This window comes from Triticum dicoccoides, chromosome 7B (genome assembly GCF_002162155.2).
Source record: "Triticum dicoccoides isolate Atlit2015 ecotype Zavitan chromosome 7B, WEW_v2.0, whole genome shotgun sequence".
NCBI classification, from domain to species: domain Eukaryota; kingdom Viridiplantae; phylum Streptophyta; class Magnoliopsida; order Poales; family Poaceae; genus Triticum; species Triticum dicoccoides.
The window spans coordinates 536,866,865-536,917,409 of record NC_041393.1 but is presented as its reverse complement, the minus strand read 5'-3'; the positions used below and the strand labels follow the sequence as shown (position 1 = coordinate 536,917,409).

At 47.9% G+C, this 50,545-nt stretch overlaps 2 protein-coding genes across 2 annotated transcripts; one reads left to right on the top strand and one right to left on the bottom strand.

The window, feature by feature from the left end:
• Nucleotides 1-7,060: 7,060 nt before the first annotated feature.
• Nucleotides 7,061-10,994, top strand: LOC119338135. The gene is made up of 6 exons (XM_037610433.1): nt 7,061-7,264; nt 8,183-8,377; nt 8,549-8,665; nt 8,751-8,900; nt 10,337-10,395; nt 10,598-10,994. Exons 1-6 carry the CDS (start codon nt 7,076-7,078, stop codon nt 10,731-10,733), a joined length of 846 nt encoding a protein of 281 aa, XP_037466330.1. The 5' UTR covers nt 7,061-7,075; the 3' UTR covers nt 10,734-10,994.
• Nucleotides 10,995-11,278: 284 nt separating this feature from the next.
• Nucleotides 11,279-14,033, bottom strand: LOC119336241 (uncharacterized membrane protein At1g16860-like). The gene is made up of 4 exons (XM_037608253.1): nt 12,950-14,033; nt 12,254-12,394; nt 11,950-12,164; nt 11,279-11,854 (listed from the first exon to the last, which is right to left on the bottom strand). The coding sequence occupies exons 1-4, from the start codon at nt 13,625-13,627 to the stop codon at nt 11,662-11,664; spliced, it is 1,227 nt and encodes a 408-aa protein (XP_037464150.1). The 5' UTR covers nt 13,628-14,033; the 3' UTR covers nt 11,279-11,661.
• Nucleotides 14,034-50,545: the final 36,512 nt, after the last annotated feature.

The window sequence follows — 50,545 nt, the reverse complement described above, 5'->3', positions numbered from 1 at the left end:
GCGAGGGCCCGCGCGGTCCCGCGATGGGCTCCACGGGCCGGCGGCGGAGGGTGGCGGTGGCGCGCCATGTGGCGGCCTCCGATTGGCGCGGGGAGCGGCGACGGACATGTCCGGCCGGGGGCGGACATGTCCGGCGCGGAGAGGGGGGAATTTTAGGGTTTCGTCTGCGAAATCATCCGCAAATTTCGGGGGAGGGGCTAGTTTTATAGGTAGAAGGAGCTAGGAGAGTCCAAATGAGGAGCGGTTTTCGGCCACACGATCGTGATCGAACGACCAAGAGCATGGAGGGGAGTTAGATGGGTTTTGGGCCAGTTTGGAAGGGGTGTTGGGCTGCAAGGAGAAGGAGGCTTTACGGTTACCCGGTTAACCGTTGGAGTACCAAACAAACTCCAAATGGCATGAAACTTGACAGGCGGTCTACCGATGCTATACCAAGGCCACTTGGCAAGCCTCGGGCCATTCCGAGAAAGTTCAATACCCGCACACGAAGAGAGGCAAGAAGGGGACGCCGGATGACATAGAAGCGCCGGATTGCAAAACGGACAACGGGGAAAAGGCTCGGATGCATGAGACGAACACGTATGCAATGCAATGCACATGATAACATGATAAAATGCAACACGCAAGCAAATGACATGGCAACAACAACGAGTAACTAGCAGACACCTGGCGCATCAAATCCGGGGCATTACACCTATGGCCCCCGGGTCTATCTTCCATCATATAAGTTTCCAGTCTACTTTATTTTGCAATCTTTATTTTCCAATCTATATCATAAAAATACCAAAAATATTTATCTTATCCTATTATCTTTATCAGATCTCACTTTTCCAAGTGGCCGTGAAGGGATTGACAACCCCTTTATCGCGTTGGTTGCGAGGTTCTTGTTTGTTTGTGCAGGTACGAGGGACTTGCGTGGAGCCTTCTACTGGATTAATACATTGGTTCTCAAAAACTGAGGGAAATACTTACGCTACTTTGCTGCATCACCCTTTCCTCTTCAAGGGAAAACCAACGCAGTGTTCAAGAGGTAGCAGAGGCGGCAGGCCCTCACCCTTGGCAATCCGAGCCATCTAGTGGCACTTTCGAGTGGTGTGGTTAGACGGCTTCACATCGCTGTGGAACTTGCACGAAGCGTCAAGGGTTTGCTCGAAGGAGAAGGCGGGCAGCCATGCGGCATTGCTGCCCTTCTGGTGCTTGGGGCCAGGTTGCCCTTCCGGCTGCTGGTCTTCGACTGTTGCCACTTGCCGGCAATTGGAAGCCGGTTGTTGGGCCTTGTGCTTGTTGTTGTTCGGCTGCTAGCGCCATTGGAGTCACCAGCCGGCGTCTAGGGAGCCAGCGGGAGCACCTTCTCGGACCCGTCAACCCGGATTTCCATCTTCATGGAGGAGTCAGTGGTGGTGTACTTGTCCACCACGATCAGGAGCTCGTCCAGAGTGGTCGGCTCATCGCACAAGAGCTTGTGCTTGAGCATGGTGCCTTCCCTGCACCCGTCGGTGAAGTACTCGATGGCTTGCACCTCGTGCACCCCTTCGCAGGAGTTGCGCAACTCGGCCCAGCGCGTCAGGTAGTCACGGGTGGAATCGGTCGGACCCTGAATGCACATGGAGAGTTGGCAAGGCTTGGGTGGCCGCTTGTAGGTGCTGGTGAAGTTGCGGATGAAAACATCGGCAAAGTCCAGCCAGCTGTTGACGCTGTACGGCTTGAGGTTGTTCAGCCATGTCCGGGCCGTGCCCTGGAGCGTGAGCGGAACATACTTCACGGCAACGCGCTTGTTGCCGTTTGCTATGCTGACGGCAGTGGAGTAGTCGACTAGCCCTCCGGCTTCACGAAGCCATTGTACTTGGGAGTATCTCGAGGGAGCGAGAACCCTTTGGGGAAGGGCTCGTCGCGAATGCGGGGGCCAAAGCAGGCCGGGTCGATTGCATCCTCTTCTTCTACGGCCAGGGACCGGGCGAGCCACTCGATCCTGTGGCGCGCGTCATTCTCTCTGACTCCTTCATGGGGGCCTAGTCGGCCTCCGAGAGTTGGATGATCCACAAGTGGTGGAGAGGGCAGCCTCTCCCTACAAGGAGGAGGCAGACGCTCATCCCGCCGGCTCTCCGCTCGTGGACGACCATGCTGGTCACGCACTACCATGAGGCGGGTGTGCCGGCTACTGCTAGCAGCCGGCTCCGGGTCTTGCTGATCTCGGCGGCCACCCGTTGGGGACCGGGAGGTCGCCCCATGCTCGCGGCGGGGGTGGGGGGGTGGTTTTTTCCTTGCTTGCTGACTTCCATCACGCGACGGCCTGCGTCTTGCTGCAAGGCCGTTGTGTCAAGGAGTTCCTGGAGGCGTGCCATCTGGCTGCGCCGCTCGTCGCCTTCCAGGTGGTCCAGCTCATCTGCTGCCGCCTGGGCAGCGCGCGGGTTCTCCATTGGGGTAGCGTAGACTGGGTGCCCGACTCCCAACATGCTAGCTATGGCCGCGTCGTGCTGCCGAACCGTTCCGGCCCGGCTGGGCTCGCCAGCAGCCGGAGTGCCACCCACAATGTGGTCGATCTCGCACCGGCGGGCCTCGGCACGACGCCTCATGGTTGCCAGCTTGTTGGCGCTGCCGAGGAGCGTGACGCGGAACACCTCCAGGGTCGCTATGTCAGCATTGGCAGCGACGGGGGTGGCGAGGCCTTGCAACGCGGCTCGAAGTGGGTCCTGGGCCGCTCCAACGGAGTCCCCGCTACGATCGGTAACCATCACCTCCGCGGTGATGCCGGCATTGGCGCCGCTGGCAACGGGAGGAAGCGGATCGTCGATGATCACCACGTTGCTAGGTCGACATCGGAGTCGATGAGCATCTCGACGGGCTCGATGAAGAGGTCGGTGGAGCCAACGGACTCCAAATCAGAGGCGGGCTCGTTGGCGATGCAGAGCTTGCCGAGGAGGTCGACGAGGCAGCTCGCGGGGCAGGCTGCTCCTGCATCAGGCGCGGGCTCGTCGGAGAGGCTGATCTTGCCGACGAGGTCGGTGACGCTGTTCATGGAGCAGGCCGCCTCCGCATCAGGCAGCGTGCTGGTGCAAGCACTAGCGGGCGTGCTGGGCTGGCTGATCAGGCCGGCCGCGACATGCTCGCCGGAGAGGAAAAGGGTTCCCGTCCAGAACGCGTCTTCAACCGATGGTGCACTTATTCCCACAGTGAGCGCCAAATGTTGGGGTAATCTAGCGACATATGCCAGGGGGTGGCTTATCATGGATGGGGACAAGAGTACGTCGTCGGGCCCTGGAAGTGGGAGTGAGCGAGATCTCGAACACCTACGAGTCTTACCCATGTTCGGGGCTCTCCGTGGAGATAACACCCCTAGTCCTGCTCTGCGCGGTCTCCGCATGATGACTATGATCAGATAAGTGGCTACAAGGTTGCTCCTTAAGTTGTTCGACTAGAGGAGGAAGAAGGGCAAGGCTAGCTCCTTTGCCTCTTTAGCTATGGGTGTGTGTGCTTTGCGTGGGGGCTGAACCCTTTGCATGGGTGAACCTGAGGGGTTTATATAGGCCTACCCCCTAGGGGTAAAATGGTAATATGGTCAGTAGGACCCGGACGTCAGTGTCTTGGGGCGCCGGATTCTCCGCCGGCTGCTGAGGCCTGCTGCCTGGTGGGTCCCGCCGGCTGCCGCGAACCCGACTGACAGGTAGGGCCCGCCGCCTGCGGGCCATGTTGACTGCCTTTTGCTGTAGCCTCACCCTTGATGACAGAGGTATTGTCGGGGGGCGCATGGCTACAGTCCCTCCGCTTGGCGGGCGCTTACTGTAGCCACACCCCATCTCATCAGATTAATGGCGTGCAGATCCCGAGGAGAGGAAGGGTCGTCTGCTAGGAGCCGGCCCGCCCTGGAGTCCGCCTTCCCGGGGTACGCCGTCTTATGGTGCTCACAGACAAGTAGGGCCCACTGCCTGCGGGCCGTACCGACCGCTCGTCGTGGAAGCATGGCCCTGGCTGACGCGGGCTGCGTCATGAGCCGTATGGCTATAGTGTCGCGCCGGGTGAGGGGTGTCCGCTTGGTACGCCCGCACTGTGGCCACGCTCCTCCGGATTCGGGGGGAGCAGGTGGTCCTGTAGCCACGTCCCGTCTCGTCGTAGTAAATGGGTGCAAACTCTGAGGAAAAGCAGGGCCGCCTGCTAGATGTCGGCCCCCTGAGGCCGCCTTCTGAGAGTGTGCTGTCTTCTGGCAGCCGGCCTCCTGGACCAGCTGGCCCAAGGAGCCGGCCGTACGTCCGGAAGGTGTGAGGGGCTTTACTGGCCCCGATATCTTGAAATGTTATGGGGTGCTGATGAGGCTACCGGTGGTCAATCCATCCGACACATAGGAATAGGAAAATCATTGAAGTGAGATCGACATGTATCTCAATTCTTATAAGAAAAGGAGAACCGACCTGTGGTTGGATGGTTAGGAAGACAGTGGTATCCCCAGCCCACTAGGGTTCAAGTCTTATAATTGACATTGGTGCTCGCATTTTTCTGAATTTATTTCAGATTTTCCTGCGATGTTCGTTCAGTGGGAGGATCATTCCCGTCAACTACTACGAGGCTCCTATGGTGACTTCGTAAATCTTAAGATGCTATGCGGTCTTAATCTCTCGGAGGTGCTCATAAGGGTAGGGCGTGCGTGCTTGCGTTCATAACGGCGAGTGTATGCTCGTGTTTGTGAGCGACTTCGATTGTACCACGTTAAAGAAAAAGATGTCATTTGATGCATATGATAAAAAAATCATTAAGTTTAGGCTAATGCTTCTTTTTATTGAATATGAAGGATTGATTTTTATCCTACATGGAAATGTTTATCAAATTCTACAAACCAAAGGGCTCCAAAAAAATTCCTTTAAAAATCCTAGCCTATGGAATTCGTACAAAATTCCTACAGACCAAAGGTGTCCTTAGTATTACGTTCTTAGTTCTTACATGGATTTTAAGAAAGATAATAATGGTGGCCTGCATGAGTACCGGCAGACAGATCAATGATCATTGTTCCACAAATGCAAGTAGTTGATGCAATTCTGAACATGCCAAACCCTTTTCTCCATTCCGCTGTTCCGCCCATGCTACCCCGCGTGTCACTCTGATTTGCGTTTCTCATATGAGTTGGATTATCCTACCAATCTTTATCGTACTAGGTGTCATGATAATATACGACAATCTAACTAAAAACACACAAATCTAATCTTTTTTTTGAGCATCAGTACAGACACAAGCGCTCATATACACGCGCATACACTCATTCCTATGAACGCACACACGCACACCCTACCCCTATGAGCACCTCCGAGAGACTGAGCCGGCATATCATCGCCGGAAATCCTGAAATAAATTCAGAAATAATGCGAACACCAGGATTTGAACCCCGGTGGGCTGAGGATACCACTATCCACCTAACCAACTCAACCACAGGTTGATTCGCACACACAAATCTAATCTAGTGCCACACAAATTTAGTTGGACCATTGCAACTATGTCTTGAGCATACACATGAATGGATATGTTGATTTGGTTAATTTTGTTGACATATTTGTGACCGTGTATTATATGTTTTCTGTTTTTCATGATGGATGCCAGAGGAAAGTCTCATAGCGTTTTTATATTTTGGCAACTTAAACATTTTCTCAATTGTTAGTCAATCATTAATAAATTGGATCAACGTGTGATGCATGATGTGCATTCCTTTTTTTTGAGGGAATGATGTGCATTCCAGTGACACAATTGTATAACAAATTAAAAACAAATTGTTAAAAGGAAGGGTCGCGCTAACTGCCATACGTGTGGCAGGAAGGGAGATGCACCACACGTCTCTAATGTAAACAGATTGCCACGTCATCGCATGCATGCATGCAGGAATCTTTTTGGATTTTCAGTTTTTAAAATGTTTTATCTCTTAAACGAAAAATCCGATTGAAAATCCGTTTTCACCATTAAATCCCTCGCGATGAGATCTTCGAAACTAGATCCCATGTTGATATGTTTTGATGAAATTTTTTTTTGATTAAAAGTTGTCATGTCTATTGCATATGAATTGCCATGATGTTTATACTGAAGTTGCCATGATATGTTTCAGCTATTTTCTTCTACATTTAAAAGTAAATTTTGACATTTATAAAACGGGGAATTAAGAAACTAGACTTGCCATGAACCATAAACTAAAATTGCCATGATACATGCACGTAAAATTGCCATGGTTCATACAAAAAATAATTTTCATGGTCAAAGTACTGGAGTTGCCATCATCAAAATACTAAAATTGACATGATCTACAAACTAAAATTGCCACATGGCAACTTTAGTTTAAGCCCTATGGCAACTGCAGTGTAAACATCGTGGCAACTTCTGGCAAAAAAAAAATTCGTCGAAACATATCAACATGGGGTCTAGTTTTGAAGACCTCGTCGAGACGGATTTAATGGTGAAAACGGATTTTTAATTCGCTTTTTTATTTAGGAGATACAACATTTTTAAGCCGAAAACCAAAAAAAATTCCGCTGATGTCATCTATTCATACGTGGCAAAATGAGTGGTGATGGAGGTGTGTGGGCGATGTGCAAACGTCCACACGTATGGGCGTTAACATTTCTGAAAAGGAAACAAGTAGACAGCTGCTAGTAAACACCGAATATCACGAGTATATTCTCCTTTTTTTTCGAGAGACAGTAGGCAAATAATCACATTTTTACAGTTCAAAACACGTCGATAGTGCGACACAAAAAACATCATCATTAGATTTGCATTGTGATTTCATACTCCAAACCTGACGGCCAAAACAAAGTGCATTTTTCATTGTGAACAAACAAAGGGTAGCAGTATGAATTTAGGTGAAGCACATGCCTGGGGCCGGCGGCGGTCGTAGTCCGCCGAGAGGCCGAAAACACCGTGGTCCGGCCTGGCCGTGTGGATCCATCCATCAATCCATCCACCCGAAGCAAGAGCGAGACGGAGATATCCCGTGTGCGTCCCGCTGTTCGCTTCTCCCGCATCCCGATAGCACCAGCAAGCAAAACCCCCCTCCCCTCCCCCCTCTCTGCTCCATCCAGTCCTTCCTCCCTCCCCCGCCCGCCGTCCCATGGCGTCCCTCCTCCGCACGGCCGCCGCGCTCGCGCCCCCGCCGTCGTCCGCCCGGGAGACGCGGCGGCCGTCGTGCGCCGCCTCCCTCGCCTGCTCCCGGCGCGCGCCGGCGAGCCCGCTACGCGCGCCGCCTCTGCCCCGGCCACGGCGATTGGGGCCCGATGAGGCCGCGCATACGGCCACTCAGGTGAGGCATGGCGTCCCCACCCCTGGTGCTTCATCTGTAGCGTTCGTAGATTGTGTTGTTTCTTCCATTTTTTCTAGTGGATATGGAGTAAATTTTATCTTACGAAAATGTATGTACTACTATTAGATTTCTGATGATGCATCGTATCTGTTGAAAATTGGATGTCGGAGTTGGAATTTAGAAATCGCAGATTGTTTGTTCTGGGCACGCACAATTTGCTTAGTAGTACCATCCTGTCTGTCTTGAAAGTGATAATATGACCATCATCTGCTTTGCACTAACATCAGTGGCACAGGCAAAGTTATTTCCCGCTAGAGTTTCTTGTTCAGACATTTGTAATTCAAGATCTCATTTTCCTAAAAGCTTAATGGCTTTAGATGCACAAACCTTTTGAGCTTGGGTTGTTGGGTGCGAATTGCAAAGTGTAGTATTTCTTTTTCAGTTGGACAGCTGCTGCTATATGCTGTTGTCTCTGTTATTCTCAAGTGGCCTTGGTAGGAATCTTGGAACTTTAAAGTGTAATATTTGCTTTCCAGTTGTTTTATGTTCAGTTGAACAGGTGCTGCCATATATTCTGTGCAATATTTTGACTTTTGAGTGGCCTTTGTAGGCATCTTTGAACTGCTATATGCCATATGCCCATATGACCTGAATAGGAATCTTTGAACGAATGAATAGGAATCTCCGGAATACCACATGTAACTCCAGTATGACGAAAACATTTTGGATGTGCTGGACACATGTCCGTGTTTCATATCTGACATGAATAGACGAGTATAATCAATTCCGACCATTGTGCAGGAGAGCAAACCATAAACCTTAGATATTGCTCTACTTATTTGATGTCAGTATGCTGTAATATATTTGGTTTTCACTAATGATTTACTGCCAGGGGCTGTTTTTATTGTGCTCGTATAGTTTCTCTGCCGATACATGAGAAGAGATGGGCATGAAGGTGATGGAAGAACTCAAGGACAAGACGAACCTATTATGTTTGGGCCAGATGATGACGATGGTGCAAAGATTCCTACTCAAGTAGAGACTCTTGTTAGAGGCACTGCAACAGTTGATGCTCCAGAATACAAGCCACTCCCAGATCTCGATTACCTTCAGGTGCCTTTTACTCTTCTCTTTTCATTTTATTAAGTTCAGTGTCTAAACTTTGCCTGGGATCACCGAATATTCCATGCAGTTCATCAATCTTTAGTGTAATAATATGCGTATCAATACTTGACTTGTTGGTTTATACTATGGGTTAATCTCACTTTATTGGTGACGATACAGGAATTGCTGGCTATTCAGCAGCAAGGACCCCGATCAATAGGTTTCTTTGGTACCCGGAACATGGGTTATATGCATCAACAACTTATTGAGATCTTGAGTTATGCTATGGTCATAACAGTATGTCACTGTGCTATATGTTATCATTGTTCATTGCATCTTGATTCCTCCACACCTGTAATTAATGTTTATGTGTTAATTGCAGAAAAATCATATATTCACATCTGGTGCTTCTGGGACTAATGCAGCTGTTATTAGGGGTGCTTTGAGAGCTGAGAAGCCAGAATTGCTTACCGTAATTTTGCCTCAAAGTCTAAAGAAGCAACCTCCTGAAAGCCAAGAGCTATTATCTAAAGTAAGAATATGCGGTATTTCAGTTCTGTATAGGTCATTCTAGTTTATTTTTGTTCCAAAACTTTACTAGGAACCCTAAATACACCAGCTTTCTTTTTGTATTATATTTTCTATTCATGCCAATTTGTAATTGTCTATGTCTAGATTGCTCATCACAATCTCAGTGCGCCCATAACCAAATAATGGAAAGGTTCATTATATGAGAATTCCGCATAAAATTGAATAACATGAAGTCATAAGCTGAACCCCTCAATCAACCTGTGAATGAACTTTGTCTATTGGACCCAAGTCATGGTCAAAGGTGATAACCAACAACTGATTGAATGGCTTGTATTGTGACCTGTGAAGTTTCAGGCTTCCGTTATCAGAGAAGTTATCACCTGATATGTCCATTATGAACAATCTTAGAAATGCATGCAGTTATTTTATTCTCATTCAGACCTTGGATTTTTAATCTTGATCATACAATAGAAGCACGTGAGGGGAAAAAGCCTGCCCTCATCTGCCCTGCCCCTCTCCAAGCTCCTCTTTCAGGCTCTGCACTCATTTTCGGTTAGCCTCAGGTAACTAGAGGGAAAAGGACCGAGAATGATCTTCAACAGCTTTAGATCTTGATCTCGACACCTAGGATTTAGACTCCTGGATCTGCTACTTCTCACCTTCTCTGCCCACTGAAGCGAACCAGTGTGGTTAAGGTATCCCAGTCTCCTGTCCACAGTGGTAGAGGGTGCCATTTTCAGACTGTTCGCTGGTAACCCTTGGAGTTGCTGATGCAAATCCTACTGGCAGACATCTGAGCCATGGAGGCACCGCTACATTGTTTTTAAGGCGTCCTGCCTTAGACGCTTAGGCGATAAGGCGCCATGGCAGCGCCTTACAAATATGCCCGCCTTAGGTGCTTAGGCGTCACCTACCCGCTAGAGCAGGTATGCTTGTCTTAGGTCGCTTTACCACCTTATAAACAATGCACTGCTATGCTGGAGAATATGTGCTTCATCGTCTACTCCACCAGTGAGATGATATATTTTACTTCGCCAAGCCCAAGTACCAGTCTGTAGCAGTTCCATTTCAGGGTACTTTGGTGTCCTGTGCTGAAAATTTCCTAACCAGTCCAGGTTTCAGAGATCTCAATCTTCTGAGACCATCTTTTCTTAAAAGGATAAACTAACAACACTTTATTTATTGACCGAGTAGTATCTTATCAGGTGATTTGAGTTAACAAACAAAACCGCAGAACTAAAATTGTAGGGATTCCCGAGGCACCACCAGGGCTCCTAGGATTCTTGGCAACTTACTAGATCAATGCTGTAACATGTGTTAGTTCTAACAAAGTGCCTCGCAGAAGTGATTTCTTATCCTGCTTTAGCTTGCAAAGCTGATGCTCTGTTTTCAGGTGATACATTGGATATGTTTCAGTGACATTCTGTTAATTTTCAGGTACAAAACTTGATTGAGAAACCTCAGTATGACCATCTACCACTAATTGAGGCTAGCAGGTTTGTTAGCTTTCTGTTCAAATTGCTTTCAGTTCCTATTCTTTAGCTTTGGGTTCACTTTCTGTTGTTGTTGCTATGTCAGTAGTTTCATCACATTTGATTTGTCACACTTGATATTACCACTTTTGATGAAATATATATCATTTGATTTTTATTTGTCTTGTGCCATCACATTATAAAAATATCTCTTGTTATTTTTCAGGTTATGCAACATGGACATCATCTCGAAGGTCCAACAGGTGATATGCTTTGCGTTTCATGACAGCAGGCTGCTGATGGAGACCTGCCAGGAGGCAAAGAACATGCGGAAGATCGTAACGCTCTTCTACTTGGATTAGCTAGCACCTCGGGGCGCTTCTCCCCTTTTTGTCCTTAGGTCGGTGAATGGGATGCTATTCGGTTTAGTCATTCCTTTATACACTAAAGCTCTGGAGTAGGTTCAGGTTCGGGGCATAACAGTGTGTCTTGGGGCATTCTGCCCATTATTCAAATTCTTGGTAGAAACCAAATAAGCTTGTCGATATGTCTAGTCCGCCAGTAAAGAAAATAATTCAAGTTCTTATTATTAATAATTTCAAAGGGTATAGTATTGAAAAAAACTGTTTCCACCCTCAAAAAGAAAAAGGTAAAACTGTTTCCGAAGGCTGAGCTGAATTGGGGTTAACGACTTCTTCAACAATGTCACAGGTAGAGGGCTGCGAAAACTGTTTGAAGCTACTACCTCTGTTCCTAAATGCAAGACGTTTTTGCAGTTCAATTTGAACTGCAAAAATGCTGTGAACAGAGGTAGTAGTATATAATTTCAGATGTTTTGGGATCTCTGATGCATTTCACTAAATGCGAATGCGAAATCAGTATTATTAGTACATGTGAAAAGCATATATGGCTGAAAACAATGCAAAGCCAATCTTTTTACATGTGTAAAGCACACCTTGCTGCAAACAATGCAAAGCCAACCCTTTTACATGAGAAAAGGTGCCTGTGAAACATTACAATGGTTTAAGCACGCTGTGATCCAAAAAGCGACAGAGCTGTACTTGGAGAAGAGCAAAAAGAGGAAGAGAGAGAAAAAAAAGTACTGCTAGCACAACATCAAACCCGGGCAAGCCTATAAACCCACTCTAATTTACAGCATTCAGTATGCAGCAGATCCTTCTGCTGCGAAACCCAGACCTAATACGGTAGGCGCTGAAACTGTTAATATAGTCAGCACTGAAACTGTCAAAGCAGCTCGAGGCCGGCCGGTCAGTCGTCGCAAGCTTAAGCTTAGACCATGTAGACGCCCTCGTCGGGGTCGTCGCTGCCGATGAGCACCAGCCCCTCGACGAGCACGGGGAACATGCACCTCGCCGGCTGGCAGCCGGTGGCCACCACGCCGTCCGGCGCGTCGACGACGTCGAAGGCGTGGTGCCTCTTGAGCACGCCGATCACGCTCGCCGTGTCTCCCTCCCTGATGAACCTGTCAAGGAAAAAGGAAGAAGTTGGTTGCAGCTTTGCTGAACATGTGACTTACTACATTGTTGTGCTCTGAAACTGAGCCACCAAGACCCTTACCCTTCTTCGACTCGCACGGCGCCGTCGCAGGACACGCCGGTGCTCGCCGCCCAGCTCTTGAGGCTCCGCGACGCGCCCTTGCCCTTGCCGTCGCCGCCATCGAAGCTGATGGTTTTCCGGTTGATCATCCAGGTGATCTTGGCGCCCTCCCCGGCGCGCACGTAGAACCTCCTCCCGGAGTTCCTGTCGGAGATGTAGAAGTTCGTCGACCGCGCCTGACAGGGTCACAAGACATACCGTCAACACCTGAGTGCACTTGTTCAGGCAGTGGGTTTACGAGGGTAGCAGAGCCTGACTGACTGACCTCGGAGTGCCTGAGCTGCCACCGGGAGCAGCAGCAGGTCCACGCCCACCCACGGCGGCCGTACATCCGGACCGACGTGAAGACGCACCGGGCGGCGTCGTGGAAGCAGGCTCCCACGGGCACCCGGCCGCAGGTCACTTGCTGCAATGCAAAGCACGGCACGGCGTCAGACCATGTCAGAGAATAGCTTCAGTAACTACACGCACACGCACGCTGGCACGGTGTAATGTTCAGCCTTTTTGTAAGTCTAATTATCTTTGGCTGATCATTGTTGGCTTGTTGCTTGCAGAGGTAATTAGCAATGCAGTGCCTTGGTGAAGCAAAAGTGGCCCGGTAGCTTGTGTTCCACCAGAGGTAATGCATGGCAGGGAAGCCATTGACCACCACATGTTGCTTAAACCCGTTTTTGACAGTCTCTGACGCTTACGATGTGCAAGCAAAGCAGCTCCAGCAGTTTGGACTGCCGGGTTAGATTGGCATATGCGTCGCTTGCTGCCGAGCTAAGCTTCAGGAGACGCCTCTGAAAGCTGGACAGTGGCACGCTCGAACTATATTCCGTTACGATGTTATTAAGCAATTAAATTAGCATGCAAATTCTTGGCAAACAACTGATGAAACGGTGTCTGATCATTGATCAACGTAGCGATAACGAATTTTGCACGTGAGCAAAACAGAAAGGTATGAGGCGCGGCTCACCCCGGTGATCTTGACGAGCTCGCCGATGGGCATGTCCCCCTGCTCGAACACCGTGTCGGGGGACAGCCGGAAGAACCGCTCCGCCTCCGCCGCGCACCGCAGAAAGTTCCAGGAGAGCACGGCCGCGGCTGCCGCCACGGCGCCACCTGCCGCCGCGAGCGCCTCCCACCGGCGCCACGCCACGAGGAAGAACAAGCCGGCGCCGACCCCGGCCGCGGCGGCCACGAGCAGCAGCACGTAGCACGCGAACGGGACGCCGAGCCTCGTGCTCCCGCGCGCCACGACGGGCGCCGCCTCCTCCATGGCGGCCGCGCGCCTCCTGCTCGCCTTCCTCCACGACCCTCCTCGCGCCGGCGACGGCGCGGCGGGAGGCGACGGGCCCACGAGGAGGCCCGAGTGCGAGAGCTGCGACAGCGGTCCGGACGCCGACGGCGACGGGGCAGGCCGAGGCGGCAGCGGCAGGTGCCCGGAGCTGCGGCGAGAGGAGGAGGCCGGGGACGGCGCCTGCGACTGCCACGCTGAGGAGGCGACGTCGAACATCCGGCCCAGCTCGCCGGACCGCGACAGGTCCCCGCCAGTGTACGGCGGCGTGGCCACCGACCCCGACGACAGATGCCGCTCCCGCTTCCTGTCCGGCGCCCGGCCGGACACGTACATGCCGCTCCCTATCTGATGCATCTCGACCCCTCCCTCCTGCGGCCGCCCCTCGTGATGTACGCCTGGCCGCCGCGAGCAAAAGCGATCGAGCGAGCTAGCTCGAGTAGTGGAAGCAGCACAAAGAAGAAGACGACGACGACGACGACGGCGGCGGCGTGATGTGAGGGCGAAGGCTAGCTGCTGCCGCTACCTCTTTAGCATGTCGTGATCGACCGGGCTATCGGGAACAGGGCGGCAAAGGACCGATCGACGCAACGGTGCGCTGCACTGGGCGCTAAGCAAGTTTTTATTCGGCCCGCCTGCTAGCTGCGCGCGTGTTCGTTGCGTGGTCGCGAATTAATTCGAGGTCGGCCGGCGTGACCGCTCCGGGCACTATCGATCGGTCGGAGCAAAACCGTTAGTTAGTTCAGCTTGGACCTAGTGGTGGCTTTGGCTTTGCATCTGGTCTGGCCGTGTGGGCAGCTAATGGAGCGTGAGCGAGCAATACGGACGGAAGGTGGCGGTGATGCTGAGGAACCACGCGCTCTTTTGGCCGGCAGCACGAGGGTACGTGGCGGGAGCTTAGGCGCGCGCGCAGGAGACGTCATTATTCTGCTATTTTCTGCCGGCGCATGTATCCAGGCGTTGCTATGGGAATTTGTTGTTGTATTTTCATGAACAATATCGTACATACTATTCTAATTTTTTTTGCACGTGATGTTTCAATCAACAAATGATTTTCTTTTTCTCAAATATGCACGAGTGTGCGTACTATATATTAAAGGAAAAGATGATGATTAGAAGATCCCTCCACGTTGGTGTTACATAAGGTTACATAACCCAACTTCACTCGGATTGCCCTCGCATCATGCCCGACCTCTATGGCCCCTAAGGCTCTATCCATATCTGATTTAAACAGGCCAGCCGCCTTCCACACCCCACGTTCTATGGCAATCCGCTTAATTACAAATGAACTCGAAGGAGCATCTCCATAAAAAACGATCTCGTTTCTATGCTTTCAAAGCTCTCACATCATCAGAATCAACATGGCCCGAGCATCCTTGCCTCCCACGGCTCCGTCCGTGTTACTCGTGCACCAAGTTCCCAGGTTTGAAGTAGGGGTCGGTGTCCACTCTGTCTTGCCCCAAGCGGCGCAGACGCGCGCCTACATCTCATAAAGGCGCATTGAAGTAGGATATGATGTATGCTTTCCTCCTCTTAGTCGCAGAATGGGCACGTCTCCTGGCGATCCAACCCTCATCTTGCCAACCTGTCGGAAGTCCGACATCGGTTCTGCAAGGCAAGCCAAGCAAATAAGCGACATCGAAGTGGTGCTTTGGACTTCCAAGTGAATTCCGCTGTTGGCGCTGCTTCCTTGGGCCAGAATTTCGTCTTATATGCTGATCTTGTGGAGTAGGATCCACTTGCATCCCAGGTCCACCGAATAGTGTCTACCACCTCTGGGTTTAGCTGCACCATTGCTAGCCTATTCCAAAGCCTCAGGTATTCATGAAGCATTTGTGTAGTAACCTCCGGCCCGACATCCAGCACCCAAGTTCCATTCGTTACACCTTGGCTGACCGTTCGATTTTCACGGATCCTTTTCCTCACTGAATCATAGATTGTTGGTGCCAACTCCTCCAACCTAAAGCCATCCAGCCATCGATCCTCCCAGAATAAGGTGTTTTCGCCATTTCCAACCATTGCACGGGTGGCTGCCTGAAACAGTTGCGTCGATCTTTTTGGGACAGCTATATCGAACTCCGTCCAAGGCCTAGTCTGATCCACAAATGTTTTTCTAACACGAAGCACTCAATTACACCTCACAACTTAGTGTTCAACCTAATGGTTTTATCAAATCTGTGGAATTTAGTTTATATCACTACTTTTGCCTACTAAGTCTGCACGCCCACTCAGAAATTATTTCATTTCGTTAATGTACCTTAAATAACTAACCTTTGTTGCCTGGATTACTCGACATAGCAAGCCAACAATAGGATACTTTCGCGATTAGTATTTGACCAAAAGCTACTATATTTGGGGTTGCCAACCCACTGAACTTTGCATCTTTGTTGCCAACCCATTAAAAAAAGTGACTGAAAACTATCAAAATTTTCTAATTTTGTGACTAAAAACTATCAAGTCGTGTTGATGACCGTTTCAACCATTTAAACACGTTTCTGACATGGCTAGCCCACATGGCAGGTCGACGGCCGCCCTAACGGCTAAGGGTGCGTGCCTACCAGTCGTTAGTGGCGTGGCTCGGTCGGAACGAGCCAGGCTGGGTCAAAACGGTCGACTAGCTCGCCCTTCCCAGCATCACTCACTGTCCCCTGCTCACTCTCTGCTTCACTCCTCTCAATCTGGTGGCGGTGATGTGACGCCCAGATAATTAAGCTACAGTAATCCCCCGTTAATGATGCCATGTCATCATATTACTGTTGCTGATCCTTACTTTATCCAAATCCCAATTCAAATTCAAATTAAAGTCCAAAATTCAAATTTCTCAAACATGCAAAATAAAATGTTCAAAGTGTGGCAAATAATCCCTGGATATTTGTCATGTTGGAACCAACCTCTTTTGAATTCTCAAAATGCCCCTGGGAGTTAATTTTTGGTCCAGCAGTAAATTAAATGGCCTTTGCAAAACAAATAAAATTTATTTAACTCCAATTGCCTCCAAACTTTATGTGCCACTCCAAAATATTGCGCTGGAATATTGTGCCAAATTTCAAGATCAACTAAATTCATTTGCTATGGCAACTAAATAGGAAACAATAGCTAAAATTTGAAAACAGATTTAAAAATGTGAAAAAGGAAAAGCCCCCTCCCTGCTAGGCATTGACCCAGATGGCCATCTGGCCCAACAGGCAACCAGGCCGGCCCAGCCCCTGCCTACACCTAACCCACTCCCCGAACCCTAATCTCTCTCGATCCCCACTCTCCCCCACTCTTCCCACGTCGCTCGCTCTCCCTCCCCCTCGACCAAGATCGGGGCTCGACCCTGCGACGCTCTTGACGTCGCCCGCCGCCCGGAGGCTTCCCCTCTCTTGCCGGACGCCTCGCCTCCATAGGGCCCCGCCTCGCTGGACGCCCTCGCTGCCTCGACGCGCCAACCCTGTCGTCGGCGCCGCCCGTCACTGCCGGACTGCTCCGTACCCGCCTCTCCCTCGCCGGCCAACGTCGAGCCTCGTCGCCCCCCCATTCGACTATATTGGGGGTGAGGACCCCCCATCTTCCCTTTCCCTCTGCCTTCCCGTGTCGTTCGCCGCACACGGATGCGCCGCATGACGCGGCCCTGCATCTGCACGCCCGCCCGCCGCCTCCCTGCCGCCTAGCGCCGCGACCCCCGCAGCCCCTGCTCGCTACACGCCCGGACGCCCGCGCGAGACCGTGCCCGCCCGCACCTCACCCCCATGCTGTCTGCCACCCACGCACGTGCTCGCCGGCCTCCCCGGTCAGCGGCCGTCGGCCACCATGACCCGGAGCTTAGCTCCCACGCGCGCGCCCCTCTGCTTCCGCCGTCTGCCTTTGGCCGCGCCCGTGCCAAAGCTCCCCTGCGCGCGCGCCCGCACCACGCACGTGCCCAGCTCCGGCCTCGCTCGCCTTTGGTCGGCCTCACTGCGCCCGCATGCGCGCGTTCCCCGTGCTCTTTTGCCGCTGCTACTGCTACCGCCCCTGCTAATCTGTTGCTGCGCTCTCCCCTCCCACGCCGCTCAAGGCCACCAGCCGCTCCGCTGCGCCGCCCTAGGCTCCGTCGTGCGCCGCGCCCCTCGCCTGGTGACCCGCGGCCCCACGTGCTGGCCGCCCGGGTTCACTCCGCCAGTCGACGCCCTCTGTTGCCCCCGTGCGGGCGCACGGGCGCTCGCTACCGTGCCCAGTTGGCCCTATGGGCCACTGGCATACGGGCCCCACCGGCCCCCTTTTTTTAAAAAAGTGTAAATATAAACATATAAATATAATTAATTAATTAACTTAATTAACATGGTTTAATTAAATTCACTAATTAGTTAGCCTTATTAATTAAATAATTAGTTAGGTGAGTCAATGCCAGGGGGCCCCACCCCCTGTTGACCAGTCAAACGTTGACTGGTCAACTGGGACCCCCTGGCCCACCTGTCAGCCTCTGGTACACTTTTGTGTATGCAGAGCTGGGTACGCGTAGCAATTTGTTATTTATTTTTGAATTAAAGATAATTCCAAAATATTATTTAAAACTTTAAAAAATCATGTAAATTAAACCGTAACTCGGATCGAGAAACTTTGTACATGAAAGTTGCTCAGAACAACGAGACAAATCCGAAAACACGGTCCATTCGTTCGCCACACGCCCCTAGCATAGCAAACATGCAACCTTTCCCCTCCATTCATCTATCGAACAGACATCCGGAACCGGGAATACTTTCCCGGATGTTTCCCCCGTCGCCAGTATCGTGTAACCATGCGTTAGAACACCCTTAGCACCGCTTATTGTTATGTCATGCATCTGCGTGCTTTGTATTTATTGTTTCTTCCCCTTCTTCTTCTCTGGTAGACACCGAGACCATTGTTGATGCCCCTATGATCGACTACGTCACCGATGACTCTTCTTCCCTTTCAGCGGAGCTTCCAGGCAAGCCCTCCCTTTGATCATCCCGATATCGCCCATTCCATTCTCTCATGCTTGCATTAGATTTTGCTACTGTAATTGATAGCTCCTATTCTGATGCATAGCCTGCTTTTGTACCTATTATTGTACCTTACCTGCTTATCCTAAACTGCTTAGTATAAGTTGGTTAGTGATCCATCAGTGACCCCCACCTTGTCCTTGTTGCCCCTGCTTCATCATCGATGACTCGATCAACGTGATCGACAACTAGAGCCTGACACCTCACATCACATCACGCCCCTTTTGTTGCTCGACTCTGCAGAGCTACTATCGAGTGCCGAGGGTGGTACCTCATACATCACTCCTGATGAGACCTCTGTAGTGTAGCTATTCGGTCGTGGTCATCGATGGTGATTCCTCCTTAACCACTTCCGATACGACTCTGTCATGCAAACCCTCAAGTGTGAACCTCGAGGGTGGTTCCTCTTACATTCACCTTGATGATTACATCGAGTGGAATCCATCGAGGGTGATTCCTCGGGTTTTCCCCTTGATGTTTGGAAACACAGTTACCCGGACTTTACTTGAGACCATTGTTGAAGTCGGGTCGGCCCTAAGGGGTACCCGAAGTTGATGTGAAAGTCGGGCGGGCCCATAGAGCACCTGCAAGTTTTCCACGTGGCACGGCCGGGCAGTCTGGGCCCTTGCCGTAAGTCCACGAGACGGGGCGACGGGGTCACATTATCGTGAGTCTCTGCTTGTCTCCGCGAGCCCCCAATGCACTAATGGTTTGGGTATTTGTTCTGAGTTGGCCTCAGGCCTTTACGCACTAACCACCACGCGAGAATAGTTATGGGCCTCGACGTCGTGGTATCAGCCAAAGCTTTGTCAGACGTCCAGTTCAGCATTGTGGCACAACCTGGTCGGCGCCCCAGTGGAGGTGGCCTGGATCGCCCTGCGTGCAACGATCCAGAGTGCAACAGGTGATTGGCCCAGAGCCCGAAGTGCTTAGGATGTAGACTGGCAGGGACCTCTCTGCTGAGCCTAGGTAGGGCTGCGACGTGTTGATCTTCCGAGGCCGGGCACTGACCCCAGAAAGGTGTGTCCGGCTAGACTAATCAAGCGTGTTGGAAAACGTGGTGCACCCCTGCAGGGAAGATTATCTATTAACAGTCGTGTCCACGGTAATGGACGTTCAGACTTATATCCTGATCTTATATAACTAGAAATGGATACTTGAGTTATGTGATGGATATGTGGCTTTGAGATTGCTTTCTCGCAGGGAGTCGAGGAAGGATCTCTGGGCGTTGATGCTACAACATGCTTGTTAAATATTAAAATGCTACTCTTTACTCTTCTACATGCTGCAAGATGCTTGGAACTGCTTGAAGATGCTAGTCTTTGATAGGCTAGGCCTTCCCCCCTCTATTCTGGCATTCTATAGTTCAGTCCACAGATACAAACCTTCCATTTGATACCAATGCATACTTAGTATAGATCTGATGCTTGCGAGTACTTTGGATGAGTACTCACGGTTGCTTTGCTACCCCCCTTTCCCCCTTCTTTCTTCTTTCCGGTTGTTGCAACCAGATGGTGGATCCCTGGAGCCAGATGCCACTGCTGATGGATGCTACTATGTGAAGATTGCCGACGACCAGGAGTAGTTAGGAGGTCCCAGGCAGGAGGCCTTGCCTCTTCGATCATTGTTGCTTTTGTGCTAGCCTTCTTAAGGCATCCTTGTTTAACTTATGTCTGTACTCAGATATTGTTGCTTTCGCTGACTCTTGTGTATCGAGCTGTGTATTAGAGCCCTCGAGGCCCCTGGCTTGTAATATAAAGCTTGTATTATTTTATTTGTGTCTAGAGTTGTGTTGTGATATCTTCTCGTGAGTCCCTGATCTTGATCGTGTACATTTGCGTGTATGATTAGTGTACGATTGAATCGGGGGCGTCACAAGTTGGTATCAGAGCTGACTGCCTGTAGGATCCCCCTTTCCAACTCCTTGGCCAAAGTTGAGTCTAGTCTTTGAAAAACTGTTTTACTAACATAGCTGTGTGGCTTACGGGCCCACGTCGCCATTGGATGGTATTAGGATCTTTTACTCCTCGACCTTTATTTTGGGACTCTAATCTCTCTTCTATTCGGGTTAAATGATTTTTTAGCTCTAACTCTAGGTTCTCGTAAATACTTTCTCCTGGAGAGCCACTCACTCCAGATGATTGCTTGGTGCACTAGAAGATTGTGAAGATACTCTCTGATGTTTTACCGAGTCCCTTGTACCCTTTGCCGTTGTGATCCCTACCACTGATAAATCCTTATGCGTAACTACCTATGTTGTTGTTCATACCTTCATCCCCAGTTGCTCTTGTTATTACAAGATGTCCTGAAATACTCTTCGATGTTCCAAGAATTCTTTATGCTTAATGCCCTACAGTTCCTTGCCGCATGAATACCCCTACGAATAATTACTTGCTCTTATCGAGTATCCATTCATCCCTAGTTATTCTTATGCTTCATAAGATACTTTGTAAAACAATCCGAGCTTTCGAGGACCTCTGTCGCCTATTGCTCTAGAAGGTCTTACATGCCTACACTCTGGTTAATTCCATATGCCTAGCTGTATCCATTGACGTCCTTTCTCATTATCATTTTGAGTCTTTCGATTTGATATGTTTGTGAATAGTTGCAATCATCAGTTGATCCTTATAGATTATCTTTCTGGCTCAGACGTCTTCCCAAACATGAGCTGGTTCTTGGCCAATCAGATTGTCATCGTTTGTGCCCTAAGTCTATTCAACTTATCCATCCTTGATCAGAGCATTTGCTTCTGATCCCTTGATTTTGCAAATCGTAATTCCGTTGCATTTGAGCCTTGAATTAGTCAGTTGTTTCTATAACCCGATCTCCTTGCATCCTTTCCTCTTCTGGTTGAGTACCGTTACTCACATCAGATCCCTCGTGGATCACCAGATTCTTTGTTGGGTTCTATCTGACAGTGTCCTTCATATTCAATAACCCTGTGAGCTTTTCCTCAGATACATATGCCTTTGGTAAATCCCCTGCTTTTGTCAACCATGCTCTGCCTCCGAGCTTGAGTTATTTATTCCTAAAAGTTGTGGTATAGGTTCCTAAGATGACCTAGAGGGTTGAACATACGCCTTCCCTAATCCGTGTGAACCCGAAGATTATGCGGGTTATATCTATTGGCTTTTCTTAAAAAAAATCAATTCTACAACTTCTTCGAAAGCAAGAAGTGAATGGAAGGTTGTGCATTAGAGAAGTGGGAGTCGACCTTGAACCTTTGTGTTCATGCCCATGGACTCGATGTGGAACTTATCATGGAAGCTTCTTGTTATAATGATAATCCCCTTGTGATAAGTTCATCTTGTATCTATATTTGGTCCTTTGCAACCGTGGTTCCGACCCTATAGTTTTCTTTGATCCCATTTCTTGGACAAGTTGAAGTACTTGTCTTCTTCAGATCATTTCACCCGTCCAACCTCTGTTCTGGTATACCCTTGAGTATTACCCTCTGGTATCTCGAGATTATCCCGGAACTACATAACCTCTTATGAGTTCTTCATCAACCATTATTTCTCGCCGATTCCAATTTTCCACGGGTTCTGAGTTGTTAGACACTCAAGAACACTGATAACTGATTCGAGTCTACACTTTTCCCTTCCATTGTTTTGTTTAACCTTTCTTATAAACTAACATATCTGAGCAGTGATAACTCACTGCTTATGTAAACACCTCGGTATACTAACTCTGTTAGTAAGACCTTGTTACTATTGTTGATGACATTCCGGTAGCCATCGATGGATGAGAACTTTGCCTATTGGTCCAACTCGTCTTAATGAACGGGAAAATGGTTCTCTTTGTCCCTCGCCCTTGGTACCAACGTTGTTGCCGACATAACTGACAGGCAATACTTTGACCTGCCTTGCTATCATGACCATGCAAAATGTTAGGGCCCTTCCTGTTTTTTAACCCACATGGTGGGCCCATAACCCACAGTTCCACAGGATCAAAATCTGATTCTCATGTACATCCCTATTTTCCAAAAATTGTTCCTCGTGCTTGGCTTCATATGTAATTCGCGAGCCACCTTCCTTTTGATTTGTTCTAGTATCAGGCGCAATACTTATTCCCATTGCTCTGACCCCGTTCACCCTCTATTTCAGGCAACGAACAATTGCGTACCCGCTTGAAGCTTCTTATTGCACCTTCTTACCTTGCCCTCGGAGACTTTCTTGAATTTTAACTCGAGAGATGCCTCTATGCCACGTTCAATGAGATAGCTCTCAGGTACCTATCTATTAAGCCTCTATGTGTTGAGTTCCGTCCTTCCCGAATCTTTCCCCCCTTACTCCACCCCTTGAATCTTGGGACGAGATTTCTTGTAGTGGAGGAGAATTGTGACGCCCGGATAATTAAGCTACAGTAATCCCCCATTAATGGTGCCATGTCATCACATTACTATTGCTGATCCTTACTTTATCCAAATCCCAATTCAAATTCAAATTAAAGTCAAAAATTCAAATTTCTCGAACATGCAAAATAAAATGTTCAAAGTGTGGCAAATAATCCCTGGATATTTGTCATGTTGGAACCAACCTCTTTTGAATTCTCAAAATGCCCCTAGGAGTTAATTTTTGGTCCAGCAGTAAATTAAATGGCCTTTGCAAAATAAATATTTGTTTATTTAACTCCAATTGCCTCCAAACTTTATGTGCCACTCCAAAATATTGCGCTGGAATATTGTGCCAAATTTCAAGCTCAACTAAATTCATTTGCTATGGCAACTAAATAGTAAACAGTAGCTAAAATTTGAAAATAGATTTAAAAATGTGAAAAAGTAAAAGCCCCCCTCCCTGCTGGGCCTTGACCCAGATGGCCAACTGGCCCAACAGGCCACCAGGCCGGCCCACCCCCTGCCTACACCTAACCCCACTTCCTGAACCCTAATCTCTCTCGATCCCCACTCTGCCCCACTCTTCCCACGTTGCTCGCTCTCCCTCCCCCTCGATCTAGATCGAGGCTCGACCCTGCGGCGCTCCCGCCACCACTCGCCGCCTGGAGGCCTCCCCTCCCTTGCCGAATGCCTCGCCTCCACAGGGCCCCGCCTCGCTAGACTCCCTAGCCGCGCCAACCTCGTCGCCGGCACCGCCCGTCACCGCCGGACTGCCCCGTCACCGCCTCTCCATCACCGGCCAACGTTGAGCCTCGCTACCCCCCGTTTGACTACATTGGGGGTGAGGACCCCCCATCTTCCCTTCCCCTTTGCCTTCCCCTGTTATTCGCCGAACACGCGGATGCTCCGCATGTCGCGGCCCTGCGTCTGCATGCCCGCGCGCCACCTTCCCGCCGCCTAGCGCCGCGGCCCCCATAGCCCCTGCTCGCCTATGCGCCCGGACGCCCGCGCGAGATCGGGCCCGCTCGCACCTCACCCCACCCCCGCGCCGTCTACCACCCACGCATGCGCTTGCCGGTCTCCCTGGTCAGCGGCCATCGGCTACCATGACCCGGAGCTCAGCTCCCACGCCCGCGCCCCTGTCATCCCGTCGTCTGCCTCTGGCCGCGCCCGTGCCCAAGCTCCCCTGCGCGCGCACCCGCGCCATGCGCGTGCCCAGCTCCGGCCTTGCTCGCCTTCGGCCCGCCTCACTGCGCCTGCACACGCTCGTTCCCTGTGATTTTTTGCCGCTGCTACTGCTGCCACCTCTGCTAAGCTGCCGTTGCGCCCTCCCCTCCCGCGCCGCTCGAGGCCACCAGCCGCTTCGCTGCGCGGCCCTGGGCTCCGTCGTGCGCCGCGCCCCTGGCCTGGTAACCCGCGCCCCCGCGTGCTGGCCGCCCGGGTTCACTCCGCTGGCCGACACCCTCTGTTGCCGCGTGCGGGCGCACAGGCGCCCGCTACCGCGCCCTGTTGGCCCTATGGGCCACTGGCATACGGGCCCCACCGGCCCCCCTTTTCAAAAAAAGTGTAAATATAATTAATTAATTAACTTAATTAAAACAGTTCAATTAAACTCACTAATTAGTTAGCCTTATTAATCAAATAATTAGTTAGGTGAGTCAATGACAGGGGGCCCCACCCCCTGTTGACCAGTCAAACGTTGACTGGTCAACTGGGACCCCCGGGCCCACCTGTCAGCTTCTAGTACACTTTTGTGTATGCAAAGCTAGGTACGCGTAGCAATTTGTTATTTATTTTCGAATTGAAGATAATTCCAGAATATTATTTAAAACTTTGAAAAATCATGTAAATTAAACCGTAACTCGGATCGAAAAACTTTGTACATTAAAGTTTCTCAAAACGACGAGACAAATCCGAACACGTGTCCGTTCATTCGCCACATGTCCCTAGCATAGCGAACATGCAACCTTTACCCTCCAGTTCATCTATCCGATAGACGTCCGAAACCAAGAATACTTTCCCGGATGTTTCCCCCTTCGCCAGTATCGTGTAACCCTGCGTTAGAACACCCTTAGCACCGCTTATTGTTATGTCATGCATCTGTGTGCTTTGTATTTACTGTTTCTTCCCCTTCTTCTTCTCAGGTAGACAGAGAGACCGCTGTTGATGCCCCTGTGATTGACTACGTCACTGACGACTCTTCTTCCCTTTCAGCGGAGCTTCCAGGCAAGCCCTCCCTTTGATCATCCCGATATTGCCCATTCCATTCTCTCATGCTTGCATTATATTTTGCTACTGTAATTGATAACTCATATCTTGATGCATAGCCTGCTTTTGTACCTGCTGTTGTACCTTATCTGCTTATCCTAAACTGCTTAGTATAGGTTGGTTAGTGATCCATCAGTGACCCCCACCTTGTTCTTGTTGCCCCTGCTTCATCATCGACGACTTGATCAACATGATCGACAACCAGAGCCCGACACCTGACATCACATCACGCCCCTTTTGTTGCTCGACTCTGCAGAGCTACTATCGAGTGCCGAGGGTGGTACCTCATACATCACTCGTGATGAGATCTCTATAGTGTAGCTATTCGGTCGTGGTCATCGAGGGTGATTCCTCCTTAACCACTTCTGATACGACTCTGTCGTGCAACCCCTCAAGTGTGAACCTCGAGGGTGGTTCCTCTTACGTTCACCTTGATGATTACATCGAGTGGAATCCACCGAGGGTGATTTCTCGTGTTTTCCCCTTGATGTTTGGACACACAGTTATCCGGACTTTACTTGAGACCATTATTGAAGTCGGGTCGGCCCTGAGGGGTACCCGCGAGTTGATGTGAAAGTAGGGCGGGCTCATAGAGCACCCGCGAATTTGCCATGTGGCACTTCCGGGCAGTCTGGGCCCTTGCCGTAAGTCCACGAGACGGGGCAACAGGGTCACAGTATTGTGAGTCTCTGCTCGTCTCCACGAGCCCCCAATGCACTAATGGTTTGGGTATTTGTTCTGAGTTGGCCTCTGGACTTTACGCACTAGCCACCACACGAGAATAGTTATGGGCCTCGATGTCATGGTATCAGCCGAAGCTTTATCAAACGTCCAGTTCAGCATTGCGGCACAGCCTGGTTGTCGCCCCAGTGGAGGTGGCCTGGAGCACCCTGTGCACAATGATTCGGAGTGCAACGGGTGATGGGCCCAGACCCCGGAGTGCTTAGGATGTAGACCGGCGGGGACCTCTCTGTTGAGCCTAGGCAGGGCTACGACGTGTTGATCTTCCGAGGCCGGGCATTGATCCCAGAAAGGTGTGTCTGGCCAGAGTAATCAAGCATGTTGGAAAACGTGGTGCACCCCAGCAGGGAAGATTATCTATTAATAGCTGTGTCCACGGTAATGGACGTTCAGACTTATATCCTGATCTTATATAACTAGAAATGGATACTTGAGTTATGTGATGGATATGTGGCTCCGAGATTGCTTTCTTGCAGGGAGTCGAGGAAGGATCTCCGGGCATTGATGCTACAACATGCTTGTTAAATATTAAAATGCTACTCTTTACTCTTCTACATGCTGCAAGATGCTTGGAGCTGCTTGAAGATGCAACTTTGATAGGCTAGGCCTTCCCCCCTCTATTCTGGCATTCTATAGTTCAGTCCACAGATACAAACCTTCCATTTGATACCAATGCATACTTAGTATAGATTTGATGCTTGCGAGTACTTTGGATGAGTACTCACAGTTGCTTTGCTACCCCCTTTTACCCCTTCTTTCTTCTTTCCGATTGTTGCAACCAGATGCTAGGTCCATGGAGCCAGATGCCACCGCCGATGGACTCTACTACGTGAAGATCACTGACGACCAAGAGTAGTTAGGAGGTCCCAGGCAGGAGGCCTTGCCTCTTCGATCATTGTTGCTTTTGTGCTAGCCTTCTTAAGGCATCCTTGTTTAACTTATGTCTATACTCAGATATTGTTGCTTCCACTGAGTCTTGTGTAGCAAGCTATGTATTCAAGCCCTCGAGGCCCCTGGCTTGTAATATAAAACTTGTATTATTTTTTTTGTCTAGAGTTGTGTTGTGATATCTTCCTGTGAGTTCCTGATCTCGATCATACACATTTGCGTGTATGATTAGTGCATGATTGAATCGGGGGCATCACAGGTGAAGCGGCGCAAGCATGCCTTCATGGCCGAACTGCAACGAGACCTCCGATGATGACGAGTACATGAACAAGTTCAACAACATGCAGATGGAGTATTTTGTAAGTCATCCCACTCTCTTCTCTCCTCTGCTAGGGTTAGAGTTTGAAGCTACGTTGGATTTCTTCCATTTAAGTTCATATGTGCGAGCTGTTGTGGTTGATATATATGTTTTTGCTACTGTAGCAAACTCCCGACACTGTGATAGACCCAAGTTTCTGTGGGCTTGTGATTGAATCCGAGCCTAAGCGCATCCTGCACAGGCAGAGGCCAGGCAAGTTTGTGGCATTTGATGGTATTGACACTGAGAAGAGATTCATAGGATGTGCTACCAAGGTAAGAGGAACTATAGTTTGTGTTTTATTAGATTGATTTGGTGCTACATAGTGAAAACAGAACACTAAAATTGTTGGTGTTTCATTAACTGAAAACTGAACTACAGAGCTGGTGTGGTGTTCGTGTCTATGGATTTAGCTAATGTTCATGTGTTAGTTTAGTTCTTTGATTGTTTTAGTCAACACTGAATTTTTTTGTAACTAAATTTATTCAACACCTGAACTTGTTTGTAATTGAATTTGTTTGTTACTACATTCAGTCAGCAACTGAATTTGTTGGTAACTGAGATAATAAACTAAGTTGTCATTGCTTTGATCATTTTTTGCTATGTAGTAGAAACAAAGTACTATTTAGTTACTGTTCTTCTAAATTTTTCTTAAGTGTAACAACATTGCTATGACTGAATTATGTAATTGTAGTATGGAGCACTGGAAACAGAGTAATTTTTTGTAATTGTATTGTTGTGCTAGTTAGTGTAGCTATGCGGTATATGATTTATTCTTCTGGATTTATTTGTTTTTTTACTAGTGTTCTGGATTTATTTGTTATTGAACAATATAGCTCACTATAAATTTGACTGAGTTTAGCTAACAATAATATGTCACTAAATTTTCAGGATGGTGTGAACTGTGGTGTTGTGGAGTTGGTAGATGCCCCTTGGCCTGTAATTCTGCAAAGGTGCTCAACAACTCTAGGATATGTATCATGAGAAGAGCCTTGGTTGAGTCCGGGATAATGAGTCTCATCAGAGAGAGGTGGCAAAACTGAACAAGGAGCTTGATTCTCTGGGTAATCCATACAACCAGCTTGTGGATGATGTATCCAAGTTGTTTGATTATCATGATGGACAAAAAATCTCATGACATGGATTACATAAGCCAGATAGTCAATGAGCTTCAAATGGAAGAGTTTAAGTTGAAAAAAGAGAAGAGGTGCACCCCGCAGAGTCAAGTTGATATAATCCATAACAGAAGGAAGGCCATGAAGGAGATAGAGGTGGACAAAGATCTCCTTAAAGAAGAGAAGAAGGAGTTGGATCATGTCATTGTTGAGCTCCTGAAGGCTGGTCATGGGTGCAAGGAAAAGCTAGACAAGATCAAAGAAGTTGTCATGAAGAAGTGACGTGGTACTTATGGTTGGTAAGTAAATATGAGGCCTATGTATATAACTGGCCTAGAACTGTGATGCAGATATGCATATTAGTACTAGTATTAGCTATGAACTGCCTATGAACTACATATGGTTTCAAATCATTTTTGTTGTGCTGTGGGTGATATAATGCCCCTGATCTCTAATGCTATAAGATTATGCTAGGTGTAATGTCCCTAATGCTAAGTTAAGAACCATATCATCTAAGTATGATCAATTTTATATCTGTCTTTTTATCCTAAATTGTTGCTGAAAGCTAGTTTAAAATCCTATATGAGATTTAAACAACATCCAAACATATATGTTACATACCATTAGGTAGTTTCTGTTTCACATAGGAGGCATCATAGATAGCATTACATACATATCAAAAATAGTTTGGGATTTTTTTCAAGTCACTGAAGTTGAAACTGAAGATAACTGACACTAAACAACACCGAAGATAACTCACACTGGCAAAGCGGAATCTGAAACTTTCTGTTTTAGATTCAGAATCACTTAGGCGCGTGCACTACTAGATTCAGAATCACTTAGGCGCGTGCACTACTAACTCACACTTCTTGTTGTTGTTGTTGTTGTTGTTGTTGTTGTTGTTGTTGTTGTTGTTGTTGTTGTTGTTGTTGTTGTTGTTGTTGTTGTTGTTGTTGTTGTTGTTGTTGTTGTTGTTGTTGTTGTTGTTGTTGTTGTTGTTGTTGTTGTTGTTGTTGTTGTTGTTGTTGTTGTTGTTGTTGTTGTTGTTGTTGTTGTTGTTGTTGTTGTTGTTGTTGTTGTTGTTGTTGTTGTTGTTGTTGTTGTTGTTGTTGTTGTTGTTGTTGTTGTTGTTCAGAAAAGCATTACCTTGTTAAACATAAAAAAATTCATAAAAAGTTTGACCATTTTACCAATACTTTGAAAATTCATAAAAAAATCATGTGAACTCATAAAAATGCAAATAGGATATGAAATTGTTCAGAAAAGCATTACCTTTATGTGCATGTCATTTGCATTTAGGAAAAAAGTATTGTTTAAACTACATGAGGTTGTTCATGTTATCAACATTGTTAAACATAAAAAGTTTATGCTTTTTCAGGAATAAAAATGATAGGAAAATATAGTTTATGTTTTCTGAACATTTTGATATATTATTTGCATTTTTCTGAGTTCATATAAACTTGTTATGAATTTTCAATGTAATGGTCAAAGTCGTCTGAAAATCCATAACAAAATTCATATGAACTTGAAAAATGCAAATAAGATATCAGAATGCCTAGAAAACATTGCCTATATTTGCATTCCATGATTATTCATGAATACATATTTTTTATACCTTTTTATGTTTAATAATGTTAATAACATTAATAACCTGAAGTAGTTTAAATATTACTTCTTTCTAGAATGCAATTGACATGCACATAAAGGTAATATTTTTCTTAACATTTTGATATCTTATTTGTATTTTTATGAGCTCGTGTGAATTTGTCATGAATTTTCAAAGTATAGGCCAAACGGTTAAAGGGCACACAAACAACCTGAGAGAAAATTCTAAGGGCAAAAACGAGCAAAGCCGAAAAGTAAGGGAAAAACCCACAGGGTGGCACAATGCTACTTGTGAGCTGCGTTGGAATTTTCCCCGAGGATGAAGGATGAAGCAATATAGTAGTGGATAGTATTTCCCTTAGTAAATAACCAAGGTTATCGAACCAATAGGAGATTCACCCAAACAACTGTCGACAATACCTACACACACAAGAGCAAAACTTGCACCTAACGCGGGCAAGAGGGTTGTCAATCCCCTTGTACTCGTTAGTTGCAAGGATCAAATCTGATAGTAGGTGATAGATAAATTGTAAAGTAAAATAAAAGTAAATAAATCGCAGCAAATTATTTTTGGTTTTTGTAATATGATTAAAATAGACCTTGGGGCCATAGTTTTCACTAGAGACTTTTCTCTCATAAAATAGCATACGGTGGGTAGACAAATTACTGTTGGGCAATTGATAGAAAAATGCATAGTTATGACGTTATTTATGGCATGATCATGTACATAATCATTACGTCCGTGACAAGTAGACCTACCGCTGGCTGCATCTACTACTATTACTCCAGCAATCGATCGCTATCCAGTATGCATTTATGGTATTAAGTTCATGAAAAATAGAGTAACGGCTTAAGTAAGATGACATAATGTAGACATAATAAAACCAAGCAATATGATTGAACCCCATCATTTTCTCCTTAGTAGCAACAATACAAGTACGTGTCTCGCTACCCCTTCTATCATGAGGTGAGGACACCGCAAGATTGAACTTACTACTATGCACCACTCCTGCTGAAGATAAATCAATCTAGTTGGCCAAACCAAACAGATAGATCAGAGAGCATTACATAGCAATAACAATTACAAATAAGAAAGTTCAGAAAAGATTGAATTACTTTCAATGAATAATCTGATCATCAACGCACAATTCATCGGATTCCGACAAACACACGTCAAAATAAGAATACATCGAATAGAACTCCAAGGAGAACATTGTATTGAAGATCAAAGAGAGAGAAGAAGCCATCTAGCTAATCACTACGAACCCGTAGGTCTGTGCTGAAGTACTCACAAATCATCGAAGGTGCAACAAGGTTGATGTAGAAGCCATCTATGATTGATTCCCCCTCCGACAAAGTACCGACGGATGCCTCCAGATGGGACCGCGGAAGAACAGAGGCTTGCGGTGGCGGAATAATTGTTTCGTGTCTTGTTCTGGTGGTTTTGAGATTTATGGGAATTTATAGAAGTGAAACTAGGTCAAATGGATCTACGAGAGGCCCACAAGCTCAGGTGGTGTGCCCTTGGGGGCGAGGGGGCACACCACCTGAGCTTGTGGCCCTCTCGTAAGTCTTCTGGCCTCCCCTCGAAGCTTCTAGAGTCGCTTCTGGTCCATAAAAAATCACCGTAAAGTTTCATCATGTTTGGACTTTGTTTGGTACTGTTTTTCTATGAAACAATAAAATAGGCAAAAACAGGAACTGACACTAGCACTACTGGAATCACGTTTTTTGCCGTCAGCCAGCTCTTTGCCGTCCGCTAGCTGACGACAAAGAATGTCTTTGCCATCAGCTTACGTAAAACTGACGGCAAAGAATGAGCTAATGGCAAAGATCATGTTTGCCGTCAGCTAGCTGACGGCTGACGGCATAGAAGCTTTCTCTTCTGCTAGCAGAAGGCAAATAGGGTGGGTGGCCCCCTAACGAGGACGACCTAACAGCCACTTTCTTTGTCGTCTGCTAGCAGACGACAAAGCTTCTTTGCTGTCTGCTAGCAGACGGCAAAGCTTCTTTGCCGTCTGCTAGTAGATGGCAAAGCTTCTTTGTCGTCTACTAGAAGACGGCAAAGAAAGTGGCCAACCTAATGGCCGTTTCCCCTGGCCCCACCCCACTAGCTAGGCTCTTTGTCATCTGCTAGCAGACGGCAAAGAGTTGTTACCTAACTAATAAGCGCCCAGCGCCCGCGCCCCACCCCTCTCTCTCTACCCTCACCTTACCCGTGCCGCCGCCCCGTGCCCGAGCCACCCCCGCCCCTGACCCCCAACCCCCACCGCTCTTGACCCCAAGGCGCCCCGGCGACCTGACACCCCGCCCTCAGGTCGCCCACCACCTTCTCCACCACCATCGGAGCCAAGGTGAGCTTTTTTGTTTTTTTCTACTGTTCTTTGCTGTTTAGGTTTAGATGTTATTAATAGGTTTAGGTTAGTGGTAGGTTTAGGTTAGTGCTAGGTTTAGGTTTAGATAATTAGAAGAGGAAGAAAGTTGAAAAAAAGAAGAATGAGTAGAAGAAGAGGAAAAAGGAAAAAAAGGAAGAGGGTCATGGATCGCCGGTCGCCGAGGGGATAGATGGTGGAGCCAGTGGGTCTAGCCAGTCCCAACACCGTCGCCCATGCCGAGAATTCCCCAGTCCGAGTGCTGATCCGTCGACCGTGCATCGCCATACCAGAGGGAGCCCGGGGACGAGCGGGTTAGAGGGTTCCTCGACATCGATGGAACCCTAAATAACAAGTATCGTCGGTGAGAGATATATGCGACTGTCGGTGTTTAACACTACATCCATGTCCCACAAGTGACGCTGGCGTCCGACGTCCCGCAACAACAGTTCTTGGGGTCGATGGCAGTCGAACACCTATGCGAATTTGTCTTGCAGCCTCTGTGATGACGATTAAAAGCCTAGTGTTGAAACTTGAAACACCCAAACTGACTCAAGTCGGTTTGGTTATTTGAAGTTTCAAAACTTGGATTTAATCCTCATCGCAGAGGCTGCCAGACAAATTCACCAAGGTGTTTGACCATCATCGGCCCCCAGAACTATTGTTGTGGGACGCCGGGCGCTGATGTCGCTTGAAGCTACATCGGTATTTCCCCAAAGAGGAAGGGATGATGCAGCACAATGGCAGTAGGTATTTACCTCAGATATAAAACCCAGGTTATCGAACCAGTAGGAGAACCAAGCAACATAACATAAACAGCCCCTGCACACAAATAACGACACCTCGCAACCTGACGTGTTAAAGGGGTTGTCAATCCCTCTCGGGGTACGGCGCCTCAAGATAGGAAAAGGATGTGAGGTAAATTTGTAGATTGGATAAATAGATCACGGAAGAAATAAATTGCAGCAAGGTATTTTTGTATTTTTGGTTTAATAGATCTGAAAATAAATGCAAGAGAAAATAGACCGCAAAGGAAAATATGATGAAAAGAAGACCCGGGGGCCGTAGGTTTCACTAGTGGCTTCTCTCGAGAAAAATAGCAAACGGTGGGAAAATAATTACTGTTGGGCAATTGATAGAACTTCGAATAATCATGACGATATCCATGCAATGATCATTATATAGGCATCACATCCAAGATTAGTAGACCGACTCCTGCCTGCATCTACTACTATTACTCCACACATCGACCGCTATCAAGCATGCATCTAGTCTATTAAGTTCATGAGAAAACGGAGTAATGCAATAAGAACGATGACATGATGTAGACGAGATCCGTTTATCTATTGTGGCAGATATAGATCTCATCTTGTTATCCTTAGTAGCAATGATACATATGTGTCGGTTCCCTTTCTATCACTGGGACCAAGCACCGTAAGTCGAACCCACTACAAAGCACCTCTTCCCATTGCAAGATAAATAGATCACGTTGGCCAAACAAAACCCAAATATCGGAGAAGAAATATGAGGCTATAAGCAATCATGCATATAAGAGATTAAAGAAGACTCAAATAACTTTCATGGATAAAAACATAGATCTGATAATAAACTCATAGTTCATCGGATCCCAACAAACACACCGCCAAAAGAGTTACATCATATGGATCTCCAAGAGACCATTGTATTGATAATCAAGAGATAGAGAGAGAGAAAGCCATGCAGCTACTAATTACGGACCCGTAGGTCTACAAAGAACTACTCACGCATAATAGGAGAGGCACCAATGGAAGTGGTGAACCCCTCCATGATGGTGTCTAGATTGGATCTGGTGGTTTTGGACTCTACGGCGGCTGTATGAATATTTCGTCGACTCCTCTACGGTATTTATAGAGCAAAGAGGCGGTCCCGGGGCACCCGAGGTGGGCACAACCCACCAGGTGCGCCTGGGCCTCCTGGCGCGCCCTGGTAGGTTGTCCCCTCCTCGGGACTCCCCCCAGGTGCAACTAGGGCCCAACTTTTTCCTTTTGGTCCATAAAAAATCATCGTAAAGTGGCATGGCATTTGGACTCCGTTTGATATTGATTTCCTGCGATGTAAAAAACATGCAGAAAACCACAAATGGCACTTGGCACTATGTCAATAGGTTAGTAGCAAAAAATGATATAAAATGACTATAAAATGATTGTAAAACATCCAAGAATGATAATATAATAGCATGGAACAATAAAAAAATTATAGACACATTGGAGACATATCAGCATCCCCAAGCTTAATTACCGCTCGTCCCCGAGTAGGTAAATGATAAAAACAGATTTTTTGATGTGGAATGCTGCCTAACATGTTCATCACATTCTTTTCTTTTATATGATTCAAAGCAATAGTCTAGTTTTGACATGAAGACTTTAATACTCAAGCATACCATCAAGCAACCATGTCTTTCAAAATATCAACACTAAAGCAAGTTATCCCTAGCCCGTCATGCTCAATCATTGATCCATTCATGAAACACACTCAAATATTAGCTACACCCAATGCTCAAATACGATCATAGTGCCCCTTAGTTGGTGCTTTATAAGAGAAGATGGAGACTCAAATTCAAAATAAAAATTGCATAAGTAAAAGGAAGGCCCTTCGCGGAGGGAAGTAGTGATTTGTAGAGGTGCCAAGGCTGAAAGCTTAAATTGAGAGATAAAGTTATTTTTGAGAGGCATACTTTTCCTACCAACGAAAACGACTTGGAGCATCCCAACACTTTCCATGCTAGATACATCATACGTGGTTACCAAACAGAAAATAAAGTTTATTCCTTTTTCTACCATAACTTTCACTTTCCATGGCTAGCTGTATCCACGGGTGCCTTCCATACCAACACTTTCCAAGGAATTTATTATTTGACAACATAAAGTAAATTCATTTTTCATTTCGGTACTGGGAATCCCTAGTACCTTTGTCGTACTCTCGTGCAATGACAAGTGAATAAAAACTCATCGTGAGAATAACACATCTAGCATGGAAAATATTGGCTACCCTTTACCACCTCGCGAGTAGTAGAGCACAGAAAAGAAAAATTTATTTTGAACACTAGAGATGGCACATGCAAATTTGCTTTGAACGACATAGAAATACCGCATATAGGTAGGTATAGTGGACTCATATGACAAAACTGGTTAAAAGGGTTTTGGATGCACAAGTAGTGATCATACTTAGTGCAAAATTAAGGCTAGCAAAAAGATTGAGAAGCGACCAACCAAAAAGCAAAAAATATCGTACCCAACCATTAAGCATAAGTAACACTGAATAATGCACCATAAGTAGGATATAAATTTCACTGCATAACTATTGACTTTCGTGCTTGCATAGGAAATCACAAACCTTAACATCAATATTCTTACTAAATTACAATTACTCATCAACATGACTCACATATCATATCGTCATATCTCAAAACAATTACTAAGAATCAAGTTTATTTTGTCCAATGATCTTCATGAAAGTTTTTATTATATCCTCCTTGGATACCTATCACTTTGGAACTATGTTCATATGTTACATTTGGTAAGCTCAAACAATTATAAGTGAAGATCATGAGCGTAATTTTTTTCTCTTTCTCTCAAATTAATCTAAGTGAAGCAAGAGAGAATTTCTTCAAAAATTAATAACTCCCAAATAAATCTAAGTGAAGCATTGGAGCATTTCTTCAAAATTAACAAAGCACACCATTCTCAAAAATATATAAGTGAAGTACTAGAGCAAGTCCATGGCTCTAAAAATTTAAGTCAAGCACAAGAGCAAGCATAGCATAATTTTTGGCTCTCTAAAAAGGGTGTGTCCAGAAAGGATTCGACACTTAATACACAAAGAAAAACAAGCAAAGACTCATATCATACAAGAAGCTCCAAGCAAAACTCATATCATGTTACGAATAAAAATATAGTTTCAAGTAAAATACCGATGGTCGTTAGAAGAAAGCGGGGATGCCACTCGGGGGCATCCCCAAGCTTAGTTTCTTGCTACTTCTTTGAATATTTCCTTGGAATGCCTTGGGCATCCCCAAGATTAGCCTTTTTCTTATTCTTATTCCTTCATCCATCGTAAGAAAATCCAAAACTTGAAAACTTCAATCACACAAAACTCAATCAAAACTTCTATGAGATCCGTTAGTATAAGAAACCAAACCACTACTATAAGTACTGTAGAAAACCTATTCTTATTTTGTTTTTGCATTATATCTACTGTATTCCAACTTTTCTATGGCAAAAAATCATTAAAGAAAACCATAGAATCATCAAAACAAGGACACAACGCAAAGAAAACAGAATCTGTCAAAAACAGAACAGTCTGTAGCAATCTGAAAATTTCCAATACTTCTGTAACTACAAAAATTAGGAAATAAATTGGTGGACTTGAGGAATTAGTCTATTAATCCTATGCAAAAATAATCAACTTAAAAGCACTCTGCTGTAAAAAATGACAATGAATCTCGTGAGCGCAAAAGTTTCTGTTTTCAGCAAGATCAAATAAACTTTCACGCAAGTCTCCCCAAAGGCATTGCTTGGCACAAACAATAATTAAAACACACAAAAAACACAATCATAACAGTATCATAATTGTCCTAACACTCAAGAACAGAAAGCAAAAAGCAAAAATAAATTTTATTCATTGGGTTGCCTCCCAACAAGCGCTATCGTTTTAGGCCCCTAGCTAGGCATTGATAATTTGGATGATGCTCTCATGAAAGACAAGAATTGAAGCACAAAGAGATAATCATATAGCATGTGACAAAGACATCTATGTCTAACATACTTCCTATGCATAGGCATTTTATAAGAAAACAAATTATCAAGGCAAGCAAAAACTAGCATATGCAAGGAAGAACAAAGAAGCATTAGCAATCTCAACATTAAGAGAGGTAATTTAGTAACATGAAAAATCTCTACAACCATATTTTCCTCTCTCATAACAGTTACATGTAGGATCATAAGAAAATTCAACAATATAGCTATCACATAACATATTCTCAACACGATCCACATGCATGCGAAGTTGACACTCTTCCAAAATAGTGGGATTAACATTAACTAAAGTCATGACCTCTCCAAACCCACTTTTATCAAAAATTTCATAAGATTGAACATTCTCCAAAGTAGTGGGATCTAAAGTTGACACTCTTCCAAACCCACTGTCAATATTATTGCAAGTACTATTATCAATCTCATATTCATCATGGGGCTTAAATAAATTTTCAAGATCATAAGAAGAATCACCCAATCATGATCATTGCAATAAGTAGTGGACATAGCAAAATTAGCATCCCCAAGCTTGGGGTTTTGCATATTATTAGCACAATTGACATTAATAGAACTTATAGTAAAATCATTGCAATCATGCTTTTCATTCAAAGAGCTATCATGAATCACTTCATAAATTTCTCCATCACAATTTTCAGATTCACGAATCTCAAGCAAAACTTCATAAAGATAATCTAGTGTACTCAAATCAATAGAAATTTGTTCATGATAATTGGATATCTTCAAAATATTAGCAGTATCAAGATATATTTAGCAAGCAAAGATGCAAGCAAATATAAGACACATGGCACACAAGCAAAAAAGAGATCTGACGAGAAAACGGCGAACGATAAAGAGGGAAAATAAAATGGCAATTTTTTGTGAAGTGGGGGAGAGGAAAGCGAGTGGCAAATGGCAAATAATGTAAGTTGGGAGGAGATGAGATTTGTGATTAGGAACCTGGTTGATGTTGAAGATCCTCCCCGGCAGCGGCGCCAGAAATTCCTTTTGATGTCGCATGAAGCTACGTCGGTATTTCCCCAAAGAGGAAGGGATGATGCAGCACAGCGGCGGTAGGTATTCCCCTCAGATATGAAACCAAGGTTATTGAACCAGTAGGAGAACCAAGCAACACAACGTAAACAGCCCCTGCACACAAATAACAACACCTCGCAACCTGATGTGTTAAAGGGGTTGTAAATCCCTTTCGGGCTACGACGCCTCAAGATAGGCAAAGAACATGAAGTAAATTTGTAGATTGGATAAATAGATCGCGGAACAAATAAATTGCAGCAAGGTGCTTTTGTATTCTTGGTTTAATAGATCTGAAAATAAATGCAAGGAGAAAATAGATCACAAAGGAAAATATGATGAAAATAAGACCCGAGGGCCGTAGGTTTCACTAGTGGCTTCTCTCGAGAAAAATAGGAAACAGTGGGAAAACAATTACTGTTGGGCAATTGATAGAACTTCAAATAGTCATGACGATATCTAGGAAATGATCATTATATAGGCATCACGTCCAAGATTAGTAGACCGACTCCTGCCTGCATCGACTACTATTACTCCCCACACCAACCGCTATCCAGCATGCATGTAGTGTATTAAGTTCATGAGAAAACGGAGTAATGCAATAAGAATGATGACATGATGTAGACAAGATCCGTTTATCTATTGCGGCAGATATAGATCTCATCTTGTTATCCTTAGTAGCAGCGACACATACGTGTTGGTTCCGTTTCTGTCACTGGGATCAAGCACCGTAAGATCGAACCCACTACAAAGCACTGAGGGAGTCCTGGATTAGGGGGTATTCGGACAACCGGACTATATACTTTGGCTGGACTGTTGGACTGTGAAGATACAAGACTGAAGACTTCGTCCCATGTCCGGATGGGACTCTCCTTGGCTTGGAAGGCAAGCTTGGCGATTCGGATATGTAGATCTCCTTCTCTGTAACCGACTCTGTGTAACCCTAGCCCCCTCCGGTGTCTATATAAACTGGAGGGTTTAGTCCGTAGGACAACAACAATCATAATCATAGCCTAGCTTCTAGAGTTTAGCCTCTACGATCTCGTGGTAGATCAACTCTTGTAATACTCATATCATCAAGATCAATCAAGCAGGAAGTAGGGTACTACCTCCATCGAGAGGGCCTGAACCTGGGTAAACATCGTGTCCCCAGCCTCCTATTACCATTAGCCTTAGACACACAGTTCGGGACCCCCTACCCGAGATCCGCCGGTTTTGACACTGACATTGGTGCTTTCATTGAGAGTTCCACTGTGTCGTCACAATAAGGCTTGATGGCTCCTTCAATCATCAACAACGCTATGGTCCAGGGTGAGGTTTTCCTTCCAGGGCAGATCTTCGTATTCAGCGGCTTCACACTGCGGGCGAACTCACTTGGCCATCTGGAGCAGATTGATAGCTACGCCCCTGGCCATCAGGTCAGGTTCAGAAACTTGAACTACACGGCCGATATCCACGGAGACTTGATCTTCGACGGGATCGAGCCTGCGTCAGGAGTGCCGAACACTCACGACGCGCATGACTGAGATATGCCATCGGATGGTGTTCGGGATATCGCACCTACAGCCGCCCCGGACTTCAGTCTGGAGCAGATCACGCGATCCGAGGACGGGTGGATGAACCCTGCCTCAGAGGCCGCGCACTCATCGACATTGGAGCCGAACACAGACTCCACCTTTAAGGAAATTTGTGTAACCGGACCCCCGGACTCTTCTCCGGTCTTAGGATCCGGACCACGTGCATCCGTGCCTATCAAATCAGATTGGGCACCGATCATGGAGTTTACCTCCGCGGATATCTTTCAACACTCACCCTTGGGCGACGTGCTAAATTCATTGAGGTCTCTCTCTTCATCAAAAGACTCTTGGCCGAACTATGTCCGGCTCGAGTGGGACACAAACGACAAAGAAATTCGCTACCCACCCACCACCCACTTAATAGCCACTGTCGATGACTTAACCGACATGCTTGACTTCGAATCCGAAGACATCGACGGTATGGACGTTGATGTGGGAGATGATCTAGAACCACCGCCCATGGGGCGCTGGTGTGACGCCCCCGATTCAATCGTACACTAATCATACATGCAAACGTGTACGATCAAGATCAGGGACTCATGGGAAGATATCACAACACAACTCTACAAATAAAATAAGTCATACAAGCATCATAATACAAGCCAGGGGCCTCGAGGGCTCGAATACAAGTGCTCGATCATAGACGAGTCAGCGGAAGCAATAATATCTGAGTACAGACATAAGTTAAACAAGTTGCCATAAGATGGCTAGCACAAACTGGGATACAGATCGAAAGAGGCGCAGGCCTCCTGCCTGGGATCCTCCTAAACTACTCCTAGTCGTCGTCAGCGTGCTGCACGTAGTAGTAGGCACCTCCGGTGTAGTAGGAGTCGTCGTCGACGGTGGCATCTGGCTCAAGGGCTCCAGCATTTGGTTGCGAGAACCAGGTAGAAGGGAAAGGGGGGAAAAGAGGGAGAAAAGCAACCGCGAGTACTCATCCAAAGTACTCGCAAGCAAGGAGCTACACTACATATGCAAGGGTATATGTGTAAAGGGCCATATCGGTGGACTGAACTGCAGAATGCCAGAATAAGAGGGGGATAGCTAATCTTGTCGAAGACTACGCTTCTGGCAGCCTCCGTCTTGCAGCATGTAGAAGAGATTAGATTGAAGTCCTCCAAGTAGCATCGCATAGCATAATCCTACCCGGCGATCCTCCCCTCGTCGCCCTGTGGAAAAGCGATGACCAGGTTGTCTGTGGAACTTGGAAGGGTGTGTTTTATTAAGTATCCGCTTCTAGTTGTCATAAGGTCAAGGTACAACGCCGGGTCGTCCTTTTACCGAGGGACACGACTATTCGAATAGATAAACTTCCCTGCAGGGGTGCACCACATAACCCAACACGCTCGATCCCATTTGGCCGGAGACACTTTCCTGGGTCATGCCCAGCCTCGGAAGATCAACACGTCGCAGCCCCACCTAGGCACAACAGAGAGGTCAACACGCCGGTCTAAATCCTATGCACGCAGGGGTCTGGGCCCATCGCCCATTGCACACTTGTATGTTGCGAGGGCGGCCGGAAGCAGACCTAGCCTCCCTTATACAAGAGTAGGCGTTCTAGTGCAATCCGACGCACGCCGCTCCGTCGGTGACGTCAAGAAGGCTTCGGCTGATACCACGACGTCGAGTGCCCATAACTGTTCCCGCGTAGTTGGTTAGTGCGTATAGGCCAGTGGCCAGACTCAGATCAAATACCAAGATCTCGTTAAGCGTGTTATTATGAAATAACCGCGGACGCCGACCAGGGCCAGGCCCACCTCTCGCCTAGGTGGTATCAACCTGCCCTGTCGCTCCGCCACAAAGTAATAGTCGGGGGCCGTCGGGAACCCAGGCCCACCTCTACCGGGATGGAGCCACCTGTCCTTCCAGCCCCCACATCGGAATCACTTACGGGTACTCAACGAGCTAACCCGACTTTAGTCACCATTTGTAGTATGTATATATGTAAAGTATATACCCGTGATCACCTCCCAAGTGACCATGGCCCAATAGTATAGCAAGGCAGACTGGCAAGACTGTAGGGCCAATGATGATAAACTAGCATCCTATACTAGGCATTTAGGATTGCGGGTAAGGTATCAATGACTGTAGCAACAATGACAGGCTATGCAACATAATAGGAGTAACCGAACAGTAACATGCTACACTACTCTAATGCAAGCAGTATAGAAAAGAATAGGCGATATCTGGTGATCAAGGGGGGGGGGGCTTGACTGGTTTCTCTGGCAAGAAGGAGGGGTCGTCAACTCCGTAGTCGAACTGGGGGTCACCGGCAGTATCGGGGTCTATCGAAAAGAAGTAACGGAGAGGGAACACAATAAATAACAGAGCACTCAAAATATGACAAAGCGTAACAAGACAATACGCGGTGTTCGGTGTGCCCTAACGCGGTAGTAGGTGATACCGGTGAAGGGGGGAAACATCCGGGAAAGTATCCCCGGCGTTTCGCGTTTTCGGACAGATGAACCGGAGGTGAAATGTTGCAGGTTCACTATGCTAGGGATGTGTGGCGGACGAACGGGCCGCGTATCCGGATTCGTCTCGCCGTTCTGAGCAACTTTCATGTACAAAGTATTTTCATCCGAGTTACGGATTATTTTATATTAATTTTTAAAGTTTTAAATCATTTTCTAAATTATTATTACTAAATTAATTCGAAATTAGCATTACTGCATCAGCATGATGTCAGCATGGCATCAGTAGTCAACAGAGGTGTTGACTGGTCAAACTGACGTGTGGGTCCCGTTCGTCATTGACTGTTTAGTCTAATTAGGGTTTAACTAATCTAATTACTGTTTAATTAAACTAACTAGTTAATCAGATTAATTATCTAGGATTAATTAACTTAATTATTTTAGTTAATTAATTAATTAAATTTATTATTATTATTATTAATTTTATTATTTTTTCTAAAAACGTTCTGAGTGGGCCCCCTTTGTCATAGGGCCCTGGGGGCCTAGCGGGTTCGGGCACTATCGGGCGGGCGCTGGGTGCGGGCGCCCATCAAGGGCGAGGCCGTGGCCTCGGCTGGGCACGCCCGCATAGCTGGCGGGCCTCGGCCAGGGCCGGCAAGCGGCACCTGGGGCGGAGTGGAGGAGAGCAGGGGCATGCGGTGGAGCGTGGGCGCGCGCCGGCGAGCCGGGGCGCAACCGAGCACGGATGTGCGCGCATGCATGACGGTGACGAGTGGCCAGGGGGGCGGATGTGGTCGGCGCGGCAGTCGGATCGACGACGCAGTGCAGGGGGAGCAAGAGGCTGGTGGCGAGCGCTAGCAGGATCCTACGGCAGTGGATCGATAAAAGACGAGCGGGAGACGGAGGAGGGGCTCACATCGAGCAGTAGAGGAGCTTGGGGAGGCCGGAACAGGTCGTGGTGGTCGTGGCCGGCGGCCTGCCGGCGTTGGAGGGCGTCGGAGCGGGGCGACTCGCCGGGAGCGGCCGCGGCCGGGTTCGGTGCGTGCCGGCGGGACCCTGCCGGCATGGTTCAGCGACGAGGTGGACTCGGCGAGGGGCGCCAGCCTGGTGGTAGGGACGGGAGGCGCCCGTCAAGGTGGGCGGCGAGGCCCTGCCCCGATCCAGTCGAGGAAGGTGAGAGGAGGGGCGCGGAGGAGTCCGGGAGGGGCGGCGGCCTATAGCGGAGCGGCGGCGAGGGGGCGCCGTTGCGCCCCGATCCAGATCGGGAGGGAGCGAGAGGAGCGAGGCGTGAGGGAAGAGTGGAGCGGGTCGATCCTGATCCAGGGGGAATCGGGGGAGGGAGTGGGGTGAGTGGGTAGCGGTTTAGGGTTCGGGGGACAGAGGCCATATAGGCCAGGGGAGGTGCGGGGTGGGCCGACCGAAGTGGCCAACTGGCCCTGTCTGTTGGGTTGGTTGGCCCCGGGGGTCTTTTCTCTTTCTTTCTTTTTTTTTTGTTTTAGTTTTAGTCCTTTTTATTATTCTTTTATGTTTTGGCTAATTGTTTGGGCACCAAATGAGTTTTGTAAAATATGAGAGCTGGCCCACAAATAATAACACAATATATCCTACCACCAAAAACTAGTTTGGGGTAAATATCATTTCATATTTCTTTTGTATTAATAAAAAGGTTATTAAATAATGTTTTCAGCCACTGTTTGAGGTTGTTTAAGTCATTTATCAAATTTCAATAATGTTGTTTACAATTTTTATCATAGCCTCTGATTTATCTACTATTTGTTGAACATTTTAGTTTTAATATTTGAAAACTTTTATTGTTTTCTTGATTTTGAATTTTGAATTATAATCAATTTCGAACTAACACGAGATTAGCAACAGTAATCGAGGTGACGTGGCCTCATTAGCAAAGGTTTACCGTAGCTTGATTATCCGGGCGTCACAATTCTCCTCCACTACAAGAAATCTCGTCCCGAGATTTAAGAGGTAGTGAAAGGGGGGAAGGTTTGGTAACGAATCTAGCGGGTCTTCTCATCCTGGCTTGCTCTTCTCGAAGAGGCCGGTCCAATATATTGATTTCTTCATTTCTCTACTTCAGGTCATCATGATGAAGTTTTCATCCTTTCGTCAGGAGTCCCATCGTACTTATGAAAAATGATAAGGGGTATCTTCGGAAGAACTGACCTCTACAAGGTCACGTATCTGGTAGAGAACATCAGGGAGGGTGGCGGATAACAACTCTCGAATTGAAACTTAAGAAAATATCATGAGTAAAGTAAGAAGGTGCAAAATAGAAGTTTCAAGCGCATAGGCAATCGTTCGTTGAATGAAACAAAGTGTGAAAGGGGTTCAGAGCAATGGGAATAAGTATTGCGTGTGATTGCAGAACTGATGATCTCTCGGAAGGTGGTTCGTAAATTACTTACGAGGCCACGCGCAAGGAACAACCTTGGCAACAGGGGGGTTATCGGAGAGTCAGGTTTCGATCCTGTGGAACCATGGGTTATGGGCCCACCATGTGGGTTAAAAGTAGGAGCGGTGACATCTTGCACAGTCATGATAGCAAGGCATGTCAGAGTGTGACGCCCCCGATTCAATCGTACACTAATCATGCACGCAAATGTGTACGATCAAGATCAGGGACTCACGGGAAGATATCACAACACAACTCTACAAATAAAATAAGTCATACAAGCATCATAATACAAGCCAGGGGCCTCGAGGGCTCGAATACAAGTGCTCGATCATAGACGAGTCAGCGGAAGCAACAATATCTGAGTACAGACATAAGTTAAACAAGTTGCCTTAAGAAGGCTAGCACAAACTGGGATACAGATCGAAAGAGGCGCAGGCCTCCTGCCTGGGATCCTCCTAAACTACTCCAGGTCGTCGTCAGCGGGCAGCACGTAGTAGTAGGCACCTCCGGTGTAGTAGGGGTCGTCGTCGACGGTGGCGTCTGGCTCCTGGACTCCAGCATCTGGTTGCGACAACCAGAAAGAAAGGAAAAGGGGAGAAAAGGGGGAGAAAGCAACCGTGAGTACTCATCCAAAGTACTCGCAAGCAAGGAACTACACTACATATGCATGGGTATATGTGTAAAGGGCCATATCAGTGGACTGAACTGCAGAATGCCAGAATAAGAGGGGGATAGCTAGTCTTATCGAAGACTACGCTTCGGGTCACCTTCGTCTTGCAACAGGTATAAGAGAGTAGATTGAAGTCCTCCAAGTAGCATCTCCAAGTAACATCTCATAGCATAATCCTACCCGGCGATCCCCTCCTCATATCCCTGAGGTAGAGCGACCACCGGTTGTATCTGGCACTTGGAAGGGTGTGTTTTATTAAGTATCCGGTTCTAGTTGTCATAAGGTCAAGGTACAACTCCAAGTCGTCCTGTTACCGAAGATCACGGCTATTCGAATAGATTAACTTCCCTGCAGGGGTGCACCACATAACCCAACACGCTCGATCCCATTTGGCCGGACACACTTTCCTGGGTCATGCCCGGCCTCGGAAGATCAACACGTCGCAGCCCCACCTCGGCAAAACAGAGAGGCCAGCACGCCGGTCTAAACCTAAGCGCACAGGGGTCTGGGCCCATCGCCCATAGCACACCTGCACGTTGCGAGGGCGGCCGAAAGCAGACCTAGCCTAGTGGCGTTCCAGTCCAATTCGGCGCGCGCCGCTCCGTCGCTGACGTCTGAAGTGCTTCGGCTGATACCACGACGTCGGGATACCCATAACTACTCCCACGTAGATGGTTAGTGCGTATAGGCTCGTAGCCAGACTCAGATCAAATACCAAGATCTCGTTAAGCGTGTTAAGTGTCCGCGAACGCCGAACAGGGCCAGGCCCACCTGTCTCCTAGGTGGTCTCAACCTGCCCTGTTGCTCCGCCACAAAGTAACAGTCGAGGGCCGTCGGGAACCCAGGCCCACCTCTACCGGGGTGGAGCCACCTGTCCTTTCAGCCCCCTCGTCAGAATCACTTGCGGGTACTCAATGAGCTGACCCGACTTTAGTCACCATCTGTATAGTATGTATGTATGTATAGTATATACCCGTGATCACCTCCCAAGTGATCACGGCCCGATAGTATAGCAAGGCAGACTGACAAGAATGTAGGGCCAATGATGATAAACTAGCATCCTATACTAAGCATTTAGGATTGCAGGTAAGGTATCAACAGATGTAGCGACAATGTCAGGCTATGCATCAGACTAGGATTAACGAAAGCAGTAACATGCTACACTACTCTAATGCAAGCAGTATAGAGGAGAATAGGCGATATCTGGTGATCAAGGGGGGGGGGCTTGCCTGGTTGCTCTGGCAAGAGAGAGGGGTCGTCAACTCCGTAGTCGAACTGGGCAGCAACGGCGTCGGTCTCGTAGTCTACCGGAAAGGAGTAACGGAGGGGGAACACAATAAATAACAGAGCAATCAAATGTAACACAAAGCAAGACGCGGCAATACGGTGTGCTAGGGGTGACCTAACGTAGGGATAGGCGATACCGGTGAAGGGGGAAACATCCGGGAAAGTATTCCCGGTGTTTCGCGTTTTCGGACAAATGAACCGGAGGGGGAAAGTTGCGAGTTCGATAGGTTAGGGGTGTGTGGCGGACGAACGGACTGCGTATCCGGAATCGTCTCGTCGTTCTGAGCAACTTTCATGTACAAAGTTTTTCGATCCGAGCTACGGTTTACCTTATATTAATTTTAAAAGATTTAATCAACTTATAAATTATTATTATTAATTTAATCCGAAAATGGCATTACTGCATCAGCATGATGTCAGCATGACATCATCAGTCAACAGAGGTGTTGACTGGGTCAAGCTGACATGTGGGTCCGGCATGTCATTGACTGTTTCAGTTAATTAAGTTAATTAGTTAATTAGGTTAATTAATCTTATTTAGTTAATTTAATCAGAATTAATTAAGTTAATTAATTAGTTAATCAATTAATTAATTCATTAATTTTATTATTAATTATTTACTTATTATATATATATATATTTTTTAATTCTCTTTTTTTTTTAATTTTCGTTCTGGGCGTGGGCCCCGTTTGTCATAGGCCCATAGGGGCCTTAGTGGTTATGGGCGTGTGGGCGCGCGGGCTCACGGGCACGGCCACGAGCGCCCACCGGGGCAAGCCCAAGCGATGGCCTCGGGCGCGGCCAGTGGCGCTGCCGCCGGCGACAAGGAGGCAGCCAGGGGCGGCGAGGTACCGGGACGCCACGCACGTGGTCTCGGCGAGGTGCGGGCCCGGCGGTCGTCAGCGGGGAAGGCAGGAGTAGTGCACGGGGGCTGCAGGCGGAGCGGGACGGCGGCGTGGGCGGCAACAACCGCAGGTGGCACGAGCGACAACGGGCGCGACGGGGCGCGCGGGTGCGCGCGTGCTCACAGCGAGCACGAGCACCGGGCGGCACGTGCACGACTACGGGACGGTGCGAGGAGCAAGAGGAAGAGAGGCCGGGGGCCTCACCGTGGATCCGTAGGGTCAAGGCAGCGGGGCTCAGGGAGGTTGACGGGGACGACGCGTGTAGACGGGGAAGTCCGGCGGCGTCCGGGACGGCTTCGGGCGACGGAGTCGGCACGCAAATGTGTACGATCAAGATCAGGGACTCACGGGAAGATATCACAACACAACTCTACAAATAAAATAAGTCATACAAGCATCATAATACAAGCCAGGGGCCTCGAGGGCTCGAATACAAGTGCTCGATCATAGACGAGTCAGCGGAAGCAACAATATCTGAGTACAGACATAAGTTAAACAAGTTGCCTTAAGAAGGCTAGCACAAACTGGGATACAGATCGAAAGAGGCGCAGGCCTCCTGCCTGGGATCCTCCTAAACTACTCCAGGTCGTCGTCAGCGGGCAACACGTAGTAGTAGGCACCTCCGGTGTAGTAGGGGTCGTCGTCGACGGTGGCGTCTGGCTCCTGGACTCCAGCACCTGGTTGCGACAACCAGAAAGAAAGGAAAAGGGGAGAAAAGGGGGAGAAAGCAACCGTGAGTACTCATCCAAAGTACTCGCAAGCAAGGATCTACACTACATATGCATGGGTATATGTGTAAAGGGCCATATCAGTGGACTGAACTGCAGAATGCCAGAATAAGAGGGGGATAGCTAGTCTTATCGAAGACTACGCTTCGGGTCACCTTCGTCTTGCAACAGGTATAAGAGAGTAGATTGAAGTCCTCCAAGTAGCATCTCCAAGTAGCATCTCATAGCATAATCCTACCCGGCGATCCCCTCCTCATATCCCTGAGGTAGAGCGACCACCGGTTGTATCTGGCACTTGGAAGGGTGTGTTTTATTAAGTATCCGGTTCTAGTTGTCATAAGGTCAAGGTACAACTCCAAGTCGTCCTGTTACCGAAGATCACGGCTATTCGAATAGATTAACTTCCCTGCAGGGGTGCACCACATAACCCAACACGCTCGATCCCATTTGGCCGGACACACTTTCCTGGGTCATGCCCGGCCTCGGAAGATCAACACGTCGCAGCCCCACCTAGGCTCAACAGAGAGGCCAACACGCCGGTCTAAACCTAAGCGCACAGGGGTCTGGGCCCATCGCCCATAGCACACCTGCATGTTGCGTACGCGGCCGAAAGCAGAACTAGCCCCCTTAATACAAGAGCAGGCTTACGTTCCAATCCGGCGCGCGCCGCTCCGTCGCTGACGTCTGAAGGGCTTCAGCTGATACCACGACGTCGGGATACCCATAACTACTCCCGCGTAGATGGTTAGTGCGTATAGGCTCGTAGCCAACTCAGATCAAATACCAAGATCTCGTTAAGCGTGTTAAGTGTCCGTGAACGCCGAACAGGGCCAGGCCCACCTGTCTCCTAGGTGGTCTCAACCTGCCCTGTCGCTCCGCCATAAAGATCCACACAGAGGGCCGTCGGGACAAAGGTCCTTTCAGCCCCCAATCCATGAATCACTCGCGGGTACTCTTCGAGCTGACCCGACTTTAGTCACCATCTGTATAGTATGTATGTATGTATAGTATATACCCGTGATCACCTCCCGAGTGATCACGGCCCAATAGTATAGCAAGGCAGACTGACAAGAATGTAGGGCCAATGATGATAAACTAGCATCCTATACTAAGTATTTAGGATTGCAGGTAAGGTATCAACAGATGTAGCGACAATGTCAGGCTATGCATCAGAATAGGATCAACAGAAAGCAGTAACATGCTACACTACTCTAATGCAAGCAGTATAGAGAAGAATAGGCGATATCTGGTGATCAAGGGGGGGGGGCTTGCCTGGTTGCTCTGGCAAGAGAGAGGGGTCGTCAACTCCGTAGTCGAATTGGGCAGCAGCAGCGTCGGTCTCGTAGTCTACCGGAGAGAAGAGGGGGAAGAAACAATGAATACCAAGTAAACAGATGCATATCGATGCATGACATGTCAAGAAGCGATGCTAGGCGTGCCCTAACGTGGTATAAGGTGGTACTGGTCAAGGGGGAATCATCCGGGAAAGTATTCCCGGTGCTTCGTGTTTTCGGACAGATGAACCGGAGGGGAAAAGTTGCGAGTTCGATAGGTTAGGGGTGTGTGGCGGACGAACGGACTGCGTATCCGGAATCGTCTCGTCGTTCTGAGCAACTTTCATGTTGAAAATATTTTAATCCGAGTTGCGGATTAAAAGATATGATTTTCTAAAGTTTTAAATCATTTTTAGAATTTATTTAATTTATTTAATTCAACATTATCCAAAACAGTGTTTGCTGACGTCATCATGACGTCAGCATGACGTCAGCAGTCAACAGAGGTGTTGACTGGTCAAACTGACGTGTGGGTCCAGTGGGACCCACCTGTCATCCTCTGATTAGGTTAATTAGGGTTTAATTAACTAATTACTATTTAATTAAACTAATTAGTCAATTAGGTTAATCTAATTATGATTAACTAATCTTAATTAATTTTTTTAATTAATTAATTAATTAATTAATATTTTAATTCTGTTAATTATTATTTATTTATTTATTTATTTTTTAAATTCTTTTTCTTTTATCAGGGGTGTGGGGGGGCCACTGGGCAGTGGCCCAAGGGCCAACCCGGGTGCGGGCGTGCGGTTACCCGGCACAGGGGCTCGCGGGTGCGAGCGTTCGTGCCCGTGGCCATATCCAGGCACGGCAAGGAGAAGGCCCCTAGGGCGCAGCGGGGCGTCGCCAAAGCGACGCCGGGAGCGGGGCGAGGTACGAGCGGGCGCGGCCAAGGGAGCGGGCGGCGCACACGAAAAGGGGCGCGAGAGGAAGGTCAGCGTGGCCGCGGGCGAAGTGGCAGAGGCGACGGCGTAGCGGGGAGGCGCAACCCAGTGCAGGAAGTGCGGTTGTTTGGCCGGAGGCGGGCTCGCGCTGGCCGGCAAGCAGGGGCCGCCGAGAGGAGGCGCGGGCGTACGCGCAGTCGAGCAGGCGAGGCCGTGGCCGTGGTGGCCATGAGCGGAATCTCGGGCGGCGGTTGCTGGCGGCACCGAGCAGTGCGGGCTCGCGTGCCAGGGCGCGTGTGGAGGCGCGCAGGGCGCCGTGGTGCGCGCCAGCGCACGCACGCGCGATGCGAGGGAGTGCGGCAGTGGCGCACGGAAGGAGGGGAGCACGGGGCGAGGGAGAGAGAGGAGGGGCGTAGCTCACGGGGTGAGTAGGGAACGGGGCAACGTGCTCGGTGGAGGTCGGGGAGGACGACGGGGATGAGCGACAGAGTGGAGGAGTCCGGCGAGGGAGAGCAGGCCGGCGGAGAGGGCTCCGGCAACGGGCGATCCGGGCGGCGGCGAGGGCCTCCTCCCTCGATCCCG

Coding starts and splice junctions, on each gene's coding strand:
- LOC119338135 (XM_037610433.1), top strand. CDS start 7,076: ATGGCGTCCCTCCTCCGCACGGCCGCCGCGCTCGCGCCCCCGCCGTCG. Junction 8,378..8,548: donor CAGATCTCGATTACCTTCAG/GTGCCTTTTACT, acceptor GTGACGATACAG/GAATTGCTGGCTATTCAGCA. Junction 10,396..10,597: donor CCACTAATTGAGGCTAGCAG/GTTTGTTAGCTT, acceptor GTTATTTTTCAG/GTTATGCAACATGGACATCA.
- LOC119336241 (XM_037608253.1), bottom strand. CDS start 13,627: ATGCATCAGATAGGGAGCGGCATGTACGTGTCCGGCCGGGCGCCGGAC. Junction 12,165..12,253: donor GGCAGCTCAGGCACTCCGAG/GTCAGTCAGTCA, acceptor TGACCCTGTCAG/GCGCGGTCGACGAACTTCTA. Junction 11,855..11,949: donor GCCGTGCGAGTCGAAGAAGG/GTAAGGGTCTTG, acceptor TTTCCTTGACAG/GTTCATCAGGGAGGGAGACA.